Consider the following 62,905-nt stretch of genomic DNA (forward strand, 5'->3'; position numbering starts at 1 on the left):
ATGCATGAAGAATCATTGATTCGTCTCATGTTTAAATGCCTCTCCTACAGCAAGGATGCATTCAGGCGTAAGATCGGAAAGTCTCTCTAGCTTCGACATATACTCATCAATAGAATACAATGTTGGTCCAGCAAGCTTATCCCTCCTAAGAATCTCGTTGGCTATTTCTAATCTCTTTCTCCCTTGATCCATCAGATCTAGGAGAGCATCAGTTGCATCAGTATTCATCGTAGTCTTACATGCCGTAGGAGTCATGAAAATTGACCTAAATCTCTTTCCGATGGAGGATGGACATGCATCTGAAAAACAGTCAGTGGATAGTGTCGAAGTACAGATAGTCAGGTTGGAGGGTACATCGGACATATTATGTTCAAAAGAGGAGCCAGATACTCGATCACTAGGTTGTGAGGGTTTCCCATCTCCAGCACTCAAGAACTCAACATCAATCCAATTTGTCGCATCCTCGAAGATGTCATTGTTAGAAACTCCCTCAGAAAGAGCAGATGTGTCCCCATGCCTACCAATGGCTGTGTTCTTTGAGAAAAAGATGCCAGTGTCATCATAGGCAGGGAAGAGCCTATCCTTAATGTAAGCATACTTCTTGTTTACCTGTTATGAATATAAATTGTTGGTGCAAAAATTCGCTTGCGCCGGAGAAGCTGGAGTCGGGAAAGTCGCGGTCGCCGTCGGGACCTGCAAGGGAAGTCTAAACCGGAGGTGGGGTTGCTCCGGCAAGACCCTCCGACGCTCAAGTCAGTTCTCTGCCTCAACAAGAATGGAGCACTCGAACGGAGAATTTAGCAGAGTTTTGAGATAAGAAATGAGCTTATAGAATAACGTATCTGGGTCCCCCTTTTTATAGGTAGAGGAGGTAGCGGATTGATGGCGACGTTTGTAACCGTCTAGCAGTGGGCTGCCCAGGGTCAGGCGGAGTTTGCTGCGAAGAGTAGTGGAATGGATCCGTGGCCATCACTGGGGCGTGCCACGTGGAGTCTACCGCGTGAAGTGGGGCGGTGTTTGTTGTTGTGATTTGCCAGCGGATGGGAGAATCGCGCGGTATCCGTTGCAGGAGGTGGAGATGGATCGCGGCCGTTTATCGTGGCTTGTCAGGTAGTAATAGAGCCGCGTGGGATCCGTCGTAGGGAGTGGAGCAGTGCTGCGATCGTTACTGCGGCCTGTCAGGGAGTGGTGGAGCTGCGCGAAATCCGCCGCAGGAAGTGTAGCAGAATCATGGTCGTGATTACGGCCTGGGAGTGCAGACCTGTCGGCTGAAGTTCGGCCGTGGTCGGAGTCTGACCCCACGTAGGGGTCCGGGCGGAGTCCTCCTTGCGGTTGGGGTAGTGGGTGGAGCCCGGCTCCCGTGGGAGTCTGAGCGGAGTCTTCCTGCAATCAAAGTTAAAGGCGAAGGTCGGCTCCCATAGGAGTCCGAACAGCTTACCAGCAGTTGAGGTTGAGGATGGAGCCCGGCTCCCGTAGGAGTCCGGACGGAGTCCGGACGCAATCTGTCTGTAGCCGTCGGAGTTGGGGACGAAGCCAGGCTCCCGTAGGAGTCCGGGTGGAGTCTTCCTGCAATCAAAGTTAAAGGCGAAGGTCGGATCCCGTAGGAGTCCGGACAGCTTACCGGCAGTTGAGGTTGAGGACGGAGCCCGGCTCCCGTAGGAGTCCGAACGGAGTCCGGACGCAATCTGTCTGTAGCCGTCGGAGTTGGGGACGAAGCCCGGCTCCCGTAGGAGTCCGGGCGGAGTCTTCCTGCAATCAAAGTTAAAGGCGAAGGTCGGCTCCCGTAGGAGTCCGGACAGCTTACCGGCAGTTGACGTTGAGGACGGAGCCCGGCTCCCGTAGGAGTCCAGGCGGAGTCAACTTGAGGTCGGAGTTGTCGGCGGAGTCCGGCTCCCATAGGAGTCCGGACGAAGTCTGTCTGCAGCCGTTGGAGTCGGGGACGAAGCCCGGCTCCCGTAGGAGTCCGGACGGAGTCTTCCTGCAATCAAAGTTAAAGGCGAAGGTCGGCTCCCGTAGGAGTCCAGACAGCTTACCGGCAGTTGACGTTGAGGACGGAGCCCGACTCCCGTAGGAGTCCAGGCGGAGTCAACTTGAGGTCGGAGTTGTCGGCGGAGTCCGGCTCCTGTAGGAGTTCGGACGAAGTCTGTCTGCAGCCGTTGGAGTCGGGGACGGAGCCCGGCTCCCGTAAGAGTCTGGGCGGAGTCTTCCTGCAATCAAAGTTAAAGGCGAAGGTCGGCTCCCGTAGGAGTCCGGACAGCTTACCGGCAGTTGACGTTGAGGACGGAGCCCGGCTCCCGTAGGAGTCCAGGCGGAGTCAACTTGAGGTCGGAGTTGTCGGCGGAGTCCGGCTCCCGTAGGAGTCCGGACGAAGTCTGTCTGTAGCCGTTGGAGTCAGGGACGGAGCCCGGCTCCCGTAGGAGTCCGGGCGGAGTCTTCCTGCAATCAAAGTTAAAGGCGAAGGTCGGCTCCCGTAGGAGTTCGGACAGCTTACCGGCAGTTGACGTTGAGGACGGAGCCCGGCTCCCGTAGGAGTCCAGGCGGAGTCAACTTGAGATCGGAGTTGTCGGCGGAGTCCGGCTCCCGTAGGAGTCCGGACGAAGTCTGTCTGCAGCCGTTGGAGTCGGGGACGAAGCCCGGCTCCCGTAGGAGTCCGGACGGAGTCTTCCTGCAATCAAAGTTAAAGGCGAAGGTCGGCTCCCGTAGGAGTCCGGATAGCTTACCGGCAGTTGACGTTGAGGACGGAGCCCGGCTCCCGTAGGAGTCCAGGCGGAGTCAACTTGAGGTTGGAGTTGTCGGCGGAGTCCGGCTCCCGTAGGAGTCCGGACGAAGTCTGTCTGTAGCCGTTGGAGTCGGGGACGAAGCCCGGCTCCCGTAGGAGTCCGGGCGGAGTCTTCCTGCAATCAAAGTTAAAGGCGAAGGTCGGCTCCCGTAGGAGTCCGGACAGCTTACCGGCAGTTGACGTTGAGGACGGAGCCCGGCTCCCGTAGGAGTCCAGGCGGAGTCAACTTGAGGTCGGAGTTGTCGGCAGAGTCCGGCTCCCGTAGGAGTCCGGACGAAGTCTGTCTGCAGCCGTTGGAGTCGGGGACGGAGCCCGGCTCCCGTAGGAGTCCGGGCAGAGTCTTCCTGCAATCAAAGTTAAAGGCGAAGGTCGGCTCCCGTAGGAGTCCGGACAGCTTATCGGTAGTTGATGTTGAGGACGGAGCCCGGCTCCCGTAGGAGTCCAGGCGGAGTCAACTTGAGGTCAGAGTTGTCGGTGGAGTCCGGCTCCCGTAGGAGTCCGGACGAAGTCTGTCTGCAGCCGTTGGAGTCGGGGACGGAGCCCGGCTCCCGTAGGAGTCCGGGCGGAGTCTTCCTGCAATCAAAGTTAAAGGCGAAGGTCGGCTCCCGTAGGAGTCCGGACAGCTTACCGGCAGTTGACGTTGAGGACGGAGCCCGGCTCCCGTAGGAGTCCAGGCGGAGTCAACTTGAGGTCGGAGTTGTCGGCGGAGTCCGGCTCCCGTAGGAGTCCGGACGAAGTCTGTCTGCAGCCGTTGGAGTCGAGGGCGAAGTCTGGCTCCCGTAGGAGTCCGGACGAAGCTTGCCAGCAGTTGACATTGAGGATCGAGCCCGGCTCCCGTAGGAGTCCGGGCGGAATCCCCTTGCTGTTGAAGTCGTCGGCGGAGTCCGGCTCCCGTAGGAGTCCGGACGCAGTCTGTTTTGCAACCGTTGGAGTCGAGGGTGAAGTCCGGCTCCCGTAGGAGTCCGGACGAAGCTTGCCAGCAGTTGACGTTGAGGACCGAGCCCGGCTCCCGTAGGAGTCCGGGCGGAATCCCCTTGCTGTTGAAGTCGTCGGCGGAGTCCGGCTCCCGTAGGAGTCCGGACGCAGTCTGTTTTGCAGCCGTTGGAGTCGAGGGCGAAGCCCGACTCCCGTAGGAGTCCGGACGAAGCTTGCCTTAAAGGTCGGCCTTGCTGGCGGAGTTGTTGATTCTGTTAAGGACTTCGGCTGGGGGTATTTTATACCCAACACTAGTCCCCCTACTTTCGAGTTTGAATTTCGAACGTAGGAAGTACAGAGAGATGGGCACAGCCGAAGCCGTCCCCTCGCATCCTGTGCACTGCCGCCCCCAGATATTTTGGCATTTAATGTGTGCACGTCAGAGCCCGCTTTCCGGTGAAGGCGACCTGAAGAGTCTTTTCGGAATCCCTGTCGGAACGCGATCCCAAGCGTCGTGCTACAGAAATTCGTGAACGATCAACCCTCGATAGCGGTGAAGGGGACATGCGGGATGCGTGGCACGCACCAGTTGACCCAGGAACACCTGCCGCCATAACTGCGCTAGGATCCGTCGGCTATTTAAACCCCCTAATCTCCCTTCATGGCTTCATCCTGTCGATAGGACGGTACCTTTCTTTCATCTGAGAGCCTAGCTACTCAGCTACTTCCCTTGCACCAGTCCCTGCGTTCTTCAGCCCCCCACTTCTTCTCTGAGGGATCCCACACCATGTCTTCTACCCCGGAGGCCCTCCTTGAAGGGATATCTAGGGCTTGGAGGAAGGCGAGGAGGAGAACAGCGGCCGGTGAGGATCCCCGTCGTTTCAAAGGAGGCTCAAGGAAGAATTCCTTCAACAACAGGGGTTTAATAACGGGGGTCGCCGGTAAAGTTATTCTGCCCGAGAATTTCAGAGTAGCAAGGCGGGGTGATACCGGTCGAGAGGGCAGAGCCACCGCCACAAGCTGTGGCGGGATCCTTGGTGCCGCCGGGGCCGAGGGACCAGAAGCGATCGGCGTCGATGGTGGGGCAGTGGAACTTGTTGCGGGGACGGTGGAAGTAGCGCATGCCGACCTTGTCGGAACATTTTGGGTGGCGGCTGTCGCAGAGCATTCGGAGACGGAGCATATCCTTGACATCACCGCTGCCTCCAAAGTGACTCCGGCTCTTCTTGAAACAGGTCTTCGTCACTGCCGCCGTTGCCTTTACAGCCCCCGGGAATCTATCCCACCATTTTCCCCCTAGGGTTGGGACTTCGGAGATGGAGTGAGGTGAGACGGGACGAGAGCCGATAGGTCTGCTACACGCACTGGAGAACGTGGCTGAGGAGGACAGAGATGGGAAGAGGAGTTCATAGCTTGGAGCGGCCTCCGGTATATCCTTTCCAAGCCGTATTCGCGAGGCTCGTAATGATGTATATCTTTTTTTTTTTTCCCCCCCGACCCACCGGGTCTTGTAACGTATATCTTATTAAATGAAGAGAAAATTTTGTTACCTTGTCTGTACCTTGCATCGAATAGTTGTCTGTCGAACTTCTTCATTTTCTTTTTTTCTTTTTCACGTTGTCTTAAGGTCATCAACGACCTCTTTTATTCGTGCAGGGTTGTTATTTGTCGAGCTTCTTTTCGACTTTTACGCCGTTCGAAGATATCCGATTGTCATTCCGTCAATGGCTGCAGGTTCACTAGGGGTCATTCGGATCCGGGGTCCCTCCCAAAGTTTGAATTCGAGGATCCGAGCCTCTGTCACCCTCGGGCACTGTTTGTTTTCCAATCGTCACTGTTGCAATCCATTGCCTTCTTTTTTCACTTGGAGTCTTTCTCCGCTAAAGCCGAGGCAAAGTTCGGCTCCCGTGGAAGTCCGAACGGAGAATCCCTCTCGAAGTTGGAGTTGTGGGCGGAGCCCGGCTCCTGTAAGAGTCCGGGCGGAGCCTTTCTCGGCGTCGTGGACAGAGCCCTGCTCCCGTAGGAGTCGGGGCGAAGTCTTCCTGTAATCAAAGTCATAGGCGAAGTCTGGCTCCCGTAGGAGTCCGGACAAGGCTTACCGACATTCGCTGTTGTCGGCGGAGTCCGGCTCCCGTAGGAGTCCGGGCGGAGTTGTCCTGTAGTCGATGTCGGTGATGGAACCCGGCTCCCGTAGGAGTCCAGGCAGAGCCGTCATGTAGTCAAAGTCGGTGACGAAGCCCGACTCCCGTAGGAGTTCGGGCTGGGCTTACCTCCGGTCGAAGTTGCTTAAGCTAGGGCAAGGCTTTCCTCTTGGGGGGGGCGCATATAGGCGTTGCAGGGCCTCTCCCCCCATCCGGTCTAAAAGAGCCGGGCCTTTAACTTTGTTCATGTCAGGACGAGGTCCTCCTCCTGTTCCTGACATGGCTGCGGGGGCACATATGGGCGTTGTAGGGCCTCTCCCCCCATCCGGTCTGAATGGAACCGGGTCTTCGACTTTGCTCAAGTTGGGGCGAGGTTCTCCTTCTGTCCCTAACAGGGCTGTGGGGGCACATATGGACGTTGTAAGGCCTCTCCCTCCATCCGGTCTAAATGGAACCGGGCCTTCGACTTTGCTCAAGTTAGGGTGAGGTTCTCCTCCTGTCCCTAATAGGACTGTGGGGGCACATATGGGCGTTGTAAGGTCTCTCCCTCCATCCGGTCTAAATGGAACCGGGCCTTCGACTTTGCTCATGTCAGGACGAGGTTCTCCTCCTGTTCCTGACATGGCTGTGGGGGCACATTAGGACGTTGTAAGGCCTCTCCCTCCATCCGGTCTAAAAGAATCGGGCCTTTGACTTTGCTCATGTCAGGACGAGGTTCTCCTCCTGTTCCTGACATGGCTGTGGGGGCACATTAGGACGTTGTAAGGCCTCTCCCCCCATCCAATCTAAAAGAATCGGGCCTTTGACATTGCTCATGTCAGGACGAGGTTCTCCTCCTGTTCCTGACATGGCTGTGGGGGCACATTAGGGCGTTGTAAGGCCTCTCCCCCCATCCGGTCTAAAAGAACCGGGCCTTTGACTTTGCTCATGTCAGGATGAGGTTCTCCTCCTGTTCCTGACATGGCTGTGGGGGCACATTAGGGCGTTGTAAGGCCTCTCCCCCCATCCGGTCTAAAAGAACCGAGCCTTTGACTTTGCTCATGTCAGGACGAGGTTCTCCTCCTGTTCCTGACATGGCTGTGGTTTAAGCATTCGGTGGGGTCGTATCCAGTCATAATAAATCCATGCCAGTACGTTAAGTAGAAAGAAAATTAGATTCAAGGCGAAATCGTAAGTGATACATTTACAGGTTTTTCGAGCTCCTTGGTCGCGGGTGGCCCGCCCCTCCTTGAGGCCCTCTGGTGATGGAGTCGATGGTCCCGATGGGAGGCCGGTCCCCGGGTTGCTCCTCCCTTCTCGGCGGTTCAGGCTGTGGAAGGGCTCTTGGCCGGTCTTCCCTACCCTCAGGCCTGCGGCGGATGAATCTATCAAGTCGACCTCGCCGAATGAGCTCCTCGATCTCGTCCTGGAGCTGGATGCATTCCTCCGTGTCGTGGCCGTGGTCGCGGTGGTAGAGGCAGAACTTGTTGGGATTGCGCTTCTCGGGGTGTGTGTGCATCCTCTCCGGCCTAGGGAGCTGCTCCCTGACCTCCATTAATACCTGGGCCTTCAAGGCGTTGAGGGGGGCGTAGCTGCAGAATCTCCCTGATGGAGAACCCCACCGAACCCCACGGTCCGGGCTTCTCTGTCTGCGTGCCCGGGGTGGAGTATGGGCGTGCTTATGCCCAGGAGGGGATCGAGAATGTGGCCGGACTTCCTTTGGCCTTTTCTCCACTGCGGGCTTACTTGAATCTCCCGCTTGCCGCTCCCTTGCTGTCTCTTCATCCTTCATTTTGAAGGCTTCTTTCGCTCGGACGTATCCCTCAGCCCGGGCCAGCAAATCGGCAAAATCCCTGGGATACTTCTTCTCCAGGGAGAACAAAAGATCATTCTTCTGAAGGCCGCCTTTCAGAACGGCCATGGCGACTGATTGGTCCAAGTTCCGGACCTCCAGCGCCGCGATGTTGAAGCGATTGATGTAGGCCCGTATGGACTCCCCTTCCCTCTGCTTGATGTTGATGAGGGACTCCGAACCCTTCCGGGGGCGCCGGCTGCTGACAAAATGGGCCACAAATTGATGGCTCATTTGATCGAAGGAGAAGATGGTACCCGATTTCAAAGCCGAATATTAGTTCCTCGCTGCTCCCTTCAAAGTAGACGGGAAAGCCCGGCATAAGATGGCGTCAGGAGCACCGTGAAGCAGCATCATCGTCCGGAAGGCCTCCAAATGATCAACCGGGTCTGAAGTCCCGTCGTAGCTTTCGAACTGGGGAAGCTTGAAGTTTGGCGGGATCGGTTCCTGCATAATCGTTTGGGAAAAGGGAGGGTCAGTACAAATGTCCTCACCATAAGCGGGGGGCGCACGGCGGAGTTCTTCAATCCGTCGGTTCATCTCCTGGAGCCTTCGTCCAGGAAATCCTCTCGACTTCGAGTCTCGAGGGTCCTCTGGCAGAACGGGGGCAGGGATCTTCCAGGGGTGGAGTCGTGGTCCGATTGAGGGCTCTCTACCCTCGGATTTGTTTTCCCAGGAAGTACGGGGTGGCTGGCCCAGGTGGCCCGCCCCACCGTCGGGTTCTGGCATTCCGGAGACGCCCTTTTCGGGTGCGCTGACGCCTGCGGCTGTTGCTGCTGCATTGCTTGCACAGCCTCGACGAGGCCTCTGACCTGCTGTGCCAGCAAGTCAAACTGCTCCGTGCCGACCGCCGCCACTGGAGGAGGAGGAGGAGGAGGTTGAGAAATAGGAGGGGAGGCTGGAGCCTGAGACCTGACCGCGGAGGCCGTGGACCGTCGCGTGGACGCCTTGCGTGGAGGCATCGAGTGTGGACCCAGCGGGGGAAAATAAGGAGTGGGTGTCGGAGGAGATGATCGGAGGCGGCTCCGTTGAACGCTCCTTTAAGAACAAGGGTACTGCGAGGGTTCAGCCCCTTCCTCTAGCGCCAATCCTGTTGGTGCAAAAATCCGCTTGTGCCGGAGAAGCTGGAGTCGGGGAAGTCGCGGTCGCCGTCGGGACCTGCAAGGGAAGTCTAAACCGGAGGTGGGGTTGCTCCGGCAAGACCCTCCGATGCTCAAGTCAGTTCTCTGCCTCAACAAGAATGGAGCGCTCGAACGGAGAATTTAGCAGAGTTTTGAGATAAGAAATGAGCTTATAGAATAACGTATCTGGGTCCCCCTTTTTATAGGTGGAGGAGGTAGCGGATTGATGGCGACGTTTGTAACCGTCTAGCAGTGGGCTGCCCAGAGTCAGGCGGAGTTTGCTGCGAAGAGTAGTGGAATGGACCCGTGGCCATCACTGGGGCGTGCCACGTGGAGTCTACCGCGTGAAGTGGGGCGGCGTTTGTTGTCGTGATTTGCCAGCGGATGGGAGAATCGCGCAGTATCCGTTGCAGGAGGTGGAGCAGGATCGCGGTCGTTTATCGTGGCTTGTCAGGTAGTAATGGAGCCGCGTGGGATCTGTCGTAAGGAGTGGAGCAGTGCTGCGATCGTTACTGCGGCCTGTCAGGGAGTGGTGGAGCTGCGCGTAATCCGCCGCAGGAAGTGTAGCAGAATCGTGGTCGTGATTACGGCCTGGGAGTGCAGACCTGTCAGCTGAAGTTTGGCCGTGGTCGGAGTCTGACCCCACGTAGGGGTCCGAGCGGAGTCCTCCTTGCGGTTGGGGTAGTGGGTGGAGCCCGGCTCCCGTGGGAGTCTGAACGGAGTCTTCCTGCAATCAAAGTTAAAGGCGAAGGTCGGCTCCCATAGGAGTCCGGACAGCTTACCAGCAGTTGAGGTTGAGGACGGTGCCCGGCTCCCGTAGGAGTCCGGACGGAGTCCGGACGCAATCTGTCTGTAGCCATCGGAGTTGGGGATGAAGCCCGGCTCCTGTAGGAGTCCGGGCGGAGTCTTCCTGCAATCAAAGTTAAAGGCGAAGGTCGGCTCCCGTAGGAGTCCGGACAGCTTACCGGCAGTTGAGGTTGAGGACGGAGCCCGGCTCCCGTAGGAGTCCGGACGGAGTCCGGACGCAATCTGTCTGTAGCCGTCGGAGTTGGGGACGAAGCCTGGCTCCCGTAGGAGTCCGGGCGGAGTCTTCCTGCAATCAAAGTTAAAGGCGAAGGTCGGCTCCCGTAGGAGTCCGGACAGCTTACCGGCAGTTGACGTTGAGGACAGAGCCCGGCTCCCGTAGGAGTCTAGGCAGAGTCAACTTGAGGTCGAAGTTGTCGGCGGAGTCTGGCTCCCGTAGGAGTCCGGACGAAGTCTGTCTGCAGCCGTTGGAGTCGGAGACGAAGCCCGGCTCCCGTAGGAGTCCGGGCGGAGTCTTCCTGCAATCAAAGTTAAAGGCGAAGGTCGGCTCCCGTAGGAGTCCGGACAGCTTACCGGCAGTTGACGTTGAGGATGGAGCCCGGCTCCCGTAGGAGTCCAGGCGGAGTCAACTTGAGGTCGGAGTTGTCGGCGGAGTTCGGCTCCCGTAGGAGTCCGAACGAAGTCTGTCTGCAGCCGTTGGAGTCGGGGACGGAGCCCGGCTCCCGTAGGAGTCCGGGCGGAGTCTTCCTGCAATCAAAGTTAAAGGCGAAGGTCGGCTCCCGTAGGAGTCCGGACAGCTTACCGGCAGTTGACGTTGAGGACGGAGCCCGGCTCCCGTAGGAGTCCAGGCGGAGTCAACTTGAGGTCGGAGTTGTCGGCGGAGTCTGACTCCCGTAGGAGTCCGGACGAAGTCTGTCTGCAGCCGTTGGAGTCGGGGACGGAGCCCGGCTCCCGTAGGAGTCCGGGCGGAGTCTTCCTGCAATCAAAGTTAAAGGCGAAGGTCGGCTCCCGTAGGAGTCCGGACAGCTTACCGGCAGTTGACATTGAGGACGGAGCCCGGCTCCCGTAGGAGTCCAGGCGGAGTCAACTTGAGGTCGGAGTTGTCGGCGGAGTCCGGCTCCCGTAGGAGTCCGGACGAAGTCTGTTTGCAGCCGTTGGAGTCGGGGATGAAGCCCGGCTCCCGTAGGAGTCCGGGCGGAGTCTTCCTGCAATCAAAGTTAAAGGCGAAGGTCGGCTCCTGTAGGAGTCCGGACCGCTTACCGGCAGTTGACGTTGAGGACGGAGCCCGGCTCCCGTAGAAGTCCAGGCGGAGTCAACTTGAGGTCGGAGTTGTCGGCGGAGTCCGGACGAAGTCTGTCTGCAGTCGTTGGAGTCGGGGACAGAGCCCGGCTCCCGTAGGAGTCCGGGCGGAGTCTTCCTGCAATCAAAGTTAAAGGCGAAGGTCGGCTCCCGTAGGAGTCCGGACAGCTTACCGGCAGTTGACATTGAGGACGGAGCCCGACTCCCGTAGGAGTCCAGGCGGAGTCAACTTGAGGTCGGAGTTGTCGGCGGAGTCCGGCTCCCGTAGGAGTCCGGACGAAGTCTGTCTGCAGCCGTTGGAGTCGGGGACGGAGCCCGGCTCCCATAGGAGTCCGGGCGGAGTCTTCCTGCAATCAAAGTTAAAGACGAAGGTCAGCTCCCGTAGGAGTCCGGACAGCTTACCGGCAGTTGACGTTGAGGATGGAGCCCGACTCCCGTAGGAGTCCAGGCGGAGTCAACTTGAGGTCGGAGTTATCGGCGGAGTCCGGCTCCCGTAGGAGTCCGGACGAAGTCTGTCTGCAGCCGTTGGAGTCGGGGACGGAGCCCGGCTCCCGTAGGAGTCCGGGCGGAGTCTTCCTGCGATCAAAGTTTAAGGCGAAGGTCGGCTCCCGTAGGAGTCCGGACAGCTTACCGGCAGTTGACATTGAGGACGGAGCCCGACTCCCGTAGGAGTCCAGGCGGAGTCAACTTGAGGTCGGAGTTGTCGGCGGAGTCCGGCTCCCGTAGGAGTCCGGACGAAGTCTGTCTGCAGCCGTTGGAGTCGGGGACGGAGCCCGGCTCCCATAGGAGTCCGGGCGGAGTCTTCCTGCAATCAAATTAAAGACGAAGGTCAGCTCCCGTAGGAGTCCGGACAGCTTACCGGCAGTTGACGTTGAGGATGGAGCCCGGCTCCCGTAGGAGTCCAGACGGAGTCAACTTGAGGTCGGAGTTATCGGCGGAGTCCGGCTCCCGTAGGAGTCCGGACGAAGTCTGTCTGCAGCCGTTGGAGTCGGGGACGGAGCCCGGCTCCCGTAGGAGTCCGGGCGGAGTCTTCCTGCAATCAAAGTTTAAGGCGAAGGTCGGCTCCCGTAGGAGTCCGGACAGCTTACCGGCAGTTGACGTTGAGGATGGAGTCCGGCTCCCGTAGGAGTCCAGGCGGAGTCAACTTGAGGTCGGAGTTGTCGGCGGAGTCCGGCTCCCGTAGGAGTCCGGACGAAGTCTGTCTGCAGCCGTTACAAGATTCAAATCTTAATGACATAGTTAAACCTTATCTCCCAGCCATGCTCAATCTTAAGGCAGCCCATCATTATTGTCAAAACAAAATAAAAAAAATATGCCAAAAAATATGAGACAATCAATTGCTAGCATTCAATGGGCTGCACTACTTAACATTTGCAATTTGATTGTATAAAATAAATAATAAATATTTATATGTATCAAAAAAATATTAGAAGGTAGCTCAGGATATGCGAAGTTAATGTAATTAGAGCATCACAGCTACAAGATACAAAAACTAATGACATAGTTAAACCTTATCTCCCAGCTATACTCAATCTTAAGGCAGCCAATCATCATTGTCAAAACAAAATAAAAGAAAGCTGTCAAAAAATATGAGACAATCAATTGCTAGCATAAAATGGACTGTACTACTTAGCATTTGTAATTTGATTATATAAAATAAATAATAAATATTTATAAATAGCAAAAAAATATTAGAAGGTGATTCAGGACATACGAAGTTAAAGCAGTGGAGCATCATGGCTACAAGATACAAATTCTAATGACATAGTTAAATCTTGTCTTCCAGCCATGCTCAATCTTAAAGTAGCCCATCATTATTATCAAAATAAAATAAAAAAAATAATATAAAAATTAACATAGATGAAAAAATAGGTACATAACACAAGATATCTCTCAAGAAGGAAATAAAAGCAAAAGGGGAATATGATGCTGCCACTGGAGCTCTCATGAAAAAATGTCACATTAGACTTCACAAGAGAAAAGATGGCTTGGAAAGCTAAAACATAACTTATTATAGAATATATTAAAGAAGGAACGAACATCATGCAAAAAAAGGATAGCACAAAAAAAAAAAACTTTAAGACAACAACGTTCCAAAAAAATCAAAAAGTAAATAAAGGGCAACATTCACAGATCTTATTAACAGATATGAGACAGTATCTACTTATAACAAAATAGTACAATCAAGCAAAAAGTTTCAATGCTATACCGAAGGTAGTAGTAGCAGAATAGAAGGATCGTCGAGTGGAGCAGAATGAGAGAAGGATAAAGACAGCAAGAGATGCAGCAACGCACACTGAACGAGCCAGTAGGAGGGCTGCCAACCGTACGAGGAGGTAGGAGGAGACATACTTATAGAGAGATCGAGAAAGTATGAGGCTAGTGCAGCAGTGATCGGTGGCTATGGAATCCAAATCGAACGAAGAACGACACTGCAGTAGTGGAGGGGATGGAGGGAAGGAGGGCTGTAGATGATTTCAATCCATTGAGAAAAAGAAAAAGTACGAGCAGCAACCGCGGCATGAAGATAAACCCCCTCCCTTCTCACTTCTTCTTTATGTTTCATAAATAATACGGCTATCTCGAGAATAAAAGATCATGAAATATCCAATTTCATCGTCCGATATGAAATTCGAAATTCATACTCGAAGGTTAGGCAACAACAATCAAAATTAATAAATCAAAATGATCCATCATTAAATTTTATAATATTTAAAAGAATAAAATAAAATAAAATTTGATTCCATCTAAAATTACGTAACCAAGCACTACCTTAAAGAGAATTCCAGTCCCAAAATGGGACCAAACGTCCCCTCCACGAGTTTACTGACGGAGAGCTGGATGCGATAAACGTAAACCTCCATTCGCAATCATCACCAGCGTTTAAACTTTCCAAACATAAGACTCCAAAGGAGGAGAGAATTTATAATGCGCCCAGAGGACCGGCAACCTGCCAAATATAAAATTCTCATATCCACATGGTTTTTCGTTACCACCGGAGCTCTACTGCTTCCTATAACATTACCTCACCTTCTATTAGGATCAAAAAGCTTGCCCTTTCTCTCCCATCATGGCTTCGGAATTCATAGCTTTCCTCATCCTAAGCACCTCCTTCTTCCTCTTTATCTCCAGAGCAGGAGCTTATGGGCTTGCACCGGCTGCGAGCCCCTCTTCGCCCACTGATCCTTTCGTCCCCTTTTCGCCGACTGCAAGCCCCTCTTCGCCGACTGATCCTTTCGCCCCTTTTCCGGATGGTGTCCCAACCCCAGCCCCTGCCCCCGTCCCTCCCCCATCGTCGGCCATCAAAGCTGGCTACTGGTTCTCAGGGATCAATCCCACCTCCATCAACCTCTCCTACTTCACCCACATCTACTACGCCTTTGTCGAACTAGATAACACCTCCTTTGAAGTCGTCATCACCCCCTCCGATGCAGACATCCTCGCCGACTTCACCGCGACCCTCCACGCTCACCAACCCCCAGTCAAAGCCATGCTCTCCATCGGCGGCGGTGGCGGCGGAGGCGACACCTTCGCCAGCATGGCCACCAACTTCTCTACCCGCTCCGCCTTCATTAAATCCACCATCGCCGTCGCCCGCGAGTACAACCTCGACGGCCTTGACCTCGACTGGGAGTTCCCGGTGAACCCCGAGAAAATGGCAAGCCTTGGCGACCTCTTCATGGAATGGCGCGACGCGATCGCTCGCGAGGCGGCCGAGACCGGCCGACCCAGTCTGTTACTCACGTCAGCCGTGTACTTCGCGTCGCACTTCTTCCTCCCCAGCTACACGCCGAGATCTTATCCGACCGACAAGATGGCGGTTAGTCTGGACTGGATCAATGCGATGTGCTACGACTACCATGGCGCATGGAACAAGACGGAGACCGGGGCGCCTGCGGCGCTGTTCGACCCAAAGAGCAACGTGAGCACGAGCTATGGACTCACGTCGTGGGTGGAGGCTGGGATTCCACCGAAGAAGGTGGTGATGGGTTTGCCATTATATAGCCACACGTGGCAGCTAAAGGACCCGGCGGACCACGGCATCGGCGCGCCGGCAGTAGGGGTCGGACCGGGGAACGAGGGGGTGCTGGTGTACTCGAAGGTAGTGGATTTTAACAGCGAAAACAACGCGACCCAAGTGTATGATGAAGTAACGGTGTCTGTGTATTCTTACGCCGGGACGAATTGGATCGGGTACGATGACCCGTTGACGGTGACGACGAAGATAGAGTTCGCGCAGGAGCTTGGCCTCGGCGGGTATTTCTTTTGGGCGATCGGATACGACAAGGATTGGAGCATCTCTCAAAGAGGTAAGTAATGACGGGCGACAAATCTCTCTCTCTCTCTCTCTCTTTTTCTTTTTGGTAGAACCTGGAGCCAAAGGCTAATCATTCGTGAATTCAAGTTCGGTAGCAGCGTTTACAGGCCTGAGTATAATACTTAAACAAGTTTAGCACCTTATATTAGACCGCATACAATGCATAATTCAAGTTACCCCTTTACCTTAAGAATTCACAATAACCCAGCTACATATTCAGCTACATATACGCAAGACCTAGCTATAGTTGGCAAACATACCCCACAGAGCACTTGAACCCATAGAACTTAGTTCCGCCACTACTATCGCCACCTACAAGATTTACCACCCGGGTTTTCCTGCAAAATAATAGCCAGATCATGTGGAATAATATCATTAGAGCCCCAAAAACAATCTGTTTGCTGAGCCAATTTAGTAATGAGATCGGCAGCTCTATTTGCTTCCCTAAAAACATCAGAGATCAAGAAGACATGATAGCCAAGCTTCCAATACAAGACATCCAGTAAGATTGGAGGACCCTGAGCATCTTTCACCGTCCAGTTAGCAATATCAGAAATAACAAACAAAGAGTCTCTTTCTAGGCAAATATATGCGACTTTTAATTCAACTACTGCTACACACAAATCCATCCAGGCAGCTGGCTACAAGTTCAGCATACAGGCCAATGATAAATAGATTTCCTACCAGTTTTAATCAGGCACCCATTAGAGTTTCGGTTTATAAAATCCAAAGTCATCATGCATGTCATTTCTTATCGCTGTATCAACATTGACTTTAAGATATCCAGGAGGATCACCAAGAAACAAATAAGGATGAAGAGCTTTCTAATTCATACAGAGAGAAATCATCCTAGCACGTCGACGGATTCTTAGAGCGAAGTTGATTGCTTTCATTAACATTAGGAACAAAATAACCAGGGATTCTGTATATCAATTAACAAGGGGAACAAGTAACACTCTAAAGAACTCTTTTATTGCGACTGTTCCAATAACAGCCAAACTGTGATTGCCATAACCCACAGAATAAGCGCTATCCCATTCATCTCGAAGAGAAGAAATTATTAAATGGACCTAGGATAAATTCATCATAGGTGAATGCACCTAATAATTTTATCCTAGATGAATCACACTAATAATGATCTAATTTATTTAGTAGTTTTTTCTCAAAAACAAGCTTTATTAGGGTGATACATAGCATATCGTCATGATGGAGGAGGGCCATCCATCTTTAAGATAGATAATGCCGTAATGATAACGTTTTAACTTGTTGTTGTGGTGTGTGAGCGGCCGGCAGCCATTATCTCGAATTGTTAACATCATTCTACATAGTCGAGTGGTGGTTGGCTTTTTTATTTCTTGTTTTTTGTCTGTAGCTTTTTTTCGTCTGGTGCTACCACTCATGAAGTGCACCTGAATTTGATGCACTGAGAAAAATTTCGTGATCGCCACGTGTCTCTTAGTTACAGCTACGAACTGATTGTTTCTTTTCCTAAGTTGTAATAACACGTGTCAGCACTGATATGTGGGATTAGTGGCTGACATCTAATCTAGCACTGATCGCTTGTAACGCATTCACTTTTAAGTAGTACTAACTGGTAGTGTTTGTTGTTGCAGCATGGGATGCATGGCAGGGTTGAGCGAATGAACTTCCTCTTCTTCTCCTTCTTCAGCCATCATTATCTCTCTCCATTGGCTTGATGTAATAGCTATTTGCTTAATTTCGGTTTTACCCCATAAGTATCTTTGTTTCAATCTGCTTAATTTAATGAAGAACTTGTGTTGTTCCAAAAAGAAAAGTGTGATTTATTCTTGGAAATTGAGTTACAATATTTAAAAAATTCTAAGGTGTCCAAACCCACATCCTACTCTAAACTTGCATCTCCTCTCCTCTCTGCGTACTCAGCCCAGCATTAATTCAAGCCGAGCTTAACGATATGAAACATGCATGGTGAAATAGAGGCTTAAAAGAAAATTAAGGTTGATACCCTTTAACATCAAACTCTGCCTTGAGTAGCAAGTGGTGACACCATCCATCCGTACTAATGTTGGGTGATAGTTGTTGGATCACAAAATTAAGTTAACCATGCAATACCAGGACGAGGGTGTATGTTTCGTGCTAAACAAGGATATGCAGCTTCCTTCTTACAAATCCACCATTGGATCATTAACTGTTCATTTTGAGATTTGTGCCAATATATGAATGATGGAGTTTAGAGTGCTTTGAGATCTAGCTGGTGGGCGATCCAATATTGGTGGTTTCGCACGAAGAAAAATGAATCCTTTCATGCAAAATAGAAAAGAAAAATAGTATTAAGTGACCCCAAATGAAGTACGTGGTTCTCTAATTCTTAGCACAATGAAATTCATCTTTGAATTTCTCAATTTAGTTATGCATGATTTGACAAAGGGCTGTAGTCTCTCTCCCGTCATAACTCATGCATACCTAGCCTTCTTTCTTTTATTCACCTCCTTTTTTTTTCCTCCTCGTTTTTGCCATACAACAACTTACAATGGTGCATCGTTTGTTGGCCCACTGATTCCATCTACTCCACTGAAGCAAACCCTAGTTCCCCTCTTCTTATGGGTGATCAAAGCCAGCCACCACATACCTATTACCACTTTTCCATTTTGCCCTTTGTCCATTGACCTCTCCTATTTCATCCACACTTTCTATACCTTCACCCAGCCAAATGACACCTCCTCCAAATTCATCGTCATCTCCTTGAATGCTGACCATAAGAACTTGTGCAAGTATGTATTTAGTCCTATATCGACTGTGTACTAGATATATTTTAGATAGTACTTATATATAGAATGAAACAAATCCAAATAATATATTTTGGTTAGTCATTTTAAGTAAAAGTTTTAGGTTGTTACAATATGGTATGAGAGTGGATCAGACCTATAACTTATATGTATTAAGGAATACTATAGTATGAATCCATATGGATTGACGATAATCTAATTGTAATGTTTGTGATCAAATTTGAATAGATTTGGACTTTTAGAGTATGTGAGAACCTGCATGTCTATATATCAACTATATACCGGATAAATCCTGGATATATATATACGAGACGAATCTAAATATTTCTGGTTAGCTTAGATGAGGTTTTGATTTGCAACTTGGGCACCCTTTCCAACTTTACCACCACCATCTACACCTGTAGCCCTCTTGCCGGAGCCATGTTCCCAACTGATGGTGGCCGTGGCAACCCCGCCGCCTTTGCCAATGCTATTGCCACTTTCTCCACCCTTGGCATCTTCATCAACTCCTCCATCACTATCGCCGCTAAGTACAACTTTGATAACCAACATATTGACTAGGACTGGCGGAGGAGCCCGCTTACAAATGGCCAATCTTGATGACCTCCTTGTGGAGAAGCAAGATGCAATTCAGGATGCCACAACCACTAGCCAGTCCTGCATGCCCGTCACTCATGACCATCGTCTATATTGTATCTCACTTCTTCCTCCCCAGCTATATGCCGAGGTTGTACCTCCCGGAGATAATGGCCATTGGGTTCGACTCGACCAATGCGATGTGCTTCAACTACAGCAGTTCATGGAATACATCGTTTCGGAGTTCATGCAACGCTCTGCGACCAGCTGAGCAACATGGGGCACCAGCTATGGGCTCAAGCCATGGCTCGTGGCAGGGATGCCACAAGAGAAAGCTGGTTATGGGCTTGCCACTATATGGCTAGATGTGGCAGCTCAAATATTGCCCGATGGAGCACGGGATTGACGCCGGCAGTCGGGGTTGGATTGAGAAATAAAGGGGCGATGACGTACCTGGTGGTAGTGGATTTAATAGGGAGAACAATGCAGCGGAAGTATATAATGAGGTGATGGTTTCAGCCTAGTCTTCAAAGCTTTTTTCATGGCGAACAAAAATAAACGGGGCAAATATGTTTCTTAAAAAAAATAGAAAAAGAGAAAAGAAACAACGTGAACATGCTAAAATCCCTTTGGCCGTGGATCGTCTGGACCCAAACTTTAGACTTTTTCTTATTATTTTTAAATTTATAGATCAATGTGGTCCGTAAAAGACCTCATTTTACATATTTCTGCGTCCGAGTAACCCAGTGGTCTCCCCCAATTTGCAGCCCAATCAGCAGCATGATTAGCTTGCATATTACACCGTACATTCATCGAAGTATTGCATCATCTCCTGGATGAGAATTTGAAGTTGCCCTCCATTTTCCATCAAAAAGTTGCCCTCTATTTTTGAAGGTGGATCAGCACCCTGCAGTCGCTTTCAATTATGATCTTGGTTGCCCAGACCATGTCCCATTTGAAGAGCCTCATGGAGAGTCTATGCCTCGGCACCAAGTGCTGAACAGGCCGGAATAGCACATACATGCTTTTGCTGGACTGTGTGATGATCCCTGCAAACAACTGCACCAGCCAATCTATGAACACTAAGAAAAGATCTATTTATATTAAACTTAAGCACATCATTAGGAAAAGATCTATCAATATTATATTTATCCAACTAAAAATTTCCGTTAGCCTTCAGCCATTCGCTAAGCCTATCTTGCAAAAGGAGTTTGACGGATAGCGGATTCTTAGGGGAATCATCGATCCTAATTCCTATGCAACCCAAGTCCACATTTTAGCTGACTCTTAGCACTAAATTTGTGCATATTGGCCAGAAAAAATAATATGAGTTTCTCTTTCTATTTATCACACGCCAAGAATTGAATAAAATTAAAGATCTATTTTTTTATGGGTAAATATTATAAAAAAAATGATCAATTTTTTTATTAACCAACTTAATCATATTTTCACACTTTTCAAGATAGATAAATTATTTTTTCATAGATAATATTTACCCATCAAATAGAAAAAATCTTACACACCTGAGAGTGGCTAAATCATTTTCCCATCAACTCAAAAAATAATCTTTTTAATTCATTCTCAATATACCCTTAACCTTATAATAATAATAATAATATTATTATTATTATATTATATTATATTATATCTTATTATATTATTATATATAATAATATTTATATAATAAAGAGTATTATGAAAAATATTGATAGTTGTTAGTAACTTATGCAGAAAACTAGTAATGCAAAAGAACATGGATAACAGATTTTCAAGCTATTTTTCAATACATAAAAGAATATAGATAAATTATTTTTTATCTAAATATTGCATGAAAAATACTTATCCAGAAAAAAAACTGATTCTTGAATAAATTTTTACCCTCAAAAGAATGGGCCCTTAGGTCAATTTTCTAAGAGCCCGTGATATTAACATTACATATCCACTATAATATGTAATAATAATAATATAGTAATACATAATAGTATAATAATATAATATACTATTATATATTAATATATTATAATATAATAATATAATAATATATTATATTATACTAATATAAGTTAATATTATAATATATTATAATATATTATAATACATAATAATAATATATTATAATATGATATATCATATTATACTATTATAAATAATAATATTTATATAATAAAGAGTATTAACGAAAATATGGATAGATCTTAGTAACTTATCCAAAAAAACTAGTAATGCATAAAAATATGGATAACAAATTCTCAAGTCATTTTTCAATGCATAAAAGAATATAGATAAATTATTTTTTTATCTAAATAAATTGATTGTTTAAATAATATCTATAAGATATAAATTGGTTGTTTAAATAATATCTATAACACATCAAGCATTTAGCAAGTGCAACGTATGCTTCCACTGATTGACGCTAGCTAGTGTGATTAAAGATGAATCCTATAATATATATATATATATATATATATATATATATATATATATATATATATATTATAAAGAGATTCATAAAAAATCAAAAAATTCATAAAAAATATTAAAAAATATTACCATGCTTTTACTATCATGATAACTCTCTCTACATAGCATATATTATAGAGTGGTCGAAAGAAAATTAAAGAACTTATCAAAAATTATAAAAATCATAACTAAAGTTATGGTTTTACTTCCACGCTAAAATATCTCTCTCTATGCAATTTTAGAGATTATTCTCTCTAGATCTCTCCTAATTATGTAGGTCACTAAAAAAAATTTGATAATTTTTGAAAATATCCTCAAAAATCATTTCATTTTTTTTACTATCTTGCTAAAACTCACGTGCATGATAAAATTTTTTTTTCATGTATTAGAAAATCCAAATCAATAATTATTTCTTATCAGAAGTCCCATTCTATTTAAATTTTTTGAATCCCAATCAATTATTTAATTAGGCATCTTTTGTAAGTGAGATTTCGATTATACGGATATTCCGTCTCAATCAAAATTACATGAACTATGACATTCATTGCCTTATAAGTATCTCCCATCTCCATCATCCTTCTTTTATCCACACCCCATCATCAAAATCCATAAATTTTATAAATTTGTTTGGCTAAATCATGTGATAAAAATTAAAATGATGTTTTAGTAATTTTTCTTTTAAATACATATCATTTCTTTTTAATCAGTACTAAATTGATAAATTTAAGGGCCCATTATAATTTTCTTGTTATATATCGATTATAACTTTAAAATATTTTTTTTGATTTTTTTAGTTATATTATTATGCATATATTATGAATTATAATTATACCGTGCGTTGCCCGGACTTTTGGACTGTTTAAAAGATAAAAGCAGAGAGAGAAACGCAAGGTTTTATATCCGTGTGAAGAGAAGCAAAGATGCCTTCGTCGGTTCGCTGCGGTTTCGCGTGCGTCCTGTGTCCCCCAAGCCGAAAGAAACCCCGCACAGGAGGAGAAGAAGACGGCGAGAGCGAACCAGAGACGAGAAGAAGCGGACAAACCTGATCCCTTTCTCCTCCGAATGACGACCGTGTGAAAACCCTCAATCTAATCTTGTCTTACCCTCCGATCCATGCTCGATCTTCACCCGCGAAGACGAAAGCCCAGCGGAGGAGGAGAGCCAGGGGATGGGGAACAAGATCGCGCGAACGACCCAGGTGTCGGCATCGGAGTACTACCTCCATGACCTGCCCTCCTCCTACAACCTGGTTCTCATCGAGGTCCTCGGCCGCGGCCGCTTCTTTAAATCCATCCTCTGCAAGCACGACGAGGGTCTCGTCCTCGTCAAGGTCTACTTCAAGCGTGGCGACCCTCTCGATCTCAAGGTATCGATCTCTTTGTCTCGATTTTTTCCATCAAGAACCCCATTCTTTACCCTTTCCCATCTTTTTGATCCCAAATTCTATCTCGTCTTCTTGATGCCACCTTGATAGGAATATGAGAGGAGGTTGGCACAGATCAGGGATATCTTCCAAACCGTTCAAAACCCCCATGTCTGGCCCTTCCAGGTAACTTCCCGTTCCCCTCTTTCCTGTTCCATGTTATTAGGTCCTTGAAGCTCGGTTCTGGATATTTTCTTCAGTAATGTGAGTATGAGCTTTTGTAATTATATGTTTAAATTCTTAAAGATTCGAGTGTTGATGATTTTCTTGCGGGGTATGCATATAGTTGATTTAGTTAAACGAGAAGAACAGTGCGCTGTAATGAGTATGATAGACATAAAAACCAATCAGAGTAGATGCGGTGGAATGGAGTTGTAGACTTTCCTTTTTCTCCTTTTTTTCTGCAATTTTATTCTGAAATACTTTGGTCCGATATTAGTTCTGGCTAGAGACGGATAAGGCGGCTTACCTCTTGAGGCAGTATTTCTTCAGCAACCTTCATGACCGGCTGAGCACAAGGCCCTTCCTCAGTCTCATCGAGAAGAAATGGCTTGCTTTTCAGGTACTGATTCCTGCACTGTTGCAGAAAAGGAAAGAACGTGTAGAATTTACTGATTGATGGAATTCTTTGATTTAATTAAACACAAACTCGATGTTTACTGTCCACTGGAAATCAAACCATAGGTTTTGATCTGGGTTTTGAAGTACAGCTTACCCCGAGCATTTGCTTCCAACTATCTCCCATTTCTTTCTATTCATTGTTCATGTGAATGTTCTTCTTTATGTTGACTAGATATGGTTGTGGACTTAGCTCATTTGGATGTGCAGTTACTCTGTGCGGTGGAGCAGAGCCACAATAAGGGTGTTTGCCATGGTGAGAGAGCATCCTTTGGAGACAAATAAATGGCAAGCTTTCTAGTTTAGAGGTTTCTATTAAAAAATGTGAGCTTTTTTCTTTAACTGTAGGTGATATCAAGTGTGAGAATGTTCTTGTCACCTCTTGGAATTGGCTGTACCTTGCGGACTTTGCATCTTTCAAGCCAACTTACATACCAGATGATGACCCTTCAGATTTCTCATTTTTCTTTGATACTGGAGGGAGGAGGCGTTGTTATCTTGCACCTGAAGTTGGTTCTTTTCTTCTAGCCAATATAACTTCCTTTTTTTATCTTGTTTCAAACAGCTAAAATTTATGATTTTCAAATTGCTTGCAGGTTATTGATGTCATAGATTAATCGCTTTAATTGGTTTATGCAGCAATCCCTGTTTCTCTTGTTAGCTAATATCTTTGTGAAGATATTGGAAATGGCAGTTGCTTCTTTTGGTCAGTGATTGTTATTGGCGATTCTATTGACATATATAACATCCTCAGACTCCTGGAAATAAGTAGGAGAAATGCTTGCAAGATAAAAGGCACCTATAATTAACTGGAGGAATTGAGACACTGGCCCTTAGAAATTACTATTTATATAATAAAAATATTGAGGAGGTGTGGGAGAATACTTATTGTTCCAGAGCACCTGGCCTTGCTAGGAACCATTGCCAAAGTAGGTCCTGGAAAAAGGCCAAAATAGATAGGTTAAAGCTTGTTTCTACAACCATAGAGGACACTAAACATCTTAGCAACACATCAGATGTAATTTGGTCCTATAGTTTCATGTTGAGCTCATATTCTAGCTGACATCTACATAATTCAAACAACACAACCTTGATTTTCTCATATAAATGTTGGTGATATCCAACAAAGTGATCCTTGAAAGGACGAATTAGTGGTGTCTTTCCATGCTTGCTCTTTCTTTACTCTTCTCTTCCCTTTAACTCCATGTTTCTTAATTCTCGATTATCTTAACACAATAAAGTTAATTGGAGCCTTTTGTTGTAGAATTACAGTTTTGGTAAGAATTTTGCTCCCAAATGAGGAGACAGTAAACCTAGACAAATTCCTGCTGAAGCACCAAGTTCTTGTTTGTCAAATTTAAGATGATCAACTTTTTTCTGAATCAAAATGAACTTGTGCTGGTTGAGCAAATGGATAACTTATCCTTGTTTGAAAAAGATGATCGTTTTGAGACCTATGTTATGCCCAAATGTTTGCTCTTGTTGTTTCATACTTTAGTTCTGCATGAAAAAGATGGAAGTTCCTAAGGGTTCCTTCTCTTCTGTTGGTTCCTTGACCGGTAATGCCTCTATCAAAATATTTCTTCAGATCCTTCTTGCTATCAAATAGTTTTTATTCATAACTTCTCAACCTTTATTTCAGATTCTTGTCCTTATAAGGTCAATTTTGTCTAAATTGTGCATATACACACCATTTCATATGGGTTGGTTTTCAAGTCTAGATTATTCTTTATGAAAAATGATTAGTTTGGATGAATTATGTCAAGATCAGTTTGTGTACAAATGCTTCAAAATCCTTGAAAAATCAAACCTAGTGACGTATATTATTGGATAACAAATATTCATAATTTGTCATTACAATATCTAGTTCTAGCATGTAGGGATCAAGTGTTAAGCAAGAGCATGCCAAGATCTTAGAAGCATCTGTAGTAATCTCTGGACCATGTGGGCTTTAAGTGTCTCAAAATTTATAAATGTTTATTTTGTACTGCAGTAGAAGAAGATGATTTGTTGGTTGTGTTACATATTTTCTTAGGGTGCTCTATATTCTCCTTCTATTGACTGTTGACTGGGATTGTGGGTTCAAATAGCAGCCATTATATGAAACCTGAGTTTTGCTATAACAACGGCTCCTGGTACTGAAAATGAATTTGTGCCACAAGCTGTTGAGAGATAAGCTGATAATATAGAGCGAGGCAATGGGTAGTAGAACCTTGATGTTGCATAAATTTGAATGTTATGCAGAATAAAAGTTGGAGCAATAATGTGGAATTTAGGCAGAACAAAAGTTACAACAGACGAAAGAAGCTCAGGTGTCTGAACTTTCAGCAAGAGACAATACATTCTTCAGGAATTAGCTAGGTTGGATTGGCTATATGAAGGCCAAAGATGGTCATAAAGATGGATGATGAAAGAAATTCCTTGATCGAAGTTGTAAGGAAGGAATTTTACCTTATTAAGGAAGTTGTGAAAAAAATTCCTTGAAGGAAGTTGTGAGGCTCAACTTGGGAAATATACAGCCCTTGATTTACCTGCATGTGGAAAAAAAAATCATCAAGCTGACTCTTAGTAAGTGGGGAAGAAAGTTTACGATATGAAGCGAATGAATTGGTTTTATTTCTCAAACACACTTTGCCTTCTTTAACTTTGATTAAAGTACCTTTGCATCAGAATGCTTGATTTTTTTAAAAAAAACTAGAGATTGATTTATCCTATGTGAACAGGTATGACTAGCCAATTAATGCAATTTTTGAAACTCACAGCCTGAAATATTTCTAAACCCATTTCTTCTACTAATCTTATTTGGTGAAGCTACTCTTTTTACTCTTGCACTTGACATGGTTTATAATCTTAAGTAATTTTGTTATGGTTATCCATTTTATATTTTTTTGATCATCTTCTACTAAAGGCCTGTTTAAAGAACTAAATCAAATTAAGTTTTCCTTTTCAGAGGTTTTATGAGCATGGAGGTGAGACACAAGTTGCACCAGATGCACCCTTAAAGCCATCAATGGATATCTTCTCTCTGGGGTATGCATTATCTCTTTATTGGAAGCCTTCCTTTGGATGTTGACTGTGTCTGTAATTATATGGTGGTATTTATGCTACAGTGTTCTTCTTTTTGTGCTCTGGGTGCTTGTGACTAAAAAATGTCGTATTTAATATACTTCATGAATAATAAAACAACTTTTTACTGATTTTTGGGGCAGCACTTGGTTCAGGAATAAAGCAGCCCAAGCCCTATTTCTGCCAAAGATCCTATAGAAAATAGGCACAATCAGTTATTCTAATCAAGCCTGCTTATTCCAGGCACAATGTTCCAAGGGAAAGCTTTCATAAGCTATTCCTATCATAAAGTCCCTATTTATGCTTGCCTCCTTTATTTTTTTCAATGGACAAAGCACCATCAGCCTATAGTTATTCTCCAACTTATAGCAAATAAAAATAGGAATCACTTGTGCTTAACTACTCTAATAGGCATACCTATTGCCGAATCTGCTGTTTCCTATTCCTGAACTGAATATTGCCTAAGCTGGTCATGCTTGGTTACTTACAGTCTGATCCACTTCTGAGTATGTCATGATGTAAAAGCCAATGAGGCCCTACCATTTTGATGTTCATGGTTTTGTAAAGTGTAATAGTAGAGTAAGAATTTCTACTAAGCCTTTTTTCAAGTTTTACACTGCATAAGCATGAAATATCGACTAGATTTAGTCATCATATCTTAGCATTGTACATTGGTTTCTAAGACAGTTGTATTATTGTATCTAGTATCTGCATGCTTACACAGGAATAAAGAAATATGCATTTGAAGGATAATGTTATCTGGTTGGTTCCTTCAGCGTTTGCTGGAATTTGCATGGGGAAAAGATGCGTTTCTATGGGATCATTTGTTGTGGTTTTTGTGGCAATACATTAATGAGGATATATATTTAATTGCATGGTGATGCTGGTCAACAAGTGGGAGCAGCATTGACCTTGTCTTTTGTGTGTGGGAAGTTGGGCCATAGGGTGACCAATAATATACTATATCTTCATTACCCAGATAGTATCAAGTCATGGAGTTCATCTCACTAAAATCTTCTTGCATTAATGATGCAACAACTACTGTCGTATCAAATTATACAAGTGCTGTTATATCAAATTATATCAGATTACCCAGATAGAATCAAGTCAAGGAGTTCATCTCACTAAGATCTTCTTGCATTAATGATTCAACAATGCTGTTATATCAAATTATACAAGATAAGGTTCTGGTTTTGAGAGTAAAAACTAAGCAGGTTTTTAGGCTTTAGAAATATGAAAGGAAACAAGGGAGAAGCTAAATAAAAAGAAGGGTAATGAGAAAAATAAGAGACTGTGAAGGTAGATAACCCTAGAATTGCATCTTGGGGCTGACCTGGTAGAGAAGGAATCACTCCTTCAGAATCTTGGTATCCCACAAATATAGGAACTAGAAACTTTCTTCTAGAACACAACATAACATGCCTTTACAGAGGACATCTAACCTCCTTTTGTGGAGGAGGTTTGCTATTAACATATTACAAAAAACAGCTAAGTAATGGCTGGCAGTATGTTGGCAATGAGTTGTCAGACAAAGGTGCTATTCAGCACTTACTTGGCTATTAGCTAAGTAATGGTTGCCAATGGGTTGGCATTGAGTTGTGTGGTTGGTATAATCTTCTAGCTAATTTGATTGGGCCTGGTCTAGGCCCAAGGGACTTGGGCTAGTACCAATGTCCTTTGGTCTCTAAGTCTTGGGCTAATAAAGCTCCCTAATTGGGGCTGCTCCAATTTCCTTGAAGCATCTCTTTCTTTTAATACACAGAAGAAAATAAAGCTGTCAAAAAAAAAAGAAATTTTGGAAAGATCAAAAATTACATATGAATAATTTCTACAGGTTCAGTTCAATGCATGGATACCTTGATGTATAAATGAAATTAGAAAAAATAGATGCACATAGAAGAGTCTTACAATTAAATGCGCGTCTAGGTAACAATTATGAAAATATGTCTTTTACGAATAGGTCTGAGTGATAGAATATTTAATATTCTAGAAAATTTTATCTTGAACCATCTCAAATTTGTTGAAGACAGACCTTGGCAAAAATTATATCTTTAAGCACAAAAAAGAAAAAAAATGATGAAATCTAAGTGCTGCTTCCTAAAAGACCGCAAGCATAACATGTACAATGTGATCTATTGTAGTTCTGATGCGATGCTAAGACCAAAAGAGTTGGTTTCTGAAATGGGACTTTTGAAGTCCATTGGTTTCAAGATATATGCTGTAAAGTAAATGAATTTGTCAGAAGACAAGCATTGGGATTTAGATCTTGTACCTAATATTATGTTTTAGCCTAATGGTTCAGATGTAAATTCCTTTTAAAGCTGGTTGGCATAAGATCAAGGAGTGTGCAGGTAGACACTGCCTACATGCAATGTGGAGCACTGACTCCACCCCTGTTCCCTTGAATCACTGACTTCATGTATCATGGGTGTGGCCGACATCAGGATCCTGTCCTTTGTATTTCATGCTAAGTGTAGGCTGCTTTTGCCTACACATGCATTTTCATATAGAGAACGGCATGTTTTTTCTTTTAGGTATCTATGCTGATATTTGTAGGACTTATTTTCTTTACAATTAGTTGGTTTGAAGGGTCTGAATTTGAAATTGTTATTGATGGTGCATTTTGATTTTTTTAAATGTATTATCTCTGGCAACATCTATAAATATGCATATTCTGACATGCATATATATATATATAGACACGCACGCACGCACGCAGACATATACATACATACATATCAATATACATATATATATAGACACGCACGCACGCACGCACGCAGACATATACATACATACATATCAATATACATACATATATATATATATATATATACATACATATATATATATATATATACATACATATATATATATATATATATACATACATATATATATATATATATATACATACATATATATATATATATATACATACATATATATATATATATATATACATACATATATATATACATACATACATATATATATACATACATACATACATATATATTTTATTATTATTATTTTTTTTTTTTTTGCTGTCCTTTAAATGATTTATAGAATGTGTCATCATCATTTTCCTTTCAGGTGTGTTATTGCTGAACTCTTCCTCGAGGGGCAACCACTGTTTGAGTTATCCCAGCTGCTTGCGTATCGCCGAGGGCAGTACGATCCTTGCCAACACCTTGAAAAGGTGGTTTCTAATTGTTTGCATACTCCTGCTTTTTTTATCTTCTGGTAGTGTTTGCTTTCTTTGTTTTTTTAGCTTGAATAAGATTCTCTTGCTTCATAATTAATGGAGGTTCAATTCGAAAATCATACATCCATATTATCGGGATATGAAATATTGAAATTTTAGCGATGAAAATTTCTATACCCTGCGAAGACAAAGGAAATTGCAGCAGTTTCTTTTGCAGATTGAATTCTTCATCCATATGTAGTGGTTCCTTAATCAGAATAATGAAACCGTTAATAAGAAGATGGCTAAAAAACTATATTTGCATCTAGGCCTTCTTGTTATAGAGAGTCACTAGGTTTATTTCTTCTTTCCCAGTAAGTATAGGAATCTAAAAGCTGTCAAAAGAAAAGAGTAAGAAAATAACCTTTAGATATACCTCATTAGAAAGAGAGAAAAAAGTTGCTCTTGGGAGATAAATAATTTAGTCTGTTCTGTGAATTCCCACATGGCCATGGCCAAACACTCCTAATATCTTGGTTGTTCTGCTATTTCTTAGAAATTCTTCTGGAATTTATAGAGGTATGTCCTCAATGGCCTGCCACTTTGAGGCCTATTTTACATGGGTGACCCTGTTAACATTACATATAGGACTTAAGGTTTCTGAAACCCAGTAAACTTCCGTGGTCCATCATTGATTTTTCAATCTTGGTCTTCCATTAAATTAAATTATGCAAATAACTCCCTGAAACTAAATTATATCCCTTGTTTACCTAATGTACCATTCTTCACTAATGCCTCTTTTTTTGCATTTGCTTTTCCTCCCTTGACTTTCACATGCAATGGGATCATGAATATTCCATTTAGTTACATATGAAAGATGAGACAATACTTCTTTAATAGTTACATATGCGATGAGATCATGTATGTATATATTATATGTACTTATGGATGTATTTATGGCACAAATATATTAGTCCATGTGGAGTCGCTCCTGAATGAATGACGAGGGGTCCACACCAAGGATCCGAGCCGTTAGATATGATTGTTCTTCAAGACATCATCTGATTTGGAGACTCCTAGCATATGCATCAATTGGTCTAAAAAGGCTCCTATATTTGCACAATTATATTAGCATTACTCATATATATATAAAGAGAGATTTTTTGAATGCACTTAAATGCATTTGGCCCCAAATGCTTCATAGTTGAAATCAATGGCGGACCTCTCAAAATAAAAATTGACACCCTTGATCATGATCTAAGGTGCATAAAAATATCTTTGAGACAAAAAGTTATGCATTTTTCAGATTTTTTTACCACGCATCAAATCAATGGAAAATGAACAATTTTTATTTTACGATGCCATATTTTTTTTATCTATAGTTTAGAAGCATCCAAATTAGTTGAAAATTTTCATTTGTCATATATTTTAAAATATTTATATGAAGATCAATGGTTTGAATTTGAAAATTGTAGTGTATCATATACTTTAACTTACTAGCTACATTGCGACAATCCATTTTTTGCTTGCTTGATGCATAGGCAAGTGGCTATCAAAATAGATTTTTAGCCTCCTGGCATTTTATACACTTATAAATAATGATCAATAGGGTCATTTTTTCATTTTGAGAGGTCCATCATTGTTTTCTACTCGGAAACATTTGGGGCTGAATGCACTCGAGTGCATTCTAGCTTGCTTTTTCTCTGTCTCTCTCTATATTTATATATATTTTAGAAAGAAATGGGATGAAGTACATTTTATGACTGTTACATTTTAGTGGTTATCTTTTGTTAATTTAGAACCCTCATAAATGGATTCTTTGGATTATTATTATTTTGTAACTGTTGTTTGGTTGTTCCTAAAGTTACAGATTGACCCAATACATTCCATTAGATTTTGCAGAAACTAATAAACTTCCATTGTGCTTTGTCTCAAGATGTACTCAATGAGCAAAGATTTCTCCATTCTAGAGAAACCCCTCGATGTAATAAAAACATGAAAAATTTACTTAATGTAAATCCATGTCTGTAAATTAACGTACTTTGTTGAATAACCTTATGATTTTCAAGAATATGAAGTTTATTCTGTATTTTTAGGAATATAAATTTATCATATTATATCAGTTATGTGTTTGAGGGTAAACCTTCTCACAACGGTAAGTACGTTATATTCTGTATTTTTAAGAATATAGTGAAAAACCCGGAGGTCACTGGTTCGAAACACAGAAACAGCATCTTTGCATGTAGTGGTAAGGCTGTGCATATCTAACCCTCATCAGACCATGCAATGGTGGGAGCCTTGTGCATTAGGCTGTCCTTATATGAATATGTGTTAGTTTTTCACTATATTCCTCTTTTTTTATCATTCATTTTGCTATCAAATTGTCAAAATTTTTTCAAATTCTACAAGTTTAATAATCTGTGTTTACTTTCTTTCAAAAATAGTTATCATAAAGGTGGATGATTATGTATTATAATTGCAGATACAAGATACTGGGATCCGGAAGATGATACTTCACATGATTCAGTTAGACCCAGAGTCAAGGCTGTCGTGTGAAAGCTATTTGCAAAGTTATGCATCTGTTATATTCCCAAGTTATTTCTCACCATTCCTGCATGGATTCTTTTCCTGGTTGATTCCTCTTGATTCAGATTCAAGGGTGAGAAACTTTTGAAGATATAATATGTAATTTGGATGCTAGCTAGAACCACATACTCATAGTAAGACATGACTCTTTCCGTTGTAGGTTGCAGTGACACAGAATGCTTTTCACAAGATACTTGAGTACATGACAAGCAGTAGATCAACTGAGGAAATTGTTTCTGAGTCATCCACAGGTCCCAAACTCATTAATAATGAACCTTTTCAGCAGATGGAAGGTGGGAGAAGAAGCATGAATTCAACCAGGGGTTCTGTGAAGAATAAAGGAGAGTTAGAAAAAGGCCTAGCTTGTGACCACCTTGTTGGAGATATCACTTCTCTTCTCAGGGAAGTAGAACAAGGATACCATCATTCACATACAAAGGCTGCACAGGAAGGTGTACCATATGCTGTTGCAAACTGCTCCCATACAAACTCTGCTTTGTCTACACAACAATTAAAGCACTCAAGGCAGCAAAATTTAAGAGATTCCAAGGGGTGCAGGGAGCGAGAAACACCACTTTTGAGAAAAATTCTGAAAAGCGACCTAAATTCTTTAATGGCTGGATATGATAGTCAGTCGGATACATATGGAATGCCCTTTTCTCCAAGGACTGAATGTCAAATGAGATGTGAAGGTATGGTCCTAATTGCATCCTTACTGTGCTCATGCATACGGAGTGTTAAGCAGCCACAGCTGAGAAGAGGCGGTATACTTCTGCTGAAGGCATCTTCCTTGTACATTGATGATGAAGATCGCTTGCAACATGTACTTCCCTATGTTATTGCAATGCTTTCTGATCCCGCAGCAATTGTGCGTTGTGCTGCTCTGGAAACATTATGTGATATTTTACCTCTTGTCCGAGACTTCCCTCCTAGTGATGCAATGATATTTCCTGAGTATATTCTTCCAATGCTATCAATGCTTCCTGATGATCCAGAGGAAAGTGTTCGGATTTGTTATGCTAGCAACATATTTAAGATTGCTCTAACTGCCTACAGATTCTTAATTCAATCTCGGAGTTTAGCTGATGTAGGATCTGTTGATAAATCCAGTCTAACTCATAAGTTACAATCGCTTGCTACAGAGTCACCAAGAAAAAAGCATAATGACAAAACTGTCACTCAACTTTCACAGTTGAGGAAATCTGTAGCTGAAATTGTGCAAGAACTAGTGATGGGAGCAAAGCAAACTCCAAATATACGTCGAGCTCTCCTGCAGGATATTGGTCATTTATGTTACTTCTTTGGTCATCGGCAAAGTAATGACTTCTTGCTGCCCATCCTCCCAGCGTTTCTTAATGATAGAGATGAGCAGTTGCGGGCAGTTTTTTATGGGCAGATAGTTTTTGTCTGCTATTTTGTTGGTCAAAGAAGTGTTGAGGAATATCTTTTGCCTTATATTGAACAGGCGCTTAGTGATGATATGGAGGCTGTCATTGTTAATGCATTGGAATGCTTGTCCTTGCTATGCAAAAGTGGTTTCCTAAGAAAGAGGATACTTCTGGCAATGATTGAGAAAGCATTTCCCTTGCTGTGTTATCCAATCCAGTGGGTGAGAAGGTCAGCTGTTGCTTTTATTGCAGCAAGTAGTGAAAACTTAGGACCTGTAGATTCTTATGTGTATCTTTCTCCAGTTTTGCGCCCTTTCTTTCACAGAGAGCCAGCTTCTTTATCTTCTGAGACATCTCTCCTATCATGCCTCAAGCCTCCAGTCTCGAAAGTGGTTTTCTATCAAGTTCTGGAGAATGCAAGGAGTTCTGATATGTTGGAAAGACAGAGAAAGATATGGTATAACTCATCCACCTATTCAAATCAGTGGGAAACTATTGAACACACTAGAAGGGCAACAGGAGATCGGAATTCCAGGAAGACTTCTGGTAATAAAGAATTCAGTGCTCAAGGTGGCAGATATGCCAGTAGTGTGACACAGAATGCATCTCTACCTGTTGGTGAAGATGTTGCCAAATTGAGAACAGGAAATTCTTTCCAGAATGCCTCTGGCACACTGGATATTAGAGATTCTTTTTCTTCTGATAAGTTGCAATTTTCTGGCTTCATTTCTCCACATGTCACTGCTGGAAATAGTTCCCTTTGTGATGGACCATCTGAAGGCATACCATTGTATTCCGTTTGCATGGATAAGCGTGCAGTGGGAGCAGCATCTGTAGGTTCAGAGTCTTCATTGCAATTGAATTCTAAAGGAGCAGCTGCATCATGCATGCCTTGGTTGGAGTCTGTTAACAAGCCATTTGGGTTGTCAAGTTCAGTTCCACCTAAGCTTGTTTCAGGCTCTTTCTTCAACATGAGTAAGAACTCCATGCAGGTCCCAAAACCAGTGCAAGATCCAGAGGGTAAGGACAGTGATCAATCTGCTTATGTCACCAGCAGGTTTCAGGATGTCACAGTTTATGATACTCTGAAGGGCAGCTCATCTATGACTGGAGATGATAGCTCAGTGTCAGATGTAACTGGCCTGCCTTCCTTTGCCAGAACATCATCTGTTCCAGACACAGGATGGAAGCCTCGTGGAGTCTTAGTGGCACATCTCCAGGAGCACCGCTCTGCTGTGAATGACATAGCTATATCAAATGACCACACCTTTTTTGTAAGTGCATCAGATGACTCCACTGTGAAAATATGGGATACTAGAAAGTTGGAAAAGGACATCTCATTCCGGTCTAGGTTAACTTATCCGCTGGATGGCAGTCGGGCTTTATGCACGACTATGCTTTGTGGGACTGCACAAGTAGTTGTTGGAGCAAGTGACGGGACCATACACTTGTTCTCTGTTGATTACATATCAAGAGGGTTGGGCAGTGTAATTGAAAGGTACTCTGGTATTGCTGATATCAAGAAGAAAGATATTGGAGAAGGTGCAATTTTAAGTCTCTTAAACTGCTCTACTACTGATAGCTTTATCAGTCAGACTGTTCTATTCAGTACCCAACATTGTGGAATTCATCTCTGGGATACTAGGATGAATTTAGAAGCATGGAAATTTAAAGCTGTACCTGAGGAGGGATACATATCTTCTCTTGTGATGAGTCAATGTGGGAATTGGTTTGTATCAGGGTCGTCAAGGGGCGTGCTTACTTTGTGGGATTTGAGGTTTCTTTTGCCTGTTAACTCATGGCACTATTCTTTGGCATGCCCTGTAGAGAAAATGTGTTTGCTAGTCCCACCATCAAACTCCATGTCTCCTATGGCAAGACCATTAGTTTATGTTGCTGCTGGCTGCAATGAAGTTTCCCTCTGGAATGCAGAGAATGGGAGCTGCCACCAGGTATTTAAAAGGCTCTTTGCATGTACTTAATGAGCTATGCATGGGAAATTTTCATCATAAATGCTGGATGTAATATAATAATTAAGATACTGTCATAATAATGATTGTGGCTTATTTGGAATGCTCGTCATAGGCCTGGGTATAATTTAATTAATTATAAACAAGTGGTATAATATAGTAATTATAAAGGAGAACTAGACAAATAGGGCTATACACATTTCTATGAAGAATTATGATTACGTTATTATCATTTGCAAGAATCATACTTGTTTAATGTTGCTGCTATATCATGATGTCTTAATGGTTCACATTCTTGGCATGCCTGAATTTTCTTATTTTCTTACCACGAGTTTCTTGTGTAGCATCTTGAAAAACTTGCTTGATAAGTGCTTGCTAAATCCCCCTTATATAAAAAGGGTTGCGAAGGATATGGTTTAAACCTGGAATTTTAGTATGTAACATTGAGAAAGCTATGCAAATCATGTTCACTAGTGAACAAGGTAGCACACTCAGCTGAAGGGAGTTAAGGGGAGGATTGGCTGATCAAGTTGGCAATACTTCAATTTTCTCAAATAATGAGGAAAAGATTATACTTATATGTACATTTTCAAATATTTTATCAGAAATCTATTCATGAAATTTTGATTTTGTTTGCAGGTATTCAGAACAGCAAGTGGTGAGAGTGAAGCTGAAATGTCCAATGTCCCTCAGGCACTAGCAAGGTCTCCTTACAAGCCTACTTGTAAACAAGATGTGAAACGAAATGCCAGCTCCAAATATAGAATTGATGAGTTGAACGAACCTGCCCCTCGTCTTCCTGGTATCCGCTCATTGCTTCCTTTGCCTGGGGGAGATCTGTTGACCGGAGGAACAGACTTGAAGATACGCTATTGGGACCATACCAGGTTTGATCCAGATCTGTCACGTAATGTCATTTGGTGGAAATACATTTTTTTTATTCTTTACATGCCCATGAATTTGCAGCCCTGATAGAAGTTACTGCATCTGTGGTCCATCAACGAAGGGTATCGGGAATGATGAGCACTACGATATAAGATCTAGTTTTGGGGTTCAAGTTGTGCAGGTACATTTTATGATCAGTATGTTAATTATTTTTATTGTAACCTATGTTACCTAGATTATTTCTGCATGATCATGTGCTGAAGAATCGTATGCACCCATAGTAGCATTGGTAAGCTTAGGATTCTTCCAGATTGGGAACTTCAATTTTACATGAAGAAACTTAAAAGTCAAATAGGTGAAACTTTGAGGAGTTTGATGCAATTTTTATTTTAATAGTTCACTGGAATATTAGTTACAAAGGCAAAAATTACCAAGGAAAATAGGGACTGCAGCTATCTGGTACATTTACCATTGACTTGGGATTTATGTGGATGATACTGCTTGATTAAAAAAAAATTGCTTGGGTTTTAAAATTAGGCTTTTAACCTAGCTCAAATAAAAATGTTTTGACTGGTTGAATGGCATTGTATCAAAAATTTAACATTTATTAAAAATAAAAAGGAAAGAATGAGAAAATATAATTAAAAAAATACTAATCACAGATTACAAATTAGATAATACTTTATACTTTTCTGATTGCTGACCATCCAGGACATAATGGTGTCTTAGTAACAAAATTGTATGAAAATTGTACTGGGTACCCAGACATGGTACGAGTTTGCGATACACAGTGTGCTATTGTTGATTTTTTGCTGCAATAGGACCATACTGCCCATTCTAATGTAAGCTTTTGATATCAAAAACCTTAATTTTCTTGAAAATCTAATACTTAAAAATATAAAAAGTATTATGATGTTGCTTTATTGATTGTGGATTTGAGTAAAGGAGCTTTAGAAATAATAATTATAAATAACTATAAAGTTTTCCACGTAATTGGTGTTAAGGATAGAGTTCGTACAATTTTTAAATTTCCTGTTGAAAAAGAACTCTAATTCTTCACGTGGACCTGTCAATGTTTCAGGCCAGACCCGAGCAATTGACAGGTTTACTTTACACTAAAAGATTCAGATATTTTCATCATGCACATACTTTAGTACTTTCAATCTAAAATACAGATCTTAGAGCCCTATACAACTTCTAAATATTCACTGGGTCCTTGGGCCAAACCTAACCTGATCTAATGATGGATTACACTTCTTTGACTTGAAACTACTGGTAGGTCAGTTAGACCAGTTTGGAGATGTTGCAACATTGGCAGCTACTGACAATGGTGAGGTACTGAACCACAGGTGGCATGGTCACATGCAACAAGTTGGAGGGCACCCTGGGGGCCTGGGCAATCAGGCCAATTGGTGGAAATGAATCGAAGAGAGTGGAAGGAGAGAGGGAATCGGAAGAGGAGAAGAGCGAGGAGGGGAGGAATGAGGAGGGAAGGAGAAGATGGGGGTGACACGTAACAATGGGTAGCAAATGGTGATGGAGCAAGAATCAATGGATGGGAAGGCATAATGGAGGTTAGAGGATGGGTTTGGTGGGCAGAGATGAGTTGGGGAGAGAAGGGGAAGGAGAGAAGAAGAGGGAGGAGAAGAAGGACCAGTGAAGCATAGAGGAGAAGAGGAGAGAGGAGAGGTGGAGAAAAGGAGCAAGGAAGAAGAGGAGAGGGGATAACTCTGTGTAGACCTGAGCACTTGTCTAGCCAATCCAAGGTCTGGTAGTATGTGAAGTAACTCGGGCCTAACCTGGCTTGTTCAGCCAAAAACCTGTGTCTGAGCCTGGGAAAAATCGGGCCGGCCATGTCAGGCCGAGTTTGCACAGGTCTGTTTCTGTGTGTGCAGCAGGTTCCTGTCTAACCCAAAGTTGCGTTTGCTAGAAAATTGGCACCAATTTGAGAGTTGATGTTCGGTTGATATCTAAATATAAAATATTCTAGATTTAAACGGATCCCTTTAAGAAAGCCTTGTTAGTTGATATCAAGGTTGAAGTAAACAAAAGGTGCTATGTCAAATTAATACTTGTGCAATGTATCATCTATCAAAATGCAGAAAATGCAGATTCTCATTTTGATAACAAATGAAAGATGTGTGTGTGTGTGTGTGTGTGAGAGAGAGAGAGAGAGAGAGAGAGAGAGAGAGATCACTTCCTAGATCACGTGGATATGCATGCCTTATGCTACCTCCGGTTGATGGTTGTCTTGAGGATAGACTTGGCTAGAACTTGTGCACATGCATTATAAATTATATGAAGAATTGGGGCAAGTTGTTAATTGATCCAATGATGAATTGTATGTAATCAGTGACAATTGAGATTTCCTGTGATCCCCATATAAATGTAAGATGGACTGCTCATATTAGGTTGAGCGTGGACTCCTTTTCACTTCTGTTTTAAGGAAAAGATTTACTTCTCTCGCTTCTGCTTTGGAGGAAAGTGTAGCGGCAGAATTTGTGACCAGAATTACCAGATTTTCCTCTTATCTTTGTTGCCTACATATTGACAGTTTTATTTGCATGGGCATCTGGTTCTATGAAGGGTAAAGATCATCACCTCGTGTCAAAGAAGTGAATTTATAAATGAAACCATTCTGACCTGTCTATAGCGGTTTAGTTAAGCTGACTGGAGATTAACTATCAGGGGACCATTTTTAATAAACAAAAGCTGACTTTATTTTCTGAGATTTTGTTTTGCTGGGTACTGATCATTCTTTTAATGTTGAATAGGAGTTGCATAAACGGCCTGGGGCTGCTAAATTGACTCAGAAGGCTCTCCTTGCTGCGGCTGCCACCGACTCTGCTGGCTGTCATCGTGACTCTGTGCTCTCATTGGCCTCTGTCAAGTTAAACCAGAGGCTGTTGATATCCACTAGCAGAGATGGTGCTATTAAGGTTTGGAAATAGAGAAAGATACGCAAGCTTGTAAAGCTTGATTTGTACATATGTGGTTGAATCAAATGAAAAGATGGATCTTCCAATGTAAAGTTGCATAAGTAATTTATACAAAAGTATAGTTTTTTCATAGTTCTTTAGTCTTTCCTTTTTTACCTTGATGTACAAGACAACATTTATTTCATCAGTGAAATGTTTGAGATAGATTAAGCGTTTTGTTTCTTCCATAATCAAAAGACCTGTTTAGTGCAACCAGTCATTCTCCCTTCTTTTATTGATGTTTTTCTACTCGATCCAATCAATCCTTTGATTTCCAGGGTGGCCAGGACCTTGTTTCGTATGTCATCTTAGTACAAACGGCAAGAACAAGCACAGTTTTTTTTTTTTTAACAAAAAAATAATAACAGAAGGGAGGGGTTTGTCTCCCATCCTGTCATTAGTTGTAGAGAGTGTATCCAAGTCATTGAGTGTCACAAGCCAATGATTTTAGGAGCCAGATTGATAGCAACCACACAGGTTAGTTTTGGTTATTGAAGCCTTCGACCATTCTGAAAATACCAGCTCAAGGAATTAACTGGGAGATTTCAATAGACTACCATATATATTTCAAGGGATTTTTTTTGATTATCCTTTTCTTTTTTTTTTTAATTTAATTTTTTTTGGGCGAAGCGATGTTACGTGTCCAATTCGTGTTGCTCCATATATGTTACCTTCTTGAATGAGAATATTTTTATTATCATCTCCCTAATGTCTCTGTTGTTTTTGGTAAAAACTTCCAAATATCGCTTTGTAGAAGGGACATTTCTCGGTAAGCTTGCGAGATAAATTCTAAAATTTCCTTGAAACTTGTTCTTTTTTTTAAACCACATATTTGACTGATGAATGAGGGTCTCATTATATCGTCCATCCACTCTACAACATCTGGATTGCTTTTTGCCTCGATGTTACCTTGTTGATTCAGCATATTTATCGAAGACAAACAGCATGATAGACTGGACCCATGTAGTGGAGTATTATGAAGACGAGACGAACAACACGATTAAAAAAAAAAAAAAACCGTTATCTCTGTACCAAAAAAAAAAAAAAAAGGGTCTCGTTGTCTCTGTGTCAGCGCTGACGGAATCTCAAAAAGCCCGTTAGTTCGTCCTTAAACATTTAGAAGGCGGACGACCAGCCGTCTCTCCGAGTAGATAGAGTGGGCGGGAGTACCTCGTTGATGATAGGCGCATGGGCGGTGAGGATACACGATCCTACGCCTTCCCGTATTCTCTTCCTCGCCGCCTCCTACTCTTCCATCGCTTCCTCGACGCCCAACCGCCTCGCCATGTCGCGCTCCGTTAGGATCGCAGTCGTCGGAGACGTGGTGAGTTCGGTCTGAATCCCGCATTTTTTCTTTATTACCTCATTCGATTTATTTGGAAGCATTCCCTGTGGGTAATACTCGATCTTTGCTTGTGACTCCGTGGTTTTGGATATAAGGGGCTTGATTCGTTCTGAATTTTGACCTCTAATTTGGATCATCTTGTTTGTTTCTATTTCTAGGTGTTTTAAATTTCATCCTTTTATTGATTGTTTATTAGAAAATCTTATTATCTCGGACTTCTATTAGCCGTAGGTTTGAGTTGGAGTTACAATATATAGTAGGTTGTTGCATTTTGCCAAAAAAAAAAAAAGTGGGGGTTATTTTGTTTATCGGGATAAACGTGCATTCCACTAATACTATGCTTTGTTATTTGAGAGATAGGGCAGATTAGATTAATGAGTGTTATGAGTTTAATTTCATTAAAAAAAACTTTTTTCCCTGAAGACAAAACTTTTTTTTTCCTGTCGAAATTCATTATGAACTTTCTGATATTTGTTTATTGGAAGTACTGTAATTTTTCTTGGAAATTTGTTAGTCATTGCTGTGGATTATTGATGTGATAATACAGCAATCCTAATTCGAGGCATTATCCAAACGTGATGAAGTTTATTTATGTCAAGAGAGGAAACCTTGTAATGTGTTTTGTCATCAACTGGTCTTCAAGAGAGTCATTAAGAGTGGATCCAATTATGAGTCAGTGAGATATTTTTTAATATTATGAGTTTATTAGTTATAAAGTCATATGTTCATCAAAAGGTTAGGTCAGGTTTAGCTCAAGAATCATGAATTTCTTTTGTAGTCTTCAAAATATACCTGTTGTAACTCATGGTGGACTAGAAGAAAAAACTCTTGAACAGACTAAAACCTTTCATATTAAATTAGGGTAAGGGAATATGTTGTGTGGTCATAGATGTGTCAGGGATTTGCTTTGGAATTTTTTTATAAATAAAACAACGTGAACTGCTGGATTCCTCAATTCAAGGTTTTATCAGGTTGTTTTATGCAAGAGCCCCCTTTGTGATGGCATAGTTCCTCTGGGTTGATGTACTCAATTCTGATCTCTTTATGATGGTAGCTGCCGATGCCATGGGCTGTAAAAACGCCAGAAAGAAATGCCTGTGTTAATCCCTCTTTCCAACGAAAGAAAAAAAAAAATCTGTTGTTGCAGATAGATGAATGACGTGTGATGCAGACACTAACCTTGTGGGCTTTTCTATTTTCCTTTTTTTCTTGATTAATGCGGACAGTTATCTTACATGTAACAATGTGAACTTTATTATTACTGCTTAAATCATCAATTCATTGTATCAACATACTGAACGACCTAGCTAGCTAGGACATTGCGTCTAGCATCTAATTCTTATTACCCAAGGATAAACGTGCATGTGCTGAAGCTGTGTAACATACAACAAGTCTCATCAGTATGCTTAGTACCTCTTCCATGTTTTCTTATGGCAAAAATATGTGATCAATATAGCTTTTAACTGCCAGTATGATTTTATCTTGTAAGACTATCCAATGGATGGATTCTTTCATCTTCATGAGCAATAATAATGAGTGCCCTTGCACCTCGCACAATGAATGCCTGCTTTTGAGATGTGTGCTGTCATGTATTACTCTCATACTCTGTCAAGTATGATATCTGATAGATTATCATACCCTTTCTTTATTTGTTTGATTACCAAGATGGTTCAATTGATGTATAGGATTACTGTCTATGCTAGAACTTCCTTTCTCTCGGTGATGTTTCTGTTATACTTTTGTATTGAAGCATGATGACTGGGACTTGGAAGAAGATTCTAAAGCCCTTCAAATGCTGCAGGTACTCTCTTATTTCAAAATTTTCTAGCTTTGGGCATTTACAATGATGTGCCACATATGGTTCAAGATGAATAATAGGTCATATCTTTTGTATTTAACAATTTATGGTACTGCTTTTATAATAAGAGCATGCATTGTTGTTATTAAACTCTGCTGGCCATGAAATAACTGAGAGCATATATGCTCATAATCATTATCATATATCCTTTTTCGAACCATTTGGAGTTAGTTTTATCGATTCTCATTTGCCAAGTATTTTTATCAAGGGTCGCCTCTGATGTTATTCTAAGTTTCTCCATATCCTTCCTCACAACCTCCATCCATGTTAATTTAGGTGTTCCTCTTTTTTCTTACAACCTTCAGTACAAACTAAAGTACCTATCTTTGAACTTAGAGCGTATCAAAAAGGGGAAATTACCAAAAGAGCCTCTCAACTAAAGGTGAGTTTCACTTACCCTCTCTTGTATAAAATTTTTAATTAGCTCCCTTAAGTTCATTACATGATGCAATGTGGTCTTGAGCCTTACTTGGCATGCAACGTGACTAAGATGCTATCTAAAATCACACAATTACCCTCATCATTATTAAACATTTTGTAACGAGTAAAATTTCTAACAAAATTTTGATTGCTCGAGGTCAACTCCAAGTCCTGGAACATGTCTCAGAGGATTAGGGTTCTTGGAAGAAGCTTGAGAGATCTTGTTTTAGGGTCTCAAAGGGAAATGGGGGAGGATAACAAGTCGGGGCGGATGGCATGCAACTACTACCATGAGGCAGCAGCCATAGATCAAGAAAGGAAAAAAAATAGTTGGAGGCAGAGTAATCTCATTTTACCATCCTCTTTTCTCATTGCCCCTTTTCCTTTAAAAAGGAGAACAAAATTCCAAAGAACCACCATGTCCTTTCTTCTTTTCTTATGAACCTCTCAGAAGAAAGAAAGAAGCTCATCCCTTCCTCCCATCTCAAAGAAGCAAAGCAAAGATGTCTTCTCCGAGCAAGTGCTGTGAGATGGACTTGATGAAACTATGAACCTCTAGAGCCTCACTAATCCTCCAATGGATGGATTTGTATTTTCCTTTTTTCCTTTTTTTTCAGATTTTTTGGATTTTTTTTTTTTTTTGATGTAATATAGGGTGATGAGTGATTACAGGGGGGAGATGGTGAACAATGGGATGCAAGAATTTTATGTTAGTTTCCATGACCCAAATGACAGTATAGCATCAGAGCCATCTCTCTCTCTCTCTCTCTCTCTCTCTCTCTCTCTCTCACTCACTCACTCACTCACTCACTCACTCAGTCACTCACTATGCCAAAACTAAGAATTCCATATAGCACCAATGAGTCCAAAGGCTTTAAGCAAATGGATTGAAATCTCACTTGCTCTGCTATGTTACTGGTGGGACAGGGCATTTTGACTCTTGGAGGAGAGCTTGGCCAATGCGGCAGGGTGAAGAGCACTGATATAAATACGAGACCGAATTTCTGGATTTTTATACAAGAGAAACTAGGGCGTTGCTCTTCTTGCATGCACTAATATAAATAACTGGTGTTCTTCCTGCTCTTTCCCATATATCCAATTTAGTTGTCTGCAAACCATTCGAGGTGGGAATAAACAGAAGATATGGGATCAAGAATTGGTAGCCTAGATGTTCATCAATATCACACATACTACCAACTGATGGAAGTAGTCATGTTTTACTCTATGCCAGAATTCCTCTAGGAGGCATTCCTTTCGTTCCAACTGTAAGTATTGCCTTTTGATCCTCCAGGATTTGCAAGATAATCAGCTGGAATGCTTAGAACATAACTAAAGTCTCATTATTCATGGTTTTCTGTGCAAATAGCAGAATTTGGTTTATGGAGCTGAGTGGCTGACATAATGTCAGTTGATTATGAGTTGCTAATAGGCATCTGATTTCTACCTTAATGATCATTGTTCACTCCCTAGTTTAATAGGTGCCCATGACCATGTTTACCTTCTCCAGGGTTTTGTGAGTCGGAACTTCATGGACAGCAACCCTGGTTTGGCCTGTCACAGTTGATGGTATTGGTGGCTAAAACTGAGGTACTAAGGATTTATAATCGTGATTGATGGTGATGTGGGATGACCTTCAGCTCTTCCAAGAATAGGTTGTTTCAGTAATTTCCTATGTCTGATGTTTTGCTTGGAGGCTTTTGAGAAGTCTGACCCGGTGGAAGGATTGGGTCAAAAATCTTGTTTATGGCCGTGGATTCCTACCATGTTGCTGAGTTGAACTTCATTGAGTGCTATGTCACTGACCTAGGACAGGCATTTTGTGCTCTGCTTCCACATGGACTCTTGCTCCTTTGACTACAGAAGAGCACCACCACAATCAGAAGAATCAGCTTCAAGGACCAACACAGTTTCACTTCATAAATTTGATTAGGGGATGATGGCAAAAGCATTCAGACCTGAAAATGATTAGTTCTGGATTTAGCACTGCCTCCATTTCTTAGCTTCACAAGCTAAATCCATTGAGGCAATGCTTGATGAGCTTCTAGTTTTAAAGACAATTCTTGAACTCCTTTGCGACAAGCTTGGCTATTTCAGTCTCATAGTTCTCCATGCATAGTGGGCAGAGGGTTGTCTTTAGGGGCACTTTCAGGTTGCATGGTATAGGTATGGGTGTTGTGCCGGTTGCCATGATACCTTTCATTACGGCTAGAGTCTTGAACAAACTGCTAAGGATTCCATTATCCCCAAGCTTGCAATTTACGTTAACCTAGTTTAGATTCATGACCACAAATTACATCCAGATCTTCATAGTGGACTATGCCAAGCGGCTTTGAGGCCATCGGCACCGATTGCAGTGGATCAACTTCTTGTCAGACAAGAGCTCTTCAATGGGGAGCATTGCGACCAGATCTAAAATGATCTAATTAATATCATGTAATTTTAGCCCTAAAGTTATCGAGGCATTTTAGTTTTAAAATTGTTGTATGACCATCACATGATGTAATCTAGTGACGTCAGGTTAATGAAGATGGACAACAAGATCACATTGCATTACTTAATGAACTTAAGCAAGATCAGCCATCTCATTGTGAGCCTCCCGATTGGAGGCATACTAAATCAAGCCGGTCGCTATTGAGATGAGACAAGGTTTGGGTTGGTATTAGTGGCCTTTTTATTGAAATAATGTCTATTTTAAAAGAAATTACCAAAATAATGTCCTTTCAAAACTATTTATCAAAATACTGTCCAAAATAAAATCGCTCTATCATAGGGCGATTTTCTATGCTAATTCATCAATGTTAACGCTAGCTGGGGGTACAGGTGGGCGACACTATGAGTTGTCCTACCATAGGGCTCCTCTATGGGTCGTCCTATCATAAGATGACTCTATAAGTCGTCTCATGATAGGGCGACTGTGAAACATCCTTAACATTTCTCTTCTAGCCTATGGCACAGCGGCGACCTGGCATAGGGGTTGACCCCTGTTGTGCCACAGGCCAACTCAGAAAGCCTATTTTTATAGGTACAACAAGGGTCGACCCATGGGTCGTCCCATGAGTCGCTCCCTTTTGTGTGCCAGCCCCAAAACATCTGTGCCAACATCCTATCCAAAAGGGAACGACCTTGGGGTTATCCCTTCAAATTCAAAACTGATTTTCTCTTAATTTTAATTTCTGAAACTTTCAGAAAACATTATTTGTATCTTCAACTTGATGAATTTACAATTTTAGCCTTCTCCAAGCATCTTTATCTATTAAAAAATTCTTGACTTTTCTGAGATACAAATTCAAATTTCTCCGACTATGTTTATAATTAACATTATAAGATATTTCAGAAGTGGTTGACAATCCCAAACTCCAATCATATAACCTATATCAAGCTCAATAATTATTTTTTTCCGCAATCAACACAAATTCTAGCATGTGCATTTAGATTAAAAAAATTTGTAATATTAATTTCAAAATAATGTAAATCAATAGTTGATCATTACAAAGTTTATTAGTAAAAAGAAATATGTACAAGTATTACAACTATCGAGAGGCATATATACTAAGATACCAAGGCCTCCGTGTTTGCCTCTTGTAGATGCATGTTACCTCTGATCGCTGTTGTGATGGCTCAGGTATGGTATCGATCGATGGAGAGGGAGGTGCTGGCGTGCTCGGCCTATCAACATGTGTCTGATGTCTACCTCAAAAAACCCTCAGTCTACCCGTCTCTGGCCCTCTTATGCATATGATTGACATGCTGCTCATCGGGTCGGCGCGACGTGTCTTTCAGCTCATTCATTCTCTGTGATATAGACGCATCATCTACGGAGAGGTCGAAATTTGAAAAATCAAGATATGAGGTATGCTGGGCATATGATGAGGTACTCAGATCATTTGTCGATGGTACAGTGTGAAGTCGTCTATCATCAGAGACGACTCGCATGGTGTCGACAAGATCGTCCATAACATCGATAAGTGCTTGATCCTTGCATCCAATAGTGACCGAATGGAAGCCGCTCCTTGTTCAATGATATATCGATGTGATCCTCTGAAACTGTCAGTATAAAAAAAGAATAAATATTATTTATAAATATAATAATAACAATATAACAAAATGAGATAGTAAAATATACTTACCACAATGTCTATCACGCTATCCGAAGGACGGAATCTCATTTTGGGCTATTCACTCATCAATGGCGCGATGAATCACCTAATGATGCTCCCTATACCACTTTAGATATGGATCATAATAATCCATCATGGAGAGCATGGATGGACCAGTCACAATCAAATCCTTCCGCCGTTCCTATGTGTCAATATAATCCCGATACTCTCAAATCCAATCATGGCGATGCTGCCCTCATCGATCAAAACTGTGAAGGCCGTCACGAGTGTCGCATGATGGGGGATGTTCTGATGCATGCTAAACTGTCGCATCATGCGCTTCGGATAATAAATCTCAATAATGTCAAAACAAATATGAGGTGCGTGTGTCCTCCATACATGCTGATCTGATCGATATAGCTCGGGCAATGCAGCTAATATCTCTAGTCTATAAGGCATTCATATCATTTGTTCATCACACTGTTTGTCAAGCTGATCCCTATAGTATATGACTGTGTGCGGCATCGGATTGCTAGCACCAGTTTGTCGAGTCTTCTATCTGTCCAAAACAAAGTCAATATGTTATTGTGTGAAAACATGTAGTCATTTATTATAAAAAATCAGTGTTACTGGTTATATACCTGTATCCCAGTGGATCAGTTTGGTCGTGCTGTATCCCGTCAAATGGGTCCTCAAAACTAGCATCATCTTCATCTAACAAGTCATGTCCTACTACATCACCTTCCGACGTCGGCTGCTGGGCTCCTACCCTGGGGAGCACCGTATCTGGCTATCCAATGTGTAAATGCTCCCATATCCAAAGCTACAGCAACACCAATGGCTCAGCTATCTCATGTGCATCTGGTTTGGTGGCCCTGCAGAGCTCGCAATATAAGAAGGCTAAAATAGCGCCGCCCTAACTCAACTGCTCACATGCGTGGAGATCACATAGCAGAGATAAGTACAACAACTATATGTGGGAACTTAACTTATTGATGAATAGATGGCCATCAATAAGGCAAAGAATGAATGCTCGAGCATACCTCTGCATGATTTCATCATCTGTATCATTCGATAAGTGGTGAAACGTGTCGCAAAGTAAAATCTCAATGAAGATTCCGACAACATCGACTCTGACGGTCTAATCCCAAACAACTCACATAGATTCGACCAGATAATCTGTGCAGTATCGATGATGGCAAGTCCATGCACCCATAATTCGAGAAGAATAACAACGTCCTGCAATGTGATCGTCGCTTATCCGATGGATGGGTGAAAAGTGTGAGTCTCCTGACGCCATCACTCTACCATGGCTGTGATGAGGGCCCAATCCAGTTATATATCGTATACTCTAAATACTCCATAAAAATCAATGATATGAAGACACCCCCGGATCCTCTCATGTGGCCACCAGATGCGCATGGCGGTCGAGCCTCTGTGTCTACAGCTTAAGGGCTTTATGTCTTTCTCAGAATATATACGATCATTGCGGTGTCAGATCTGAAGATACAGCACGGTAGGATTTGTCGGCCCTGGATGCACGTCGGAGTCTGAACCTACCATATCTGAGGCACAAAATGAAAAGACGATCTTACAACCAAAAAATATCAAAGATGATAACAAACATTAACAATAGGATAATTTTATAAAATTTTTCAAATATTTACATGACATAATTACATAACCAAAATAATGTAGAAGAAACACAAATGATACATAAAGACAGTCTACATAATATGAATAAATAGATAAATCAGCGTCATTAGGGGCATATGTATCGATTGTGCCCTATCTTCTTGCACAGTCCACACCGTATAATATTTTGGCTCTTCATTCATCCATATCATTTCAGATCTTTCTTGATTGTGGATGTTTCTTTGTATGTCGTCTTATGGACGGGTGTGGTATGAGTCTAGGTGCAGTCCACACAAGCCAATAACGAGGACTCTCTGGGGGATAGAAGGTTGGTACATATGACTGCTCATAATGTATGATAGTATAACAATCATCAACGAATTGCTTCTAATTGAAGTTCTCATTGGCACATATAGTGAACAAATAGGAGTACGGATAGTGCAGTAACCATCACTTCTGATATGTGCATATGCATGTCCCTAAGTCGACTGTCTGTGTATAGTCAGATTCATTGGGGCTATAATATCTTCGTCTCAATCGAATCTTATACAAATCCGGTTGATTATTATACTTAATCACACCATGCTTTCTAGACTTCAACTGGCGTCCATTTAATTTTCGTCTAATCTTATTAGTGAACATCCTGTCGGCCTCTCTTCTTCGTGCTGCTATTGCATATTCGACGTTAAACCATTTTGACAAGTATTCGAAAGAAAGACGAACAAGAGTGGTAATGGGCAATGAGCAAGCCCCCTTCAACATCTTATTGAAATTTTCAGATAAATTCGTATTCATTATTTCATACTTACATCCATCTGTGTCATGCGTCAGCTTTCATTTACTCGGATTTCAAGTGAATATGTTTTGAGGTATTGGACGTAATTGGGCCATGTTCTCTCAATGTGTTGCATACTTCGATCGAACTTTTAGGGTTGATTTTGCTTTACAGTTTGATGGAAATAAATCAAAAATGCCGCATCATAGAATCGACCGTTTAGGTTTGCCTCAATATGTCTAAGACATAATTTGTGATACTCATATGACATTGTCCTTCCAACAAATTCATCTGAAATAGCAACTATTATTTCTTTATACCGATCTGAAATTATGTCGATCCTCATATGATCACATGCCATGTAATGGTGCAAATGTTATAAAAATCACGACCAACTACTATGGCTCTCACCTTCACAAATGGTAAATGTCAGAGGATAGATACTTTCATTTTCATCTCTCCCCACAGCTATCATGAGAGTACCTTTATATCGGCCGTATAAATGCATTGCGTTGATATTAATTTGTGGATGATAGAACTTGAAGCCCTGAATGCATAGATCGAATGCCCAAAAAACTCGATGGAACATCTCTGTGTTCGGCTCTATCGTAGGAATTTTTGCAAAATCTACCATGATCCCCTCATTGACATGACAAACTGCAGTTAGCCAAGGATCCAATATGTTTAGGATGGACAATCTCCAAATAGCTCGCTAATAATAAGTTATTTAGCTATCCATATCTTTTTATAAGATGTCTCGCACTGCCATGTATCACATATATAAATCTGGTAAGCTGATATTTATATCTCTATTCTAACTGATCCTCTAATGATATCGACAATCATACGTGCATCAAGCTATGGATGATCTTGCATCACATCTGTATTCAAGCATATGTATGGCTCTTTATATACCGTAATCTCTTATTGCTGCATCTTGGTTCGAAGGAATGCATGGAGATGCCAACTACAAGTATCAGATTGTTTACACACGATGTTTTATTTAATCCTATCTAACTCGACGACTTTGAAAGGATGGTAGATGCAAATGGCATACTGTTTCATGGTGCGTTGGACGTGTTCTTTCGATCGGAATACCATTCTCTTTCTTAACTCTTCATTCCATCAAAGAATGGATGTTCTGACAACTCTCCATGGGATGCGGCCTCATTGTCGTCGGACGCATCAACCAACCAAAATTTAGGAACAAGGGGCACCTTCTATGATGGGACATCCTCTTCCGCACTAGATTTTTCACTATCACTGCCATCAGACTCCGCATCATCATCCTCATCTTCATCATCAGTAGGATTAGGATCATAGCTAACAGTGGCTTCATTTTCGAATAAACTTGTATTGACTGCTGTGGTTCCCAATCTTCCAGCCCGGGCATGACATGCATGTGGCTGATTAAGTGATACAGGGTCATTAGATCCATGCTCGACATGCTCCACAGTAGCTGCCATATAATTAGGACCGACCCCCACATCATCAAATATGGTGTTACTTCAATATTGATACGCAGACTCTGCCCCTACCATATACTCAGGACTATTAGTTATGGATGCTGCTGGTCCACCAACCGTACATGCAGGGATGCCTCCATACTCATATCTGGCTTCATCGACTATTAGAGATGTATTAAGTAAAGATCCCCCATATCTGGCTGCATAAGTGGAGTAGATACAGGCTAAGACACACTCACATGCTGTTCACCACCATTCGAAACTCTTACCGCTGCCGGCTCAACAAAAATTTTAACTGCCAGAAAAATTTTCTGGATGGGATGTCCAAGACGATATATGTTGTCTGATCGTCTTCAATAAGTACAGCCAAATATTATCCAGCAATATGAATAAAAAATCTACACATTAGGAAAACTCCATATTGATTGGGATTCCATCTAGTGACAGCATAGCACATCCGCACAAGTTCTTGATATGTTGCGTTATGGTCTACCATGGCCATCCGGATCCTTCCATCATCATAATGTGCATCGTTAGCGTCACGACTGATCCTTTCATCCCAATAGAAGATAACAGTGACAAGTTTTGGATCTATTTTTCAAAAAATGCTGTGAGAACTAACTACATAAATATATGAAATTGTAAGGTACTATTTGTAGATTTCTTATACAATAACATCATCTCATATTTTTTAAAATAAATCCCTAAGTTTGAAATGTAGATACATTTCAAACTTGAGTCTCTAAATTTGAAAGGCAGACCTTCAGCAATGAAGGGATCCAAATCAAAAACTATAGTGCAAGTCCTAAGATTGAAAGGCAGATCTTCAGCATTTCAAGCTTGAGTCCGTAGTGCAAGTCTCACACCATGGATTTGGTATCATTCATATTATCATGAGAACATAACTCATAAATTGAAAATTTTTGTCGACAAAGAAGAATCCTTTCGATCAAAAATCCTCAAACGCAAAAACTATATTATATCATGTTTCTGACAAGATTAAGCTCTCAAAATCTCAAGGAACCAACAAGCACCAAATGCTTGGAGAGAAAATCCCAACCGAAACCTAATAAACCCCTCCGATCTCCCTTAGGTGCTCTCCTTCCTCATATATCTCCGAAAAAAGATGAAATAAAAAGAATAACAAGTGAAAATAACAAAATAAAAGATTATTTGAGATGGATAAACTTCTTACTTTCTAATCAACCGATGGAGAAGAGTTAAGGGACTTGCCCACCCGCACGCACGAGAGGGAGAGGGGGGGAGAGAGAGAGGGAGAGACGACCTACATGAGAGAGAGAAAGAGGAGTTGGTGGCTGGAGCCCTGGAGACAGAGAAAGGAGCTGGGGGAGGTCTCATTACGGAGGTAAGAGAGCAAGAAAAGATGCTCTCGGGTTTTTAAGATTGTGGGGGCCTTGTAAGTGATTCGTCCTATCATAGGGCGACTTATATAGTCGTCCTACAATAAAACGACTCATAGAGTCGCCTTATAATAGGGCGACCTATATAGTCGTCCTATCATAGGACAACTTTTTAGTCCACGCATCTCCCTAGCTGGCATTGGATGGCTGAGTCAGTATAGAAAGTCATCATCTGATAGGGCAACTTTGTCTGGGGTCAATACTTTGGTAAATAGTTTGGAAACAGTATTATTTCGGTAATTTGATTTAAAATGAGCATTATTTTGGTAAAAAATCCTAAATTAGCTCGAACTAAGCAAAATCATCCGGTTTCGCTTGGTTCGAGGTTTTTCATAACCCTCCTCACCTCCCAACCATCCTCTTCTCTTGATCCTCTTCTTCTTTCACACACTAGGTTTAGGGTTCCATCATCGTTGCTGTTGCTACCACCAACAACGATGATCATAATGATCATGGACCGTCAGTATGCGTCCCTCCCTCCACATCTCTCTCCCTCTTTGTTCAGGAAAACCCTTTGCTATGGAATATCTTGACACCCCCGCCATCTCCCCCTCGAAGCCCCACTAGTGCGACCCCAACTTCCGCCAAGATTCTCGACCCCCTGACTTCTTTCCTCTCCTTCTCTCCCCTCCCCCCGGTCTCTCCTTTTCCCTCCCTCCTCCCTCTGGTTCTGGTTCATTTTAGGTCTGTCGTACATATCGGTACTATATCAAACCAGTAACTGGCTTATTGAACTTAAAGAAGCTAATTTAAAATATTGAAACATGCGGGAGATAAGTGAAACCCACCTTAGGTTTAGGGGGTCTTTAATTTTCCCTAGCAAAAATAAAAAACTAGATCATGATACATGCGCGCGCGCACACACCACCTTTTCAAATAGAGCACTTACTTTTGTCCTCATTTCTTGGTCTAGTGCACTACTCTATCACTCTAGGGTGAGAGAACTTGCAACATTGAAACCCATCTAGGTCTTTTTGTTGGGTAGAGTCTCAGGTATGCTTCCATATTCATCTAAAATACAACAGATTTGGGTGAAATTCTAGATATTCAATTTAGTTGAGATAAACAAAATCTTCTTCGTCAATCTTGTTTCTTCTTGTTTAATATCTATCCTAGTCTAGTGGAACCTTGGATAGTTGCTGCACCATGCAATTAGTTGAAAATGTGATACCTTTATATCTGCACCATGCACTATAGGTTTCTTGCATGTTAGCTAGCCTTCTTAGATTCATAGCAGACCTTTTTCTTGCCTGGAGTTGCCTTGACCGGAAACTCAGCGTTACTTTGGAGCTGTTTGTAAAACACTTTGGAACTTGGATGGATCATAAATTAACCCCTAAAGCTGACACTATGTACATATGATAGGTTCATTGTTTATGGCTATGGAAAGGTGTGTCCATGTACATACAAAGCAGCCTTTTGCTTGTCAATCTTGATACTAGATTGAAGAGGTCAGTGTTCTGATTCTAAATTACTATAATGGGAAGGAGAAGAAAATAGTGTGGGGCATCCTACATCTTGCTCCCTTTAGGTATGGAAGATTTGTCATCTTGACTGTATTCATCAGGATGGCCATTATCATATTTTCCCTTAATATTCAGCTAGAAGCAGAACTACTGATGAAATATTTTAATGAACCTTAGATCTGGAAATTAGCATTTTGATAATGGCTTAACATTCGAATTTTCCTTCAGATGGCTTCATCTTTATTGTCATTTCTTCCTAAATTTTATCTTTAATTCTGTTATCACCTGAGGGTATCTATCTTATGCACAATTTGTGTGTTTGGATGTTGTGACATGCAAAGGTGGTTGTTTCAGCAGCCTATTTAGAGATTGTGTCCTGTTGTAATTACAAATATTGTTTATTATGGAGATAGGCTTTGTATTTCAATGTTTTTCATATTAGTCCACAAGAAACTGACAATTTTTTAATGTGACATGCAGCCTGATCTGGTACTGTTTACAGGCATGTCCTTTCCTCTTTCCATGCTGTTCCTTCACATGATGTGACTCTCAGGGCTTTGCTAATTAATTATGTGAGTTAAGATTTTCAAGCTCTCCAATTAAGTTACATATTGCAGGTGATTTTGGTAATGAGAATGTTGAACTTGTTAGAAGCATTTCACATCTTGAATTCACAAAAGCAGCAATTTTGGGGAACCATGATTGTTGGAATACGCCACAGTTCTCAGAGAAGTAAGCTTTATGGTTGTAAATCATGGTTAATCTAGTGTTATTCTAACTGTAAGAGAATTCATAATTCAGAAATCCAAATATTTGGTCTCATTGTGTCTTAGCATGTCTTCAGGAAGGTAGATCGTGTCCAACTTCAGCTGGAATGGTAAGTTATTTTGCCTCTAACATCTGAAAAATTCCAAAATCATCGTTTCTAGCAGTTTTTCCTCCTGATTTTTCATATCGTCCTATAGTAATCATACTTTTATTTTCCATCTCACTAAACAATGATTTTGATTTTTCTATATGACTCCACTTCTCATTGGCAAGATCATGTGCATTTTTTCAGGTTCTGAAGATTTTTAGATGTAACTGCATAGATAACAATTGTTAACAATGTCTGGTTGCTTTGTGAACACATCTATATCAAATTTTCTGAAAAAAGTGTCCTGTACTTGTGATTTAAAATATCAATACATGTGCATAATAACATAGAAAGCAAATATGGATTCGATTTACTGTTTCAACAATATAACAGCGTTGACGTATCACCTATTAAACATCAGAAGTTGAAAGAAGTTAACTTTGCTCCACATCTGTCTAGGTTGTGCCGATTTGTTGTAGAATTTACAAGCACTGAGTTTGCTTGTGCTAAAGTTGTCTAGTTCAGGTCACGCGGAATGGAAGAATATGCTCCAACATTCTTTTTATTTTTTTAATGTTTAATCATTTTTCTCTGTCACTGCCAGTCTTGGTGAACTGCATGTTGGCTATCAGCGTTTGGATTTCCCAATGTTAAGACTCTCTGTTGTTGGTGGTCGACCATTTTCTTGTGGGGGAGACAGATTATTTCGGCGAAGGCTTCTTTCTTCCAGGTTGGTCATATTTACCACTTAAATATGGGATGCTATCCCAAGTAAAGTGTCCAACCACTTTCTGTCCACTTGAACTTTTTTCCCACCTGTTGCAATCTATATTTTGTCTGTTTATTCATTTTTGTAATTTCTCATATTTTTTAGTTTATTTTGAGGATTCATAATAGAAATAGATGCATTGGAAGCAGTCGCAACATATTATATAGCTGGGAGTTTTGCTTTACCTGATGGTTGGTTTTCCTCTAAGGCATGGGGACCAGTCATATATAGAAAATTTAGCATTGAGCATTACTGTATGGATGAGTATGGGATGAGACAAATAAGAAAGTTTATATTAGGTTTCAGGATACTCAGAGACTATTTTTGTTATCATTGTGGATCATCTTTGACTAGATCTTTACTATCTTGTTAAATAATTTATCATATTTATTTTGTATATGTTTTTAGTGGCCATGCTTATTGTAAAGTCAGAGAACAGAATATGTAATGTTAGTTTATTTTTTATTTTTTTTAGCAAGCCTTGTGATGAGTTTTGGATTTATTTTGTCATAATAGTAGTGTTCATATTGATTCATCATATCAACATATATAATTAATTTATTTGATTTGTTTACAAAAATGGGAAAGTTATGTGTTTTCTAAGGCAATAAAGGATTAGGCAATAAGGGACACTGGCCCCATCTCATTATGCAATTTCATCTTATTGAATTTGATTGTTAATCCCAAGTTTCCCTTGATGTTATTAATCTCAGTTTATTTGTTGGAGCGGTTGCTTTTATTTAGCATCTTCTAGTGATTATGGTTAATTGCCTCTTCTCAGGATGAACAACCTCCTTGAAAATGTGTAGTGGTTTTTAATGATGGCGCTAACTGGAAAAAACCCTGCTTATCCATGCTCATACAAGATAGCAATAAAAGCAGACCTGAAACATTTCAACACATAGCCTAGCCAAGAAACTAAACTCGAGGTTTCACTAGGCTGGCTCGAGTTATCTCTAAGGAGTTGATTATTGAATCAATATTCTTGATTGCTATTAAGCTGTGCATGATCCATGGTCCCGCTTAAAATTCAACCATAGACCTCTCGTTAGCTCATCTCCATGCTCTGAAACTAATGAATTCCCACCAGCCACTAGTCCTTTCAGAGTATATTGTGCATTTGGCGACTTGATTGTTATTTGTTTCATTTTTTCCTTTCTGTAGTTAATTTAAGTAATTGGTGTATCAGACTGACTGAAGGCAGTCATGATTGGGAATTCATACTATTAGATTTAGTCAATTAGCTAAAGTCATCATCTTGATGAATAAACTTCATATCTGGCCTTCCACTTATTAAATCCTGACAAATGTGATAATACTGTACATGCTCTAATAGCAGTCTAGATTTGTTTTAATCAGCTGTTCTTTTGATTAGGATCGTTTGTGATCCAGCAATGCATATATTAGATAGGATTATGTAAATCGGCATACAATAATCGATACTTTTTATGTCTTACTCGATATACTGCCCATATATCTGATCCATTTATCCTCACTTCAGGTATGGAATCAATGATATGGAAGGAAGTGCCAAGAAAATCTATGAAGCTGCTTTAGGGACACCAGAGGGACATTCTATTATATTTCTTGCACATAATGGCCCTACAGGTTTCTAGATTTGTTAACTTTTTGCATCTGGGTAATAGAATGACTACTCACAACTGAACTCTTCCCCTCTGTTTTCCTACTTCAACATATGCAGGCTTAGGATCAAAGGTCAGTGACATTTGTGGAAGAGATTGGGTATTTGGAGGTGGTGACCATGGAGACCCAGGTAGATGCTTTTATCCTACACATTATTTTTTCTATTATCATGGTTCTGATGCCAATCTCTCATGTAAAACAACTTCTGCAGATCTTGCTCAAGCCATATCTGATTTGCAAAAGAACACCAAAATTCCCATTCCTATAGTAGTGTTTGGTCATATGCATAAAGAACTAGCATATGGGAATGGCCTTCGAAAGATGATAGCAGTCAGCCCTGACAACACCATCTATCTGAATGGAGCTATTGTGCCAAGGGTGAAAATGGTACAAGGAGCAAGCTCTCAAGGCACTGAAGAGGACAAAAATCAACTAAAAGCGTCAGATATGAACGGTGGGACCTTGCGTGCATTTACATTATTCGAGATTACGGAGGGTATGGTGGAAAAGATCTCAGAGATCTGGCTTTTGGTTGCTGGCAGTAAAACTGAAGTAGCAGAGGAGAATATACTATTTCGGAACACATAAGCAGGTTTCTTTGAGTAGTGTTTCCATTCTGAGGTTGCTGTGAAGTACAAATTTTATTGGTAGAGATTGTTGTATAAGGATGATGAATGTCTAAATATCCAAAAAAAAAAAAAAAAGGTTACTGAATCTATGGACAAATAGAGGCAATATTAAGTTAAACGTCATGTTCTATTATGCTAAAAGCAATTGTTTCAGTGTTCTTTTATCGCTAGTCCTCAATGTCTATCTGATTTTCCTGAAAAATCTATGACGTGTCTATTAGAAGTACTGAATCATGCATGTGGCACAAAAAGAAATCTTAAAAATGTCATGGTTATCTCAGACCAGCTAGGGCTACACGAGTGAGAGAAGGATGTGTCTCATCTTGTTGGCTTAGATACCAACAGGGGCGTGGGACCCACTAAATCATCCCAGCAGTTGCTATTAGAATTGCAGCAGGCATCACGGTGTCCCCGACTTTTTTATTCTGGGCACTAACTTCCACAAGCATGGCAGTCCATGTTGACCCATCTCTTTTATCCTTTGACCAAAGCGACCATTCCAACAGCATGAAGAAGGGCAAAACCGGTAGCATAGCTGCTCGGTAGCATGGGCGTGGTCCCAGGGATTCTAAAGGATGGAGAGGGAGCAAAATGACCCCAGTTTGACCACGTCTTGTGTCAAGGAGAAAATTAAATCTAGACACTGGTTTGATGACTACGTAGCAGAAAAGTAAAGTAGCCGTCAGGGACCATGAGCATCTTGGCTAAAGCTTTTTCCAACCATTTCTTCTAGAGGACACAAATTAAAAAGATGAGCATCCCCATTGTGTTCCACGTTGGAGATATTAAGTTTGATGGTCTCTCCTGGCTCCTTTGATCTACCCGGGAATAGGAAAAACTTGGCTTGGTAAAAGTGGTTCCGAGACACCCACCAAGGAGAGCGAGAGATAGAGCTGAAAATAGATTAGATATTAGTGTATATATATTTAAATCCACAAGGATATGAGTATTAAATAAATACCAAAATTAAGTATGCATATTTGTTCTAAATGAATATGAATAGGACATTTAGCATGGTCATATTTATTCTAGATAGATATAGATACAGGGTGGATATTGGTTATATTATATTTTTTTCTATTCGAATACAAATATAAGTGAGATATTATTTGGATCTAAATTAAGTCTTGAGCGGAGTTCAACAATGAAAACTATTATAAATGCCATAGTCATAAAAGATGAGAATAGAATCTACTATCTAGATCACATGAAATGTATGTGTAATAAGGCAAGTGTCCAATGAAGTGTTACTAAACCAATATGGAGACTGACCATTAATGGTTCAAATTACTAATCTAACTGGGTTGGAATTAAAATACTAAAAATTAAAAAGTATAAAATATAAAATATGTAATATGGAAAATGTTAATAAATTTAATAAATTTTATACATTAAATGCTGCCATTACTCTTTAATTGCAATATATAAAAGGCTAATCATGAATTATCTACTTTGTGTGGAGCATGCAAAAAATTATATATGCACAATAATATGTAGAAGTTATTGATTTTTTTTAAATATTTTTTAACAATAATAAAAATATCATAAAGAAAAAAGTGATGTATATTCATTTTCCTTTATATCAAAGGAAAAGATTCATTTTTGTAAAATAATTAATTATTAAAATATGGAATATCATAACACATCAAATAACTTTATTTAGTGTCATGACTCAGATTCAAATAAACAAAATAAAACACTTGTATGTTGTAGCTTAGTGGTTGAGCGGCTAAATTATTTGGAGATAGTTTTTACCTGATATGTAGATTAGATTTGAAAAAAAAAAAATCGATACGAATTGCGATCCTTTCCGATATTGGAGCTAGACTGGAAAGCTCTACTCTCCCAATCACGACTCATCATGCATCATGCAATGGGCATGATTAAATATGTCCAATGTCTTATTAGGTTCCTCCACTTTAACCCTGACAGAGACGATCTAAACTCAACTTGAAGGTGGTTTTGGTTCCCACCTAGAAAAAATAAATTAGGTGGGAATTGTCAAAAAAAAAAAATCACAATCACATCATTTAGGTGGACAAAAACATCAATCCCCTGGATATGGTGCAGTTGTGTGCTATGTTCTTTTAGTTAGTTATAATGTTATATATTTTTTAAAAAATTATTTACCGTCATATTCATGAAGATTAGTGAAATAATTTTTACTTCTTCTCTGGCATGTTGAAGTCTGTGTGACCGACAATAGAATCAAATTGAGTTTAGTGCTCCTCTTCAACCCAAAAGGACAAAACAAATATCGTGTCGTGATTCCTCTTTAATCTTCACTTACCCAAAGAGCAATATCAGAAATTCTTAACATAGATAGCAGTCATAAAACAAATATATAACAAAGCGGCAACATGTTGTTCTATTAATCCTCTTCCTATAGTTTGTACGTTAGTGATGGTGAGGAGGAGCAACGAGAGACTGACACATCACTAGTGCATTTTTTTTTTTTTTGATACAAGCAGACAGTCATATTATTCTAATGTAAGGGCAATTCAAAAAATTAGAATACAAGATGTCATATAATGTCCGGGGGTATTCATATTTCTGGCGCTAAGATCAATCTCCAGTATGATTAGCAACTCTATGATGATGTTTGTCTACTGATAGGCATGACGAACAACCATCGCAAAATACTAATGGAGAGAATTCCAGATATCACGAAGGAGTGGATCAACTCCTACGTACTTCATGTCATCTTGAATCCAGCCAATGACTATGGCAGAATCATCTTTTACAAGGATCCTCTCCGCATGTAGCTCTTGATATGCGCAAATGATGCCCGTCCAAATAGCACGAAGCTCCATTTCAAAGATCGAAGGCCCACAAAGGAGAAGCCTCCGGCAACAAGAAGCCTACCATCTAGATCTCGAATAACATAGTTCGCACTATTTTTGTCATCTCTAACACTGCCACTGAAGTTAACCTTGATGCAATTTTTTTGAATGAGGTTTCAGCAAACTAATAATAGCTGTGTAAAGGTATCTCCATGGGCCCATCGATTCTTCCGTGAATAAAAAACAGTAGTGAGAGAATAACTGATTTTTCTTACTATTTCTTCTCCTCTGTTTTTGAATGCATTGGCATAAATACATTCCAAATCTCCAGTGCAGCCGCCTTAACTCCCAAGCGTGATCAGAAAACGACTCCAATAAGCTCTCAATTCTCAAAATGAAGCGGGTTCATCTTCGCAAAATTGCAGGCAATTGACACGTTCACCGTTCTCAATTAAGATTTTATTTATCTACACAAAAGCTAATAGTATGTATGATCAATTGGATAGCATGTTATGTGAGGATTCGTAATTTACAGATTTTTATTTTTTTTATTCTCATGAATGCACTTTTGCTTTAATATAATAAAATATTTTAAAATATCTTATTCGAAAAAAAAAAAAAGCAGGTGCAAATTACGGGGGGTGATGGGATCACAATTAGCCTTCTTTTTTTTTTTGGGTACGTGATCACAAGTTTATCCTTCGGAGGCTACCTTTATAAGTGGAGATGTGCGTTGGAATGCATGCGATGTCTCTCTCAAACCCCTCCAAATGCCATATTGATGATGGAAGTGGCTTTTTAAAAGAGTTATGCTTTTAAGAACAATCATTCACGGATCCTCGGCTACTCTCTATGTTGAGGTGCGAGTGAGGCCATCTTGTGGACTCTTACCCACTATAGTTAATGAGAAACTACTAATCTGGCTAGCCTTCAAGGGACCACCAGCCAGTTATTTTTTTTGTCTGTCATTGATTAGGACGTCAAGTAGGAAATTAGGATCCATATAATGGCACATTCTTCATGGTTTATCTCACAGGATGGATTAAAATATCTACTGCCGACGCTATACAAGATCTAACTTGCACATTGGAAATGATCCTTATGCTGCCTATAAGTCATACTTAGGCTGCAAACTATCTATAATCATATGAATTCCTCAATTAAGATACATATGTTTGCTCGAGTAACACCGTCATTTGCAAGAATTGATAGGTGCTACATTCTTGGTCATGGCCGCTTTCTCTTTGGCTCTTTAAGCCTTTTCCAAAAGTCCCTAGGCTGCTGCTGGTTTTCCAATGTGTTGCTCTTGCTCTCCTCTTTGGTTGTCTCATGTTGTGAACATGGAAAGGTGTTGCAAGGAGTGACATCATATTTGGATAGGAGGAAATCCATTTGGAGGATGGCGTAGGTAGGTACGTCAATCTTATTAGTGGAAGCTATATTTTACTCAAACATGACCCCCAACGAAATTGAAATCTGACATGATTTTTTTTTTTTTTTTTTTCGGTCAAAAATCTGACACATTTTGACCTCAACATACCCAAACTTAAGCCACGGCAATTACACCGTGATCTTCTTCTTGTGAATAAAAAAGAAGCAATTAAGAAAGGACCATGATCATTGGCTAACCTCCTACAAACTCTATCCTGAAGGAACCAAAATACGTCAGAGCATTATGTCATGTGAGGCATGCGTAAATTTAACCAAGCCATTCTTAAGCCTCAACAAGACACTTGAGTTATTGAAACCGAGCATCGAAGTTTATACATGATGTCGCTTGAATCTAATATAAGGGTGGCAACTGGATCGAACTGGATCAGATACAGATGATATAGGATACATCAAAAGTATGCAAATTCAAAACTAATTTTTTTTATAAAATACATCAAAATCCAAATTTAAATCTAATTATTTTATTAAATAGATTATTTAACCCAATCTACAATAAGTTGGATCATATTATAAGGATTAAATGAGTTGAGTATTGTCACTTCTAGATGTATGCCTGGATTCATCAAAATATGTATGAAAATGATGATGTAAATTTTTTTTTTTTGTGAACTACAAAATTTTTATTTATAAATTTTTATTATCAAAAGAATATTAATTTTATTTTTATAAAAATCTATGTGAATGTGTGTTTGATTTCCCATCGATCGTATGATTGATAGAATTTGAATATTTATAGCAGATCGGTAAATTTAAATAATATTTTTTTTATAATTTTTTTTTTTTTTAAGATGTGGTCCAATTAATTGATGGCATTCATCAGTAATAGGTGGTAATGTTCGATAAATATGTTTTTTTTCTTTTGGGTGATCAATCAAATCCCTTTAGCTCGAATGCATTGGATGCAACAAGTACCGGACCCGAGTACAACAGACGGATAGATTCCCGGGAAAGTTTCAAACAAACAAAACCGTTAGAACCCAAAGAACGCCGTTAGGTGATGCGGCTCAAGCATTGAGGACCCGGCTAGCTTATACCCGAGCCCAAGTAACGGCCGTTGCGAAAGTTGTCCGGGTGATGACTATTCTGGTAATATTGACAAAATGGAAGGGCATTTTGTGTTGGGACAGTCCAAAAAGGCCAAAAAAGGGCTCGTCCGTGGCAGATGAGATGACGACCAGC

General features: G+C 41.6%; 3 protein-coding genes across 5 annotated transcripts; all 3 read left to right on the forward strand.

Annotated features, from left to right (window-relative positions):
* The first annotated feature begins 13,878 nt into the window (after positions 1-13,878).
* Positions 13,879-17,031, forward strand: LOC105060320 (class V chitinase CHIT5b). The gene is made up of 2 exons (XM_010943986.4): positions 13,879-15,200; positions 16,822-17,031. Exons 1-2 carry the CDS (start codon positions 13,961-13,963, stop codon positions 16,842-16,844), a joined length of 1,263 nt encoding a protein of 420 aa, XP_010942288.1. The 5' UTR covers positions 13,879-13,960; the 3' UTR covers positions 16,845-17,031.
* Positions 17,032-21,948: 4,917 nt separating this feature from the next.
* Positions 21,949-39,275, forward strand: LOC105060219 (serine/threonine-protein kinase VPS15). 2 transcript variants are annotated; one of them, XM_010943829.4, is made up of 12 exons: positions 21,949-22,375; positions 22,484-22,558; positions 22,872-22,994; positions 23,261-23,306; positions 23,399-23,559; positions 26,001-26,080; positions 29,213-29,318; positions 31,786-31,962; positions 32,050-35,229; positions 35,887-36,134; positions 36,214-36,313; positions 38,907-39,275. In XM_010943829.4, the coding sequence occupies exons 1-12, from the start codon at positions 22,178-22,180 to the stop codon at positions 39,081-39,083; spliced, it is 4,671 nt and encodes a 1,556-aa protein (XP_010942131.1). In that variant the 5' UTR covers positions 21,949-22,177; the 3' UTR covers positions 39,084-39,275. The 2 variants fall into 2 exon arrangements, with proteins under 2 accessions (XP_010942131.1, XP_029116329.1); XM_029260496.2 differs by lacking the exon at positions 21,949-22,375 and having other exon boundaries at positions 23,226-23,306.
* Positions 39,276-40,137: 862 nt separating this feature from the next.
* Positions 40,138-57,632, forward strand: LOC105060218 (uncharacterized). Of its 2 annotated transcripts, none has more exons than XM_010943828.4 (9): positions 40,138-40,434; positions 42,206-42,256; positions 54,074-54,095; positions 54,211-54,325; positions 54,438-54,470; positions 55,054-55,179; positions 56,720-56,826; positions 56,921-56,992; positions 57,074-57,632. In XM_010943828.4, exons 1-9 carry the CDS (start codon positions 40,288-40,290, stop codon positions 57,448-57,450), a joined length of 1,050 nt encoding a protein of 349 aa, XP_010942130.1. In that variant the 5' UTR covers positions 40,138-40,287; the 3' UTR covers positions 57,451-57,632. The 2 variants fall into 2 exon arrangements, with proteins under 2 accessions (XP_010942130.1, XP_073103885.1); XM_073247784.1 differs by having other exon boundaries at positions 40,295-40,434; positions 42,141-42,256.
* The last annotated feature ends 5,273 nt before the right edge of the window (positions 57,633-62,905 follow it).

Source organism: Elaeis guineensis, chromosome 1 (assembly GCF_000442705.2).
Source record: "Elaeis guineensis isolate ETL-2024a chromosome 1, EG11, whole genome shotgun sequence".
Taxonomy (NCBI): domain Eukaryota; kingdom Viridiplantae; phylum Streptophyta; class Magnoliopsida; order Arecales; family Arecaceae; genus Elaeis; species Elaeis guineensis.

Coding starts and splice junctions, on each gene's coding strand:
- LOC105060320 (XM_010943986.4), top strand. CDS start 13,961: ATGGCTTCGGAATTCATAGCTTTCCTCATCCTAAGCACCTCCTTCTTC. Junction 15,201..16,821: donor TTGGAGCATCTCTCAAAGAG/GTAAGTAATGAC, acceptor TTGTTGTTGCAG/CATGGGATGCATGGCAGGGT.
- LOC105060219 (XM_010943829.4), top strand. CDS start 22,178: ATGGGGAACAAGATCGCGCGAACGACCCAGGTGTCGGCATCGGAGTAC. Junction 23,560..26,000: donor GTTGTTATCTTGCACCTGAA/GTTGGTTCTTTT, acceptor TTTCCTTTTCAG/AGGTTTTATGAGCATGGAGG. Junction 31,963..32,049: donor CTCTTGATTCAGATTCAAGG/GTGAGAAACTTT, acceptor TTTCCGTTGTAG/GTTGCAGTGACACAGAATGC.
- LOC105060218 (XM_010943828.4), top strand. CDS start 40,288: ATGATAGGCGCATGGGCGGTGAGGATACACGATCCTACGCCTTCCCGT. Junction 54,471..55,053: donor GTCCAACTTCAGCTGGAATG/GTAAGTTATTTT, acceptor TGTCACTGCCAG/TCTTGGTGAACTGCATGTTG. Junction 56,827..56,920: donor TGCACATAATGGCCCTACAG/GTTTCTAGATTT, acceptor CAACATATGCAG/GCTTAGGATCAAAGGTCAGT.